Raw genomic sequence first — 72089 nt, forward strand, 5'->3', positions numbered from 1 at the left:
CTTTTTTTTCTTCATATTTTTGCTAAATTCCGAGGCATTGTACAACACAAATAGCAAATATTCTTATTCATGCAATGGTGCGAGATTTCGCATTCGGTGAAAGGAAGAGACGCTCTATTCAACTCGGCTTACACCTCGTTGAATAGAGCATCTTTCTTTCACCTTGTGCGAAATCTCGCACCATCGCACTGATGCGTATTCACTATTTGTATACTATTATGGTACCTTTACCATCCAGTGGTATCTTTTATGTAATCTTTGATTTTGATTGGCTGATGAGCATTGTAACCATGGCAGTTACCATTTGATAGCAAAGTTACCATCATAGTAACTTTTATTCAATGGGCCCTGTACTAATTAAAGTGTCATAATTGGCTATCCACAGTGACACCACAAATTTAATCCAGAGTTTTAATTAAACCAAGTTCAGGATATGGGCCATTAGATTATGAAACAAGCTTAGATTTTTATGTGTTCTTTGGTGCACCAGTTTTTGTCTCACCTGCGAAGCAAAGTGAGACTATAGGCGCCGCTTTTCCGACGGCGACGGCGGCGGCGGCGGCGGCGGCGGCGGCGGCGGCGGCGGCGTCAACATCAAATCTTAACCTGAGGTTAAGTTTTTGAAATGACGTCATAACTTAGAAAGTATATGGACCTAGTTAATAAAACTTGGCCATAAGGTTAATCAAGTATTACTGAACATCCTTTTAGAGTTTCATGTCACATGACCAAGGTCAAAGGTCATTTAGGGTCAATGAACTTAGACCATGTTGGAGGAATCAACATCGAAATCTTAACCTGAGGTTAAGTTTTTGAAATGTCATCATAACTTAGAAAATATATGGACCTAGTTCATGAAACTTGGACATAAGGTTAATAAAGTATCACTGAACATCCTGCATGAGTTTCACGTCACATGACCAAGGTCAAAGGTCATTTAGGGTCAATGAACTTTGGCCGAATTGGGGATATCTGTTGAATTCCCATCATAACTTTGAAAGTTTATGGATCTGATTCATGAAACTTGGACATAATAGTAATCAAGCATCGCTGAACATTTTGTGCAAGTTTCAGGTCTCATGATTAAGGTCAAAGGTCATTTAGGGTCAATGAACTTTGGCCGAATCGGGGGTATCTGTTGAATTACCATCATAACTTTGAAAGTTTATTGGTCTAGTTCATTAAACTTGGACATTAGAGTAATTAAGTATCACTGAACATCCTGTGCGCGTTTCAGGTCACATGACCAAGGTCAAAGGTCAATGAACTTTGGCCGAATTGGGTGTATCTGTTGAATTACCATCATAACTTTGAAAGTTTATGGATCTGATTCATGAAACTTGTACATAAGAGTAATCAAGTATCACTGAACATCCTGTGCGAGTTTCAGGTCACATGATCAAGGTCAAAGGTCATGTAAGGTCAATGAACTTTGGCCATGTTGGGTTTTTTGTTGAATAACCATCATATCTCTGTAAGTTTATTGGTCTAGTTCATAAAAAGTAGACATAAGAGTAACCATGTATCACTGAACATCTTGTGCGAGTTAGAGTAGTATTCAAAGTCAGCACTGCTGCTATATTGAACCGCGTGATGCAGGTGAGACGGCCAGAGGCATTCCACTTGTTTACCAAACCAAACCAGGTGTGGACTGGAAGGGGAACTATGGTGTGCGACCATACTGACGCAGCTCTACTTTGACAAATTTTCATTCATCCCTTTAAACTTAGCGCAATTCCATACCAAATAGCTATTTCATTTTTCATTTGGTTTGAAAATAAAACTGAATACTGGTAAGTAATTTGCTTTGGACTTTTACCTTTAGTAAGACTGGCTTCACAATTGCCTTTGGATTTTTGTAATGAACTTGAAAAACAAAGTAATTTTGTTTCTTTTCTGATTATACATGTAGATCAGACATGGTGTTACTTTACGAGTTGAAGCTTGCACTGGCAAACTGCGAATTTGAGCTTCAGACCCTAAGGCACCGCTATGAAGCCTTGGCCCCAGGAAAGCTACCCTCCAAACCGGCACTGACTCTCGGGGCAGCCCTGGCAGCTGGGGAGGGTCTGGGAGGAAGACCCAAGACTGGATCCTCGTCGACCAGTGCACCAGGTAGCCTGCCATCGACGTCGCTGTCGGCATCGTTGAATATTGAAGGAGACGAAAGAGGGGACGAGGAGGAGAAAGATGTTAAAGAAGAACCACTCTCGCCCGGAAGCAGTAGAAAGGTTTGTACTGTGGTTGACTTGATGATTGCTAGCAGTCAATTTCATCTAGAGTAACTTTGCAAATATGGTGATGGGGCTCAGCAGTGAACTAAATAGAAGATTTCCATAGGGCAGTCCCATGAAATTAGTCTGACCCCCATTTTTCTCCATTTTTTACTCCCTTACATGATAATTTGAGAGCAATACATACATCCTTTCATGTGAACAAGAAAACTGACAAATGGGGCCCATTGCAGAAAACTTTTGCCATGTATAAACTCTGGCAAATTAACAAAAACCCTGGCAAACAAAATTAAGCCTTTGAAAATTACACATTCAAAAAACTCTGGCAGAAATATTGCCAGAGTTTTTTATGGCAAAAAATTTATGCAACGGGTCCCTGGTAGGAACCACAAATAGAGAGTCTAATGAACATAAAGTTATCACAGCTGCAAGTTCATTAATAAAAGGGCCCCGGTAGTTGGCGAGTTGGTGCTTTGGGTATTTAATCATGTTGTCAAATGGAATGAAAATAACTCCATATACGGATTTAAGTTCCAAACGTTTGTTGGATCAATTGCAACTCTTTGTGATAGTGGCCTAGTTCTCCTTGATGTTCTCACTGCTCATTGAAATTGATTATTAAAGGCAAGGCTAACCATAGTTGTGATAGTTTGGATCGATTGCAACTCAATCAGACCTGCCAACCAGTACGTTTTAGGTGTATTTAGTACGTTTTTGCAACCAAAATACAGCAGTTCGTTTTTTCTTTTGAAAATATATTTTTTTGTAAAACAATATAAATTTAAAAAAAATCCTTTTTTTTTACAAAATCGTAATTTATTGAGAAAAATCATTTCTATATGTCTCTATTTCATAAAAAGTACACAAATATGATTAATAGATCAATGTAATTTCAGGTAACTTTTTTTCAATCATGTTAAAACCAGGATGAAGATAAACACATGTTTCAATGTTTGTTTTTTTCATCTGCAAGAGCAGTGCACATTTTTAGCTTGCTGTTTTTTGTAAAAAAAAAAGAAATAAAAAAATCTTTTTTTTTTACAAAATTGTAATTTATTGAGAAAAATCATTTCTATATGTCTCTATTTCATAAAAAGTACACAAATATGATTAACAGATCAATGTAATTTCACGTAACTTTTTTTTTTTCAATCATTTTGTTAAAACCAGGGTGAAGATATACACATGTTTCAATGTTTTTTTTTTCATCTGCAAGAGCAGTGCACATTTTTAGCTTGCTGTTTTTTGTAAAAAAAAAAGAAATAAAAAAATCTTTTTTTTTTACAAAATCGTAATTTATTGAGAAAAATCATTTCTATATGTCTCTATTTCATAAAAAGTACACAAATATGATTAACAGATCAATGTAATTTCACGTAACTTTTTTTTTTTTCAATCATTTTGTTAAAACCAGGGTGAAGATATACACATGTTTCAATGTTTTTTTTTCATCTGCAAGAGCAGTGCGCATTTTTAGCTTGCATGCAGCTTGAGCGCCGCGATGAGCGAGTGCGCCAAGCATTTTATTTTGAAATACTCTTTTGGGGGAGAAATACATTTTTTTTATCACAGAATACAGTTTTTCATTCTGCTCAATAGTTCACCATGATGCGCCCTCTGTTCATGTATTATTTCTTCTCTCTTTTCTTTTCAGATGACGGATCTGGGTGATCAGATCATAGTTGATGTTGTGTCGACAACTCCAATAACCCCAGTAAGTATCAATACTAAGCAACTCCATGTCCTAAGTTTGTAAAAAATATTGTCAGTGATTGAAAAGACCAATGTTGTGTTTGCATCATTTGTTCCTAAACAGGTACAGTTTGTTTGGTTCTCAATCAGGAAATGTTTACCTGTTAAACTTTCACTCGCAAGGTTGTAAGCCTCGTCAGACCTTTGTCGTAGATGGTATAGTATCTGATGCAGCGTGCCGAGGTGTTGAAGAAAATAATAGCCTAATAGTTAAATTTCATGATTGCAAAAAAAGCAAGTTTTCTCCTGATGTTTAAGGGGAAAAGTTATCTGTCGGGAAGTGTGTTTGAAATGATTCCCAAATAATATCAAATTTTGCAGCCTACGTTTTGATTCAGGTTAAAAGTCATGTATTTGGATTGCAATGTTGTTACCTTTTAATTAGTATTTTTTTGGTCAGGATTAAAAGGCCAGGGTATCTGAAGATAGGAAATGCATGCATAAATTTGTGAATATTTTTCTTTCAATTATATTACCCCTCAACGTGGAGATTGAATGGCCTTTAGATTCGCTTTGTTGTGAAGCACCATTTTATGGTATCTGCTAAGAATATTATGACACCATCAATCACATTATTTTTTTTTTTCTTCGTACTGGTTTCCCTTTATGAGCAGCAGCGGAAGAAGAGGTTAGCAGCAGTGGAACAAGGAAATGTCCTCAAGAAACTCAAGAAGTGAATACTCTTTGCGGTTGTATCTTCTGATGGTAGGCTGGCAGCAGATAGGTTGGATTCTTCTGGTAACATGAGTAGAACCTGGTTATCAATTCTGGAGATGAGGTTGTCCTTTGGAAAGTCATTTGGACATGTTGCCTTTAATACACCTAAAGCGGTCACACTGAATCTTTGGCCAGAGAATATGCTGATAATAATGCATGTGGCAAGCCATCTTGGCTTCGGATGCAAATACTCGACATCAAGAATTGCAATTAGTTAATAACACAAAATGATTCCATGATATCAAGGAAGTAATGTGTTGTGATAGAGCCAAGCTAGTTTACACACACACTAACTTGGATATATTCCGGGTGATATCTCTGTGATATTTGAAATCTAACTGTTTTGACAGTGGACATGAAAGTGGGTCAGTTTTTAAGATCGTACTTTTAAGCCCAGAGCCCTGGGAACGATTGTCTTTAGTGAGGGTGCTGATGTAAATTTGAAAAGAAAAAATTATGTTTTCACTACAAAATGGAGATCAAATTGGTCCCGAGATATTTGAAAAGTACAAAAAAAGGGGGGTTCATTACAAAATGAAGGTCATTTTGGTCACTTTTTCAATTTTTACACGTCTTCCAAAATACCTGGGGGTGCTGCCTTTGAAGAATAATACCCACAGCACCCCCAAGGAATTTTGTTGGTGGGCTTCAGCACCCTCGTTACCCAGGGCCATGTTTAAGCCTTAAAGGACAAGTCCACCCCGGCAAAATGTTGATTTGAATAAGTAGAGAAAAATCAAACTAGCATAACACTGAAAATTTCATCAAAATCGGATGTAAAATAAGAAAGTTATGGCATTTTTAAGTTCCGCTTATTTTTTACAAAACAGTGATATGCACAACTCAGTGACATGTCAATGAGTCAGTCGATGATGTCCATCACTCACTAATTTTGTTTTTTATTGTTTGAATTATACATTATTTCATTTTTTACAGATTTGACCATAGGAACGGACTTGACTGAACCATATAGTATTAAACAATGCTCATTCCACATGTTCAGGGAGGAACTAATCACTTTTTCATTTGACAATGAGAAGAAAATAAGAATATTTCGTATCTCATATAATAAAATACAAAAGAAGTAGTGAGTGGAGGACGTCATCAGTCTCCTCATTTGCAAGCTGACCAGGATTTGCATATAACTGTTTTGTGAAATTAAGCAAAAATTTAAAATGCCATAACTTATTTTACATCCGTTTTGGATGAAATTTTCAGTGTTATGCTTGTTGGACTTTTCTCTTTTTTATTCAAATCAATTTTTTTATTCAAATAATTTTTTTGTCGGGGTGGACTTGTCCTTTAAATGCAAGCAATCACAGGACCTACATATTGATTGCTGACTTTTATTTACGGCATCTTGTTCCTTGAGAACAACTCACCGGACCACCACCACCTCCCCCCCTCTTCTTGATGATTTCTTTGCCATTAACTTCATATTAGGGACAAAAGTTGGCATGGATGACCTGGGGGAGAATCTTGCCGTCTGTCCAAGAAAATATGAAGTGTTGCAATGCTGAAGTGAACTGTATTCATATCAATATTTTAAAAGTCATGCCAGTTAAATACTAATCTATATGAGAGAAACACATTTTTGTTTACCATCAGAGATGCCTTTTCAGGCTAAAACCTAAATTCTGACATAATCAACTTAGTTTCAGGCCATAGCAAAATTGTGTGTATGAAATGGCTGATTCTTGATGATTTTCAGGCTTTTTCAAGTGATATCCCTATTTAATTGCAGAATTTGGTGAAGATCTCTCAGTACAAGATGTATTGAGATTCCGATAATGGTAACTATTTACATATGAAAATAATGTATGTATAAACTAACTAGACATTTTGTAAATAAATCAAACAAAAGCTTTGTAAAAAATATATTATTTCTTGTGTATTTATTCTATCTAAAAATATTGCCCATTCAAAGATTACATTTCTTTATGTACGTTGTGCATAGATTAAATAAAGCGCATGCATAGCATTTCATGATTTATTTGACAAAATAGACTTTTAAAACATCTAGTACATTTTATACAAGCATGACATGATATATCAATATATAATGCTTACAGTGTATGTAATCACCTACATAGATCGCCATCATTTCTATTTCTATTAAAATTTACCTAGCATGATCAATATTTATTTTGAAAACCTAATATTTCGTACACATTACATTGAATTAAGACATAAAAGGAATATTAATTACATTGAATTAAAAATGATTTTAAAAATGGAAGGAATTTCCATTTTACCTGGATAAGAGTTTTGAACTCTGAAAGACATTGAATGGTATCCGTAAGCGTTAATCCTTGTCTCAATTCACGGTGAGATTTCACTAAATTGAAAGTAAGACTTTATTATTGGTCATTCTTAGTCTCTAACACACACTTGTTGTTTCATGCATAATCTCACTGATGGTGGAGCCCCAGGGGGTACTCCAATTATAAAATGATACCTATGTGCTGCGCAAAAAAATGAAAATCAGGGGCTCTGGAATTTAATTTTGGTCATAAAATTAGGGTCTCCAGGGGAGCGTTTTATCAATATTTTCATCCGACAAGTTGTCAGATCTGACATCTTTCCATGATTTTGACTGGCTGAGAGACACTGTTCCTATGGTAATTGTCGGATAAAATGGGACTTGTCGGATAAAACGTCCGACAAGTCTTTTCATGAAATGCCCCCCCTGAACTGCTTTAGTATCAACGATTGCTAAAAATGCAATGCTCTGGAACGGCATAAATTTATGTTTTGGAGCGTTGCATGACATTGGTCATGACGTTTTTGCACGATGACCCAATCTGCTGCCTCCAAATTGCTCTGCAGAGCTTTCGCTGGCTTGTGCTGTGCTGAGTATGAGCGGCACTGGGCACTTCCTAGAAACCACAAATTCGAGGGTCTCCGGAATGGGGGAAAAAATGTGAATTTCTATGGCTTTCTAAATGATGCTCTGGAAGAGAAATTTTGGCTGAAAATGGTGGTCTCGACCGTGGCACATACGGATCATACATTTATGGTAAGTGACCCGCCCTGCGGGGGTAGAGCAAGCATCCTAAGCATGATCTTAAAAATACAGTGATGTGCTTTATACCATGCAACTTGGAATGTCCATTTTTAGTCCAACTTAAATCTTAATGCAACACCCCCATGATAAAAAAATAAAAATTTGAGCCCACATTTCTATGGAATTCTTGGTTCCATATTCCTCGTTCAATATTCATGAAAAAGTATTCCTTTAACTTTATCATTGCAAGTAGACTACATGGATCAACACATTAACTGAACACAAGTATTGAAATAAAGTTGCTACCATCATCACCCGCTGAAATTAAATGGTTCTTTCACCTCATTGAGACCAATACAATAGAACAGAATTCATGAAATCCACAACTCAATTTCATGAATTCTTAACATTAGTCACACTTGCTGAACAAAATATTTCCTATCACCATACTATATAGCAGTACAAACAGAATCTCATACATGGTTGCTAGGCCAGGTACACCTCTCAAAAAGCCATTAATTTTTCTAGAAAGTAGTTGAGCAATTAAACCAACAAAACGAGTATCATAATTTAACCCAATAAATGACTCCTATCCAGTCAATAAATACATTATTATGGCAAGGTATATTCATTTTTATTTACAAAATCACACCAAAGGTACCATTTCATTAAAAGGGTAGGATAATCTTCCACTCCTAGTATTTACATCAAATTTCCAGTTTTGCAGTATAATGGGTTTGATGATGGTGGTGATGTTGATAATGATGACTGATTATGATTGCGATGATGATAGTGATGTTGATGATGACTGATAATGATGATTGTGATGATGATGGTTGATGGATGTTGCTAAGCTTGTCTTTATTGACAGATGGTTCTATGACACAGGTGGTCCTACACAAATGCTCACAAAAGTAGAAATGACTTAATGGGTAAATTGTTGCCAAATTGACAAGGAATCATTCCTAAAATTTTGGGAAGATCTTTTTTCATCACTTCAAGGTCTTAACTGTGAGATCAGAATTTGCATAACATCAGTTTAAAAAGATTTTGAATGTTCATTGCAGAGAGCCGGAACCAAGATCATCATCCTGTCATCTTAACACTGTCACTTTAAATGACATCATACTTGATGTCCATTGCAGTTCAAAATTATTTTCCTATTTTATAGTGTTTTTATGTTTGCTGTGCATAGATGGTCCTTCTTGCTCTGACGTAGTCAGCTGATTGGCTTTTACTTCCCATTGACACTGTGTTCACACCCTGGATCCTCTCCCTGTGGGTGAAGGAAAAAGGATAAATGAATATATCGAGAAATATTGACCAGAAAAATATAAGAAAATATTAACCGGAATATATAGTTTGGGGCTATTAAACCTTGTATCTCAAAATAAGAAAATTTGTGGACGGATAAAAAAAAGCTTGATTCTAGAGAGATGGCATAATAGGCAACCTTCTTTAGCCTAGATAGAGTTCGCCACAGGAATTTGAGACTGTTTTCAGACAATATATGAGGATGCCTTTTCTGAGCTGACTCATTTTTATATATACATGTAGTTTGAGGTACAAGGTTTTAACAGCCCAGCAACAAGATGGCATTGTATCAATACTTGTAAATGGATAGAAATATGTCCAGTGAAAATAACTTGATGATTGGCTGAGCACAGATGTGTGTTTCTATGGTTACTGTCAGATAACGTCAACTTGTCAGAACTAACAACTTTTCTGAAACGTCCCCCAGTTGTATGAGAGCTAAATGTTTAACAATAAATGTGGAAAAATAAATGTGTTTGAATTCGCAACATTCCGACCGGAAATGTGCCATCAGAATCTCAAGAGAAAATTTAGAAACATCATTCAGTGCAAATCAATATGATAGCAATGTTTGGTCACATTATTTTAACATCTAATACATGTAGCTCAAAAAGAAAAAAAGGAGGGCAATTCAGAAAAAGCTCCATTTTAAAAAGATGGCAATGGTGGCACACTTGTATCTTGTAATTCCTGTAGAAAACACTTTCTAGGCAAAATAAGGTTGCTACTCTTGTATAAATTAAAAAATTTGCTTTATCTGAGCTATCATCAATATTTTTTTTCAATTTGCGATGAAAGGTTTTAACATGCCATCAACGATAAATATGTTGACCAATAGCTGAAGAGGATTATTGACTTACTGCATCATGTTATCTCTGCTAGTCCTTTCCCGCTTGACCTTAGAGTTGAAGACACTATTATGACCATTTTGATGCTGAGCGTCGTGCCAATGTTGAACGTTGTAACGTCCTGGACCCACTGGATTCTGTACAACAAAACACCAAGATTGTTTGGTTCAAATATTATTGTTGGTGGAGTGAAATCAAGGGAATTCCATGATAAATCAACAACATGAAAACTACCATTTAGCAATACCAATTTAAGTTTTCAAAGATAGTACTAGTAGTAATAATATGCAAAATGAAACAATGATTAACACATATAGTTGAAAGATTCAAATTAAAAAAATATATATTTTATCAAATTAGTTGGAGTAATGTTTTTGCCATTCTTATTCTTAATTACGATGCATATACATGTAAAATGTTAATGACAATGAATGCTAACAGTAGAGGATTTCTTACCGTCTGTCCTGTGAAGAACTTCCTCGCTCGTTTATCAAACCGTTCGGCAGATGATATGAACGGTGGAAGGTTTTTACCCTGTGGCTTGGACAATTCTCTAGGTGTATAGTTACCAGGGGCAGGATCAGTCTGTATGAAAAAAAAATACAGCGTATTCATCATTATTTGGATAATGTTGATGCAGTAATTGGTTAGAACTTCATCATTTATGACTTTTACTCAGTTACAGAGATTTAATTTTAAAAAAGTTTATCATAAAAATGAAAGCAGGAGCATGACAACCCACATCTTTCAATGTGATTTGCATTATGATAGTCATTTCAATCATTCATGTGATCATATAACTTCCTCTTACAATCTTTAAGAAAATACAGAGCGACATGCAGTATGAACTCACCCCTTTCCTTGGCCATTGGCTGAGTGTAGAACAATAGATGCGTTCAGACGGCCTGTCTGGGTATTGAGAGATCTTGCCTAGTTTTCCTTTCCATGAATTGTGTTCGTCTTGCCATTTATCGGAGAACGAATTCAGGTTGTACTGACCAGGTCCAAGAGGATGCTGACCCTGTAAGAAATAAAACAAATAATGCACATTATGATTATCGAGGGCATTAGCAGAGCTGCCAACCTGAATGAGGACATTCCAGTATTTTAAAAGCTGAAAATCAGTATTTTGGTGAGGTAATCGGTAATTTCAAAGAAATACCATAGAACAACACTTAAAACTAAAACTTTAGAAATCAGTATTTTGAATGAAACCATCAGTATTCTTTTCATTTTTCAGTACTAAATACGGAAAATCCATACTACTTGGCAGCTCTGCATTAGTATTTATTATACGGACAAGGTACCTTTATAATGGTTGTGGCTGCCGGCCTTTATCCTAGATAAACGGACAGTTTCATCTAACAAATACTCTATCCAACAGAAATGTATTCACAGACTTTAGAACTCGCTGCACTCTGCTGCAGTGACAATGGTTACGGCAGTTTCAACTGTTTCAATGGTAACAAGTGTGTGTAATATCGGAGCAAAAATGGGGTGGTGTATATCTTTATTAGAGAGTCACGTGGGTCACTTTTGTCTCACCTGCGAAGCAGAGTGAGACTATAGGCGCCGCTTTTCCGACGGCGGCGGCGTCAACATCAAATCTTAACCTGAGGTTAAGTTTTTGAAATGACATAACTTAGAAAGTATATGGACCTAGTTCATGAAACTTGGCCATAAGGTTAATCAAGTATTACTGAACATCCTATTAAAGTTTCATGTCACATGACCAAGGTCAAAGGTCATTTAGGGTCAATGAACTTAGACCATGTTGGAGGAATCAACATCGAAATCTTAACCTGAGGTTAAGTTTTTGAAATGTCATCATAACTTAGAAAATATATGGACCTAGTTCATGAAACTTACACATAAGGTTAATCAAGTATCACTGAACATCCTGCATGAGTTTCACATCACATGACCAAGGTCAAAGGTCATTTAGGGTCAATGAACTTTGGCCGAATTAAGGAGATCTGTTGAATTCCCATCATAACTTTAAAAGTTTATGGATCTGATTCATGAAACTTGGACATAATAGTAATCAAGCATCACTGAATATTTTGTGCAAGTTTCAGGTCTCATGATTAAGGTCAAAGGTCATTTAGGGTCAATGAACTTTGGCCGAATCGGGGGTATCTGTTGAATTACCATCATAACTTTGAAAGTTTATTAGTCTAGTTCACTAAACTTGGACATATGAGTAATCAAATATCACTGAACATCCTGTGCGCGTTTCAGGTCACATGACCAAGGTCAAAGGTCAATGAACTTTGGCCGAATTGGGTGTATCTGTTGAATTACCATCAAAACTTTGAAAGTTTATGGATCTGATTCATGAAACTTGTACATAAGAGTAATCAAGTATCACTGAACATCCTGTGCGAGTTTCAGGTCACATGATCAAGGTCAAAGGTCATGTAAGGTCAATGAATTTTGGCCAAGTTGAGGTTTTTTGTTGAATAACCATCATATCTCTGTAAGTTTATTGGTCTCGTTCATAAAAAGTGGACATAAGTGTAACCATGTATCACTGAACATCTTGTGCGAGTTAGAGTAGTATTCAAAGTCAGCACTGCTGCTATATTGAACCGCGTGATGCAGGTGAGACGGCCAGAGGCATTCCACTTGTTACCTAATAAACCATCTTCATCTCTAGCCCATGACTGGTCAATAGAATTAGTCATTAGTATCAGTCATTGGCAAATTTTTCTGTTCATTAGTGTAAATTGTTCGTCAGTGGTCATGCAATAGATTCTGCCAATCACTTGATAAGGATCCACATATCATTTTATAATGCAATGTATTAAAGGCAGTTCGTAAATTTGTCTAGGACTCGTAATGAAAATCACTGATTCAGCTTATCCAATCAAAATTATTGCAATCCCTGAGGTCGGCCAAGAAAGAGCAGAGCTTGATGAGCCCAGTGGTCAGTTACTCATGAAGAAATCTGTGGTGTTGCAATAAGGGTACTACATGTACGAATAAATAATTATCAAAACATAAAACATACCCACAGTGTCATGTTTGTTGCATGTTTCGATTGTTAATGACCGCTATTTCATCTAAAAAGTGCAAGTATTGTTTACGTATATATTACAAATCATCCTCATCATTTATTTTTTATTGTGGTGCAGGTACATGTACACTGTACACTTCAGTGAACCAAGCATTGCTTTTATAGTGTAATACTGAGTTAAAGAATTTTGTGATTGGTAGTGTACTTACAGCTTTGGCAAGATGACCAGTTTTGATGGGTGCATTCCTCTCTCCAGTAAATAGATCATAGGGTCCTCTGTTACTTGTGACCTTACCAGTCAGTTCCTCTGTGAAGCTCTTGTTACTGTAGGTTCCCGGTCCAAGCTCGCAACCCTGATAAGTAAGAAACAGAATCAATGAAAATTTTGCTTATTACTCCCAAGATCCCCCACATCACTTTTTGTGTAATAATTCTGCTGAGATACTTCATCATGACTTTTAATAACAAAAACAAATTTATACCAAGGCATGAGAGTTTTAAGGAAGTGAAACATTAGGTTATCACAAGTTCATTGTCAATGCCAGTGTTGCCTTCCCTATGTCTAACACCTAATGTAAATTTACAAGAATGATTCTCATCAAGTTATTAATCACTGTATTTCTAATGACATTTGTCTCGGCTACCAGCTCCATTTTCAGTTTGGAGCTGTGCAGAAAACCAGCCAACACCAGAAGGTCAATACCACTGAACAAAATTCTTAAAAATAAATTCACTGATATTTTATTTCACTGTTAGACCTATATTGCCAGCAAAATATCGTTGATAATGCAATTCATCATACAAATTGAAAATTCCATGTTCGTTATGAGCTGCAATTCTGTGAATACAGGGAAGGGGGAAATGAAAGAATAAGGCTTTCACTGATGCTTGTCCATGAAAATCGGACATTTAGGTATCAACTTAAGAAGTTCTGAGTTGGTTTAAAACAATACAGAGCAGATTATGGTTAATAAGTAGTCATATACTAAAACTTATTAACTTAAACTTAACTTTAAACTTATTAACTTAAACTTATTGTCATAATTGACAATATTTTGGTTACATTGAGTTAACTGTGACATATCAACAAAATCATTTAATGATTTTCGACCATTCAATTCTTTTGAAATATTGCATTATTTCTATAATATTTAAATATCAGCCAGTATTCATGAGTATTGTGTATACTATAGGATACTTACCACTGTAGGTAGGTGTCTTGGAGTTGATGATCCAGCATCTAATAGACCGACTGTACTTGCTGAGACTTTTGACTTGGCTTCCACTGCTGCGTGAGGGATACCACCTTCTCCATAAGTACCAGGACCAGGAACTTCCGTCTACAATTGGAAAAAAATAGTACGTTTTATCTTCAAAGACTCTGTATCCATCAATAATAATTACCAACATGAAAATATAGCGCATACCACTGCCAAAATGCGTCCCTACACGAGAGTCCTCATTCAATTAATCCATTAAATTGTGGTGATATCTTTACAGATCCGTCAAACAATAACGGATAAGATTGGACAAAATTTACCCCAAAATAATACCATGATATGACATGTATTATGGAAAATACAGAAACCCATGTATGAAAATGTTTACATTCTAAAGTGGAAGTCCACCCTGGCATGGAGTTGGTTTAATGATCGGAGATAATTAATAGAGAAACAAATCTATAAAGACTGAAAATAAATCCAAGAAAGTAAATGACAGATTAAAAAAAAGAGAAGGAAATTTGAAAACTTACATTACTTACTGGAGCATTGTCCTGTAAAGCCATCTAAGAAGGGGGGGGGTAATGCATGTGTCTCTCCTTCATTCCAAAGATCCAAGCCCAATACCAAATGATTGATTTGCGGATTAGATTCTTACCGTTTTGTTTTGTTTGAATCTCCTTGCTCTGGTCTGACATATACCCCGGGTACTACAAGGTCTATCGTCCATTACATGAAGGAAATCCTTGATATCGTATGAGCCTGGACCAAGGTTTCTTGTCTGGAAAATAAAAAAGGCAATATCTCCATATAAACATTCAATAAATATATAAAAATACATGTATATGCATTTACAACAGTTGTGTACGGTGGGGGGGGGGGGGTGCTTGCCCCCAAAAATATTCACAAACAAGAAAAATAAAGAGAGAAGAGTGAAATAAAATATTATTTTCTGAATATTATGTGAAAATTTATCACAGAATTGGACTTTGTAATAAAAAAGGTAAAACTTTTGCTCTCTCTCGCAACTTTTAACACATTTTGCCCTACCCCATATCTGGACCCCCAAAATGTGGGCTCATTACGCCACTGACTTGTAATTATCATATGTACCTATACATGTACTTCATGCAACTTAAAACCAAATTTTCTTCTGATATATTAACAAATAATTGATATATGAAGGCAAAATAATATACTTTGCCTCCAAAATGTATTAAAGGTAAAAATATCAATACCAATATCCGCATGTTTTTAATTTAATTCGATGGAGACACTCCCATTTGGCTTGTCAAAATCTATTTGTTCCTATATGGTTGTGTATTTTCAAGTAGAATGAAGCACCACTCATCTAAATTAAGGATTTATATTTTCTAACATCTCTCTCTAAAACATAAAAGGTCTTATCCATATAAAAAAACAGGAAAATTAAATAATTATATAACCTTGAGAGGCACACATATTCTTTTTTGAATAAGCACCATTTAAAAACAAAACAACCTCCCAGAAGGACAAAGCAATCGACTTACAATGTTTCGTTTCTTTTCCCACTGTTCCTTGTGTAGTAGATGGGGCAGCGCTGCCATACGAGCAGTCTCGTAAGCCCTCGACCATCCCGGACCGGATGCTTTCCGTGCTACTTCATTTTCGTTGAAACTCCCTACTTCTACTGCATAGACTCCAGGACCCAACTTTCTTTTCTGAAATTGGGAAAGAAAAATGTTTGATTAGATAAGTTTATTATTTTTTCTATTTTTAATAGAAATCTTGCTTCACTGACAGATCGAGATGCCAAAACAAACACAATAAACCAGTAGTCACAAAAGAATTGAACAACAATGTGGAAAACTGCTATTACGAGTATTATGTCACTGTTGTCACACAATTGTACATGTACACCTAATAGAATACTAATACTTGCAATAATAATAAGTACATGAATTTAAAAATAATTCAAATTCATGATTTAACAGGGCATATTCAACATTTTACAAAAGCGAGCATACATTTTTCTTATAAGACAACTTTTTTTTCAATGGGTCACAAATGCTCTTTTATTGCATGCATATTATGGAGGAACAAAATTATTTTAAAAAAAATATGAATTTAGAACACATTATATTCTTCTTATCAAAGGATAGACACTGTCCTATTTGTCGCTATGCTTCTTAATTCTCTATCTTAATCTGCATTTTTTGGTTTAAAATATCTCTCGTGTTACAGGATATGAAATAGAACATGGAAAAGAAAAACTTACCAGATTGTGCATAGACTTCTTATCATACCAGACTTGAGTGTAAGTTCCAGGCATCTTACTCTGGGGATGAACGCCAGACACATCAAACCTACAAAATGAATAAAAATGAATGAAAATATATTAATAATGCTGCATGAATGCTAATTAATTCACAATTAAGTGCTGATCATTTCTATTTGTAAACTCTGGAATAAACTTTACTGCAATGGTTTCAAATCTTGCATTGTTTTAAGTTGTTTACGGTAACTGTTTGCCTTAATGTATATCTAGGTACAGCACAAGATAGGCCTATATGTTTAAATTGTGAAGTCAATACACTGGATGTTCATAATAAAGATTAGACTATATAGAGACACATCTACATGATGCATCATCTCCATGTATAACAGATTTGAGATTGGTGTTATATATCAGCACTGAAATCAACATATTCAATATAGATTATCATGATCTTGTCAGACTTCTGTTGGGCTACATGAAATTCGTAAAAAAGTTATAAAAACACGAGTGCCTCAATTTAAATCTGATCTCCGAACAAGGAAGAAAATATTAGAACCACAAACTTTTTTTTATGAAGTATGCATTATAGGGTCCATGAGATTTTAAAAGGTTGAATAGTGGACATGTACCTCAATTAACATGACAATACTCGACTTGCAGTTGCACAATTTCTAGCTCTTGCTTGGGGAAATTGATTATAATTATATTCTAGATTATAATTCTGAGTCGGTGTATTGTAAGTTTCTCTTAGTCATCCCGTACTTGATCTCAACTTTTATTTTAACGACATTATGCATAAATATCAAATCCTTAAAATTGGGTAAACATGGTCAGTCTACCCCATACATGTCCATCTTAATCCATATAAATTTTTAGTTAAATCTTCTTACCTGGCTTTCTGTGTGCCAAAAGGCGCGCCTTGAAATGACTTCACGGAAGCAGACATAATTCTCCACGAAATTTCTTACTCGAAGATTTAACAAAGTATATATCACACACGAAAATCGACTGATTTATATTATGATCCTTCCCAAATAAAGTGAAATCTTTCAATTGGTTTTTATGTAAAACGTTCCATGTTACAGTTAGATTGACAGCGGTATAGCGAGCAAGCAATCTGCAGCTAGCAGCAGGTGGATTTTCGTAGCGATGATCCACATGTTTATAAACTTGGGGTCAAGCGTTCAGCGGTTGCTATAGTGCTCATTTGCATATCAATAGGCGCGCACTTCGACAAGACCCGCCCACTGCATGCAATCGTCTGCGAACCATGGAGCTCAAACACGTCTATTTGGTGAAAGTTATTAGTCTCGACGTTGATTGATGCCCACTTTCTGTTTGGTATTTTATTCTTAGAATATAATTTCCTAAAGATTTGGAAATGAGGATATTCTCATCAAATCACCAAATCACTAGGTTATAACAGAACCCCCGGACAGAATATTTGCTCTGTTCTTTTGCCGCTTCCAATTTCGTGTTGTCTGCATATACTAGACTTGTAAAATCTTATATAGCTTTTATCATTATTATTTTTGATTATCTTACTTGCATCTTACTATGAATTTTTGTCTATTTTGTCCCTTGTGTCTTTGCTACTTACAAAAAAATACTGTATTTTAATGGACTTGAAAAAAAATCAATAAATGATCATTGATTATTTTTGCACATAATAGGGGAATAAAACTTTGTTTCACGTACCTTGATGGTGTAAACCAAAATATTTCATATTCATAAAAAAATGGAAGAGTGAGTGGTTGATGTCATCGGTTCCTTCGTTTGCATACTGACCAGGATGTGTTGTTGAGTGAATTAAGTAAAAAAAAATACAACATTTATTATTTTACATCAGATTTTGATGAAGTTTTCAGCGTTTGGCTGCATTTTTGCATTTCTCATTTTATTCATCAACTGTTTGTTGGGGTGGACTTGAGCTTTAATTACTTCCATGCTTTAATGAACCCATAGGCCCATCTCGAATTCCGAGGTGGTCGAATAATTATGATAAAAAACCGACAAAGATCCCCGTTGACACATTACTCAGGGGCGATACCGTGGTTATTTTGCTAAGGGGGGGGGGGCCTATTTTCGCTTAATTTCAGGGTTTTTCATAGAGTTAATTGACCAATAACCCTCCAAAGTGCCTTTTCATTCTCTCTTCATTCATTTTTTTCTCATTTTCTCTTCTTTGTTTCCTTTTTCTTTCAAGTTGAAAAACCATCACCCCTGTTGCACCGTCACTAGATTTACTCTAAACTTTGATCAATGGAACTCAATTGGTTGTTCTTATATTTATTGAAATCAAACATAATTTATAGGCCCAGGCCGGTTTGTGCCATCACATCGGGCTGTCGGGTCGGGCAATCGTATAAGCCGACCATTCGTGGAAAAGATCCTCTAACTTTCCAAAACGTCATGTCCACTTTACCAGACCAGGTGCGGATCCCGGATTTCCCCGAGAAAAACTTTGACAAGCAAAAAAAAAATCGTTTCCAACCCCAAATTCAAGAAATTTCGTCCACGCAAAAATAAAGCTCTTCACTTTTAAAAAGAGTGGGAGCACACTTAGTTTTAACGGCACTTTCACATTACAAATTTTAATTGTGCCTCTCAAGGGGGGGGGGCACTGATCCGCTGTGCCCCCTATGATTCGCGAGTGTACCAGACTATTCGAGATTTTGGCTATAATTTTCACAAGACGTTGGATAAATGGGACCAGACATTTTGGGAAATTTAGGGGACCCTTTCTTGTTTAGACTATAGTTTTGGGAATGCCAGACCCGACGCGATATCCCGATGTGACGGCACAATCCACAAAATATTACCAAAAGAGAGTTTTATTGCATGATTATGCTTTTCGAAGTGCATCGTTTTTAATTTTGAAGTTTTCCCAGATCATAAAAGATTTTATTTTTATTGAATCTTACCCCCCTCCCCCTTCCATCTCCCCGCTCCGTCCAGCTCACTTTCTAATCTCTTCCTGTCTCTCATCTTTCAAATCTCTTTCTCACTAACTTTCTTAATTCCTCTCCCATCTGTCCCCCCCCCCCCCCTCTCTTTCTCCCTGAGCGTCCATGTACTTTTTCTCACAAGCAACTTATATTTTCCATCTTCCCACTCATTTTAATAGAGCAAGAAATCGGAAAATAGAGAGAGAGAGAGACAGGGGGGGGGGAGAATTATGCAAAGAGGGTGAAATCCTCTCTCTCTATAGCTTTTACAATGTGGACATGCAGATTTCTAAATCTAAAAATTTCATCACTGCAGCTGGACACGAAATGAACGTGGAATTATTTGAGAACTGTTTTAATTTTTTTCAAGAAAGTTATATTTATTAACGTAAAATCTTGATTATAGTATTCTCCATTAATCAGTGAGAAATGATTGATAGTTTGGAAGCCAAAGGGGGAGGAGCTTCAAACTATACAGATTCATAAGATATGTATATAGGCAGAGATGATAAACGTGTATATACATGGAAGTTAAAAAACGAAATATAAAACAATGGCAAAATTGTATCCCAAATATCGGTAATCTGATAGTTTCTCTCCGCATAAAAGTCATGAATATCATTTTATTTCTGCATGAAAATCAAAACAGAGTTTATATCCATTTAGATTTTTTCAGTATCTGATATCCAGAGAAAAAAATGTCATACACTCAAAAGTATACCCCCCCCCCCCGAAAAGGGCCATCTGTTTGGCTATAAGTGGTTGTGATTTAGCATCGTACAGGGCGGAGCCAATGTATTTCGATAAAGGGGGCGGGGACAAGACCACATGGGGCGAGGTAGATCATTTTTTCCTCAATAATTTAATAGAAGACACACAAAGACGAAACTCTTCTTTTTAGACAATTCTTTCTTCATATTTCTCATTTTGAAGCTTTATCTCCCCGTTTTCTTCTTTAATTCTCTTCATCACCTGACATATCGTTAAACAAAGAGTTGCTGTCAGGGCTGCCCCCCCCCCTTCGCGGCACCGTCCTTGAATATAAGTCATTTATATAGGTGACAGGTTTGTGACTTTCGTGTATATATAGGAAACCTCTGCGCCCATAGACATGATAGATAAAAATCATACGTTGATAGCTTGTATGACAGGTTTGTAAATCAAATCCAGTTATAGACTCGATCGTGATGCGAAATATCGTCCAGTTATGTTCCAAAATACACAATCACCAATAAAAGCTATTTCAAAGTTTGTTATTTTTACGTTTGAATTCATTTTGTCGTTCAAAATACATGATACAAGATAACATAGGCTCACAAAAAATGGGCATATTTTCGTATGATGTTTACAGTATCAACGGATTTGAAAGTGTGTGTTTGGGGGGGGGGGGGGTGGCTGACCATGCCAAAAATAATAAAATTATGTGGTATTTTTTTTATTTTTGTACACCTTTATTTAAAAAAGAAATGTGTAGAGTTAAGCCCCAGGCCCGGGCCCCAGGCCCCCACATACACACATTCCACGGCCCCTGAAAATACCCAATGTTTCAATGAGAGATCTACAGAAGGGTGGGGGGCAGGGACGTTATAGGTCGATCCTTTCATCCCCTCCCTGTTTAACAAAACCCTGGTGCCCCTCGAAACAAGAAAAGTAGATTAGTTTCTGGGAGGAATCTGCCCGAGTATGCCGGCAGGGACTTGCTGATAGGCGCCTCTCGCATCTCCCGCAATCGGTACGACGTCGGGCGAATTGGGGGTCTCGTCGACGATCACGGTGCCAGTGTGAGCGAGACGAGGGTCGCAGAAGCTCTTCGGAAAGTCGGCAAATACATCGTGATAGGTGTGTTGGCGAAGGCACGACGCAATGCGACGATCGCATTCACACAGTTTGAAGCTGCATTCTGTCTCGGGGTCAGCTGGTGATCCGCCTATATACACACACCAATATAAATCGAGAGATAATAGTCATTGTATCAATAATATATTATTACTGTAAAGATATTTGTAAACAGTACTCGAGTTTATAGAGTGGAACTTGAATTTCTGTAAACCCGGCAACATAAAAAGGTTAAGACTTTCGAAATTAATTTCAGTATACTATAGGCCTATTGTGATTATAATATTAAAATGGGAGTGAAAAGTGAAATAATATTTGACCTACCAGATGGTAAAATACTATGGGAATGGATCAAGATTGGCGACGCCCCCGGGGGCGACGCAAGAAAACATTTTGATAGGGGGGTGCAAGACCAACTAAAGGTGACGAAACTTTTTTTCTCACTTGAGTTATAGGGGTATTTATTTCAAAGATTTATAGGCTCAGAGGGTGCTGGTGATTGATAATGCTATCCATCTCTGAGGTGATGATAGGGCTGTAAGCATCGGCGGATCCAGGGGGGGGTGCGCAGGGTGCGCGCGCCCCCCTAATATTTGAGCGGCGCCGAAGGCGCCGCTCAAAAAAAAAGTAAAAGAAAGAAAAGGCGCCGCTTGAAAAATTAAAAATAAAGGAAAGAAAGGGAAAAGGCGCTGCTTAAAAAAAATATACACTGATATAACATTAGCAACATTAAAGGAAAGACTATCCCCAGCAAAGCGTAATCATATCATCTTCCTTATTTTTTCTTTTAACTACCCTTTTCCCAACAACTTCGCCGGTAGCAGTGCGCTGCCTGCATATAACTGGCGCCAATCAAGAATAATCAGCGCCACCTTAATCTAAATCGGCGCCGGACAAGAATAATCACCGCTATTTACATGTAGTTATAAATCGGCGCCAGTCAAGAAAAATCGGCACTGCCAGAGTCTTAACCGGCGCCGATCAAGGATAATTAGCGCCACCTAAATCTAAATCGACGCTGGACAAGAACAATCGGCGTCATCTGGTTATAAATCGGCGCCAGTCAAGAATAATCGGCGCCTCCTGGTTCTAGATCGGCGCCAGTCGATTATGGATTGCCGCTACCTGAATCTTACGTAACGTCGGTAAAAATAATCAGTACTACTTGTTTAAATCGGCGCCGGTCAAGACAAATCGGCGCTGCCTTTGTCTTAACCGGCGCCACCTAAATTTAAATCGGCGCCGGTCAAGAATGATCAGCGTCCCCTGATTTCAATAAATAAGCGCCGGTAGAATAATGAAGAAGGGCCTATTGCTAACCAAATCTAGATCGGCGCCGCGGTCAAGAATGATCGTTTTGCCCTCCCCCGATAATTCCGCATGTGCAAAAACAATAAGATGGTAATGTTACACAGAAATCAGCAAACGAGATTGAGCTACACAACTCGTTCTTTATTAAAAATCGTGCTCAAATTATCCGCTTTTCAGATTGGAACATAAAAATTTTCAGCTCGCGCTTCGCGCTCGCATCATTTCTGTAGCAAAACCCCATACTTTTCATGATTAAATAGGTGAATAGAATGTCCCGTTTTTAGTTCTGAACCTCAAAAGAACTCCCGCTTCGATTTGCAATAATCTTTTGTTGGATATAATCTTGTTCTTTATTAAAACGTACATTAAACTGTAATGTTTTCAGATCGAAATATCAAAATTTTAAGCTCGCGCTTCGCGCTCGCATTTTTTTAGATACCCATCTTAATCATTGGTACCAAGAATGCTTAGAATATCAAGCTTTCTGGTCAGAATATAAGTAAATTTCAGCTCGCCCTCGGCACTCGCATTATCTGTGTAGTAAGATATGTATCCTCCTCATGAGTTACTGCAAACAGTCCTAAACAGGCACCTTTTTCCTATTTTCAGGTCAGTATACTTTAAAAATTTCTGCTCGCGCTTCGCGCTCGCATTAATTTGTCGGTGAAATATGTGTCTCTATCTCATGAGTCATATATATCTATATGATATGAGTCATATATATATATATATATATATATATATGCATGTGTGTGTGTGTGCATGTGCGTGTTTTGACAGGGTCAGGCATTACCCCTTTTTCTTTTTCAACATTTTCTTTTATGGCGCCGGTGAAGTGCAAAAATATGTGCGCCGCTCGGCAGTGCGCCCCCCCCCCCTTCGCCAAAAGCTGGATCCGCCTATGGTAAGAATGTAATGAAAATGGTTGGTGAAAGTTTAGACTTTAGAGAGAGCCAGAAGCTGAAAGATGAAAAATAATTGTAGAAAATGATGTTTACCACAAGTAATTGATCCATTTCTCGATCCACAGTTTTGCTCGGAATATTCATAGGATGTGAAATAAAGTCCACACCCTTCGTCCTGTAGAGCCTGGTAGCAGTTATCATGGGCCATACAACACCTATTGGAATAATCAATAATTCCAGACTTAAAGGTATTGTTTAACTTTGTGAGCAGCCGATTTAAAAAATTCTCAAACCAAGATGAAATATGTGGACAAGTGCATGCATTAGAACTAATAAACCCTGAAAACAACCATTATTGAGAATGAAAAGCTAAAACTACAAGCAAACTCAGATTATGTAAATAGGCGTCTTATAGACACCTAAATAGTACACAAGTGTATGGGATGAAATTAAGATGGTGTTTCCGGTCACTTTATATTTCAATTTTTGAAGCACTAAATAATGATTTTCGAACACAATTTTTTCTGGGCTTCATTTTTGTAACATATCACAGACACAGGTGACAAGTGTGACCTTAAGTCATACCAATGTTAACCAATCACTTTAAGTTAAATTGGTGTTGATTCTTGAAAATTAATGAAAATTACTGAATTGAAGCTTGACAAAGCCAACCCGAAAACCTCAAATTATTCTCTGGGCATATGATTATAGAAGGTATTTATTGAATAAAAATCTGAGGCTCATAATTTCTAATTCCCTTTCAGTTTAAATGTTTTATGGGTGGTTGGCGAAGAGGAGGATGAGGTCTATCATTCACCAGTAGATTAAAGGGGTACAGCCACTGGCATACCTAGGATTTTCCAAAAGGGGGGCAAAGTCTGCGAAAAAATGACAAGCAAAAAAAAGAAGGTCTTCAGCCACTAATAAAGGATATCTTATCTTCACACACACACACACACACACACAAAGTCTTCATGTTCAAAACAGGGGGTACACGTCTGTGTTTTCTGTTCAGTTGTGACTCGTCGGGGGGGGGGGGGTGGCATGAATACGCCCCCTGCATGAGTTTTGACTCGTCGGGGGGGGGGGCATGAATACGCCCCCTGCATGATTTGTGACTCGTCGGGGGGGGGGCAGTCTGCCGATAGAATCCCCCTAGCCGTTAGGTACGCTAATGGGTACAATAATTGACAATAATTTTGAACAGATAAAGTTAATCAGACAAACAAAGCAATGGAATTTAAAACCGGACAAGGAATAACAAAGTTATGAAATTGTAAACTTTTGTATTATTTCGGCGAAAGACTTATGCATGCATGCTCTCATAAATATGTAAAATTGCAATGATCAAGCTAATGATCCCCACTTATTCATTTGTATTTTACTGTGAAATTATTTATTTGTCCTCCAAGAATGAAAACAAAGTTTTGACTACTGATTTAATGTGTAAGATAGTCACTGCAGCAAATTATTTTGTTCCAATTAAGGGAGACCGTACCTATACACGTGACAATATGAAATTATTTCAAGTAATTAACATAATCAAAATGAAAGTGGGGACATTGATCCCACCTGTTATATTCAGGACGGCGTGCATACAATTTTTTTCCAAAAAATAATGCTTACCTTCAGATAACAAAAACCCATCGTTTTCTTTATCAGAGTTTGATATATTTTTAAAAAGCTTTTGGTCCTGTGAATGATCATGTGTATACTCTATAAATTATATATATTCAATATAAATACAAGAGTGTCCAACGCTGCTGTACATATGTATTTTCTCGCTTTTATACTCCTTTGATAATTCAGTGATTGAGCAAAAAAATGAGGAATTCTTCAGAAATCAGAAAGGTACACAGCAAAAACTGTGGTGTTAACCGGTGTGTTAACCGGTGTACATAGAGGCCCACACCAGTTATTTTACACCGGTGTTAAATTGGTGGTGTTAGTTTTACACCTATAGGTGTTATTACAACACCTATGGTTGTTACATTTTCACTCTTTGGTGTTATGTTCAATCTCTAGGGTGTAATTTTAACACCTCAGGGTGTGGTCCTCTATTAACACCAATTGGTGTCAGTTTTAACACCACAGTTTTTACAGTGTATATGTTTTGTTTACGCAAGTGATAAAATCATAGACCCATAATAAAAAATATATACTTTAATAAAATAAGATTCTATTTTGGGTTTAGGTTTGGAAAGCAGCCCGAAAAGATATCAGCTGAGAGTAATTCTTTATTGATAAGAAATCCGAGTGAGGGGGCGGGGTAGAAACGTCTGGAGAGAGAAGGGGGTGTCAGGGAGAGGGAGAGAGAGAAAAAAAAAGGGGGAGAAGAGAGAGAGAGGGGGGGGGGGAGGGAGAGGGGGAGGGAGAATTGATAAATTATATTTTATGAATACCCACCTGTCGACGTCATCTACCGGGTTTCCGCTGCCTCCCAGTCCACACCAACACCCGTAGCCATTGAAATCAAATCCACTCTTACCAGTGTAGCAGCTAATTACAGTGTTGAGTTGCAATAACGAACGTTTTTCTTTGGTTGGGGCTGCGTCGACTAAATGATAACAAATAAATAATGAAATAATAAATATGGAGCAAATATCACAATAAATTATTTACTTAAACATACATAAATGTAGAAAATGTCTTTCAACTTCTATTTTCATATTTCACTTTTTATTTCATGAATTAGATGATACATTTAAACAAAGTCCCTCGCAAAGGAACTTTAACCATCGGGCATCATTTCATGGTCTTCATTAAGTTAGGTTTTCCGAAAGTTTATTTGCTGAACTTCACCATCGTTTTTTATTCCTTTTCCCTTTCCCATTTTCTCTTTTATATTTCATTTTATTTTAGCAAGTCTATTAATTTGTGTTGCTTTCACTTTCCCGTTACGATGGTGATTATACATTACTTTACTAAACAATAGCCTATAGTTCTATGCTAATCTTGGATGACTTTTTCTTTAGCTTGCAAAATATAAGGTATCTTTAAAAGGTATTAAAAGTTATTTCCGTCCATAAAAATTCTTATGCTTAACTTCACTAGAGTTTTGTTGATTTTTTTTTTACATTTCATTTTCTTAAGATTTATATTTCATTTTTCTATATTCATAAGCCTATCACTTTTCGGTCACGATTTCTTATGTCATCTTAAAAAAAATTATCGGTGATTCTATTCGAAGCTAAAAAGTATAAAATATAACAGTACTAAAAAGTTAGAAGTATAATATAATTGAATTGCCTATTTGAACCCTCCTTCTCTGAAATTGCTGGTAATTTGTACTTGACCTCCTTGACATGCCATTTAAACAGTTTGTCTCGGTTGAGTATACTTGTGAATTTAACTTGAAAAGTACACTTCTTGAATCTTTTGCATGAATTAGGAAAATCATTTAATTTCGATTTATGCTGGCCATCACTGGACCTCATTTAACATGTCATTCAAACATTTTCATCTTGTCTGAATGCTTCTACGTTTCATTTGAAAAAAAGAAATGGTGGATCGACAGGGGTGTAACCGCCCCTTTATTTTTATTTCAATAGTGAAACAAAAACAAGAAGATGGAGAAAAAAAGGAAGAAAGAAGTAAAAAAAAGGGAGAGTTTTGAGTCGTGTTACTCGATATCATTCCTGCTATTCAACTATAAACATTGACGTCACATTCACCCCCCCCCCCCTCCATCAAAGCATCCTGGCGAAGCCCCTGCACAATATAAATGAGCTTTAGATCGAATGAATGACGTAGGCCTATATATTTGTTTTTATTTTGTCAATATTATGTTGATTAGTATTGGAACTAAGTTTAGGGACTTGCCTTTTTTTACAAGCTCTGCTTTTCTTGGCAAGTCCCTCTGTTCAGATAATTTATCTTCAATATTTGTTATGAAATGTTATAGAACTTTATGTATTATTACTTTGAACATGCACTGTTACTTGGATTATATCATTTGTTTGAACGGAAATAAATAAATCTAAATCTATTTCGACTGTTGATTTATTTGTCTTTGTTCCTTTTTCGTTATTATTTTTTTACCTCTTCCCCTCCCATTTTTGCTCCTAGATATTTTTTTTCAATAATATTCTTTTCAACAATAATGTGTGTCGCCTTTTCTTTTTTGCCACGGCGCTATTTTAGTTTGATTCAACGTGTTTATGATACTGTGATTCGATGCCAATGTTGGTTAAGAAGAAAATAATTTCAGTGCTTTTTGCTAATGTACATGTATAATGAAAATGCAATGAAATATCTACAAGACATACAGTTTATAAAGGCCTACACTGTAGACAATCACGATAATAGGATTCCATGAGGGAACTTGACTGCGACCACGCGATAAATAATATAAAATATGAAGAATGAATATTCTCAGACATGGCTTTCCATTTCCTGCATGGTCCGACTTCCATCTTTGCCAAAAATTCCTTTCTTTAATTTTCATTAAAAAAAATCATTTTGAATACAGGATTGGATTCCTCTTTAAAATAAATCTAGTTGTGTGGGGGTGGTGTTTTAAAATGAAACTTCATGAAAAGTGTCACTTAATTGACCCAGGACTCATTTTCTCTTTTTACTCTAGGTGGTAAATAATAAATAAGAATTATGATGTTTTTTTTACCCAAGGTAGCCACCATCAGGAAATTATTCTGCCAGGAAGCCCTGCATGATATAATGTGTTATTATTACCCTATAAGTTCTCTTGAGTATATGCTGAGCGCCTATATAGCAAGAAGGCAGTATTACTTCCCCATTTAATTATTTGGCATGACTCGCCGAGGATCGAACGACTCGCCGAGGATCGAACCTAGTCTGCTGGGCAAACCCCTGACTTGAGTTAAGGGTCTAAATGTGCAACCTACTCATGCCTTGTGTACTGAAGACCCTCTCGTTCTGTATTAGAACAGCAAGTTTTGTATGTGCTAGTCTTTGCGTGGAGGCACACTGGTTGATCAAAGTTCCGATCAGGGTCTGCGCCTGCAGACTAGATCGAACCCACGACCTCCCGTTCATGAGGCTGACGCCTAGTCTGCAGGCACAGACCCTGAGCGAGAGAGCCTTCAGTACACAAGGCATGAGTAGGCTGCATATTCAGACCCTTAACTCGAGTGAAGGGTATGCCCAGCAGACTAGCTGACGCCCATGTCCATGTGATGAGGAATGAGAAGAGAGGGAAGAGGTACAGGGGAGAGGAAGAATGAGAGAGATGGAGAGGGAGAGAAAGAGAGAGAGGGGGGGGGGGGAGAAGAGATAGGAGGGTGGGGGGGGGGGGGCGATTAACAATGTATTTTATGATGGCCCACCTGTCGAGAGAGGAAGAGAGTGAGAGCCATCATGATAAAAGCCAGTGCCTTACTTTTTAAAAATGGCACTTCGCCAGGAGTTTTCGCTGGAAAACGGAAAAAGGTTAATTTGTTGTTGAAATGTCAAAAAGCACCTGAATTTCCACCTGTTTCTTTTGGAGTTATCTGGTATCAGCGATGATAGGAGTATCGCTCGATCAATGATTGTCAAAGGTCAGATGGGTTAATACAAGAAATCCACATATAAAATTCTTGAAGACATGCAGGAGAGGAGAAATTCGTTTCTCAACATCGGAAAAGGTGGTATAATTTTTTTTCACTTGTTGGTATATGATTTAAAAGTATTGACTAACGGCACATGTATGCAGGCTGAAGGAGTCAATTTATGTGTAGGCTGACATGATTTCAAAGCATATGATCGAAAACAGTTAGTATACAAAGCTATAATGGTTGAATTCTATCAACTTGATAGCTAGTACTGCCTTCTTTTCTTATCGGTGCATCAAATCGATGGGTGATATTTTTCTTATACCAACAAAAGTTAATAACCAGCATAATATAGCTAACTATTATATCACAAAGTTTTCAACGCGCTAAAAATCTATATGTTAAATCAGCAATTGAAAGGCTTGAAGAGTGACAACCTTTTCCAAATGTTGTATCCAACCTATAGGGCTGAATTCAACAACTTCAAAGAGAATGAAACTTTCAGAAAAAGATAGCTTGTGTGAAAAACAGAAAAATCAAAGAAACGGATCAACGAAAGTTTGAGAAAAATCGGACAAATTATGAGAGTTATCATCATTTGAATATTGTGATCACTAATGCTATAATGATCCTCAAATTGGCAATGCGACAAATATGTGTGATGTCACTTGTGAACAAATTGCCTCTTTTATCACATCATGTGTTCTTTCTATAGGAGGGTATATTCTGATTTTCAAAGAATACATCATGGATAAAGAGTTTGTATCACCACAAGAAAAAGAGACATTTTGAGGGTATTTTACAGTCCATCATAGGGAAAGTTATTCACATGTGACATCACACTACACCATAGAGATGTGTACTAATTAATGGGAGGGTCTCCATATAGCATTAGTGAATGCAATATTCAAATGCTCATAACTTTGTCATGTATATTTGTCCGATTTTTTTCAAACTTTCTTTGTTCTTATTCTTTGATTTTTCTGTTTCGACACAAGCCTACCTTTTCCAAAGGTTTCATTCCTCTTAGTGTTGAGACCTCATTTGGAAAAGGTTGTCTCTCCTCGACCTGATTTAACATTTCAGTTTTTACAACACAGTGTGAAACGATCATCAGCATCTATAGTGACTATACACTAATCCCAATACAAATACATATACAAATTAGATATAAAAAGGGAAATTATTAATTGAAAAAGAGGTATGATTTATAAATACTGACCTTGCCAAGTAGATATTTTTTCAATGTTCATTCAAAAGGGTAAACCCTTGACGTTATTTGTTGCTCCTTGGATACGGCGACGATGATGATTAATAACATGTTTACCGAATGTAGGCTTACTTCTAAAAGTTCAGAGAACTTCACTCATGTCACTTGAGCTACCATGGAGTATAGTTCTATCTGATCTATCTCTCATCCAATTATCTTCCTTCTTTAATTTTGGAAGTATTTGATATCAGTGTTCAGAGAGCATAAAGTGCACATGGCTTCTTTTTCGGTCTTATCACTCCAAGGCCGATAGTACGGTTATTGACTTCAGGACTTATCAAACTTGTTTTAAAAGAATTTAAAGATGGGCTGGAACAACATAATGATGATGATGATGAACAGGGTAAGGGGGGGTAAGGAAGAGGAGGAGGACATGGAGGAGGAGGCATGAGGAAAAAAAAACACATGGAGACTTAGGGGGAGCCGACATGACCGAGGGGGAGGGAGAATAACAAGTTTCTCAGGTACATTAATAGATAACATACTTACAAATAGACCTGAACATTTTTTTACGCTCCGGAATAATTGTCACAGATGTAAGTGATCATTTGACACTATATGCATATTTCAATTTTGACATCTCATTTATCAATGAAAATACTTCAAAGAAGAAAAGACGAATAAATGATGCGAATCTTTCTACTTTTTGTGATAAGCTTGGAGAAATTAACTGGGAGAGAAACCTTGCTAATGACAATGCAAATGTTTGCTTCGATATATTTATGAAATTGTTTATTGATACTTACAATGAATCTTTTCCTTACATGGAAAATCAGGTCAAACGTAAAAAGAATGATAAACCATGGTTTGATAATGAATTAAGAAAATTGTGCAATAAGAAAAACTTATTTTATCGTAAATACCTCAAGAATCCATCACCTTACAGAAGAAGTGTATATATAAATATTATTATAGAAACAAGGTTACAAACGAAGTACGCACTAGAAAACGTAATTATTATTTTAACAAATTTAATGATGTAAAAAGAGATGTCAAATCAACTTGGAATGTTATCAATGAATCGTTCAAAAGAACCCGAGGTAAAGTGCAATGTGACATAATTGAAAGCAATGGTCTAGTGATTTCCGATAAGCAGAGTATTGTTAATTCTTTCAATAGCTATTTTTCATCAGTAGGTTCTCACATTGCTAACGATTTACCTGATAGTACTATCCACTTCAGTAATCTGTTACAAGGAAATTATTTAAACTCTCTTTTTTTAAAACCTGTACAAATATATGAAATTCTTGATATTGTGTCAAAACTCAAAACTTAATATAAACAAAAGTGTCGGATACGATAACATAAGTACAAAGGTTCTGAAAAAATGTATATGCTTTATAGTTAAGCCGTTGTGTTTTATTTTTAACCTGTCATTGAACACTGGTTGTTTCCCTAGTAGTCTTAAAATAGCAAAAATTCGTCCCATTTACAAAAGAGGAAGTAAACAGTTGCTTTCAAATTATAGACCGATATCCATTTTAACAACATTCTCAAAGATATTCGAACGTTTGATATACAATCGTTTCATGCCCTTTTTATGTAAAAATAACATTCTGTGTTCAAAACAGTTTGGTTTTAGACAGGGCTACTCCTCTATACATGGCATTACTTGAATTCACTTCCACAATTGCAAAGGCCTTTGAAAACAAACAATTTACAGTTGGTATATTCCTAGATTTATCAAAGGCCTTTGATTGTATTAGTCATTCATATCATTAAAAAAAATTACAACATTATGGTGTAAGAGGAGTAGCCTTGACTGGTTTAAGAGTTATCTTCAGGACAGAAAACAATATGTTTCTTTTGACAATGTCTCTTCTGAGATGAAACATGTCAACATCGGAGTGCCCCAAGGCTCTGTGTTAGGCCCGTTACTTTTTTGATTTTTATAAATGATTTACAGCATGCTAGTAATATCCCATAAACTCTCAATATTTTTTGCAGATGATACAAACTTGTTTTTGTCTGGGGATGATACAGATGATTTAACCTCAACAATAAATTTAGAACTGAAAAAAATAAATGAGTGGTTTCTTGCCAATAAATTAAAATTGAATGTTGACAAGACATGTTGTATGATATTTCAACCTAAAAATAAGAACATTTCATCCGACAACTTTGACATTTTTATTCAAAATAGTAAAATCCCTGTAGTTAATTCTACGAAATTTTTGGGTGTAGTCATAGACAACAAACTGACTTGGAAAGACCGCATAAATTATATATCTTGTAAAGTTTCCAAATCCATTGGTGCAATCAACAGATTAAAAAATTCAATTCCATTAAACATACTTCTAATGATATATCAATCAATTGTCTTGCCTTACTTCAATTATTGCAATATACTCTGGGGTAATTGTGCAATGGTCCATTTAAGCCGAATAATTGTTTTACAGAAACGTGCAATAAGAGTTATTACCAATTCCTCACCAAGAATGAGTACACAACCTTTGTTCAAAAAACTTAATTTACTTACTATCAGTCATATAAACAGCTATCAAATTGCAAATTTCATGTACTTGTTTCTTTACAATGCTCTTCCCTCTTTTTATGACGATTTATTTGTGAAAAACAAATATGTTAGTAATTACATTACTAGACAGTCTGACAACTTTTATTTGCCGAATTTCAAATATAATTTCTCACGAACTACAATTGAATATGTTGGACCCAGTCTGTGGAATAGTTTACCCATTGATCTTAAATTATGTCCAACACTCAACTCTTATAAACGAAAGTATAAAAAAATTCTTGTAAACTCATGAATTGTTCTTTAAGCCGTTTTGTCGTTGCTTTTGTGTTTGGTTAGTTCTGTTTTTTTAATGTTTTGTTTTTATATATAAAACTTTTCTTTTCTGCTAACAACCGTTTGGGATTTGCCTTTGATAGGCCTTTGGCCTTTGTTAAATTCCACACATTTGTATTCTCTGTATTTTGTGTGATCTCATGTATTATATGCCTTTCATCATTGTAATTGTATGTATTGTCTTTTTATGTAAATGTGAAATAAATTGAATTGAATTGAATAAAGCCAGGCTGACACTTGCACGACTTTTGGCCACGATTTTGTCATGGCAAGTCGTGCCATTTTGGGGCACGAACTGGGAGGCTCCCGCACTGTTTACGACTTGTTCACGACAAGTTCACGACAAGTTCACGAATGCGTGCCCCGTCAGTGTCCACATTGACACGAACTGGCACGACGAGTTCACGCATAGTTTGCGCATAGTTTAAGCACTTCCCGCATTGGCACGACGAGTTTGCGCAATTCGGACGGTGTCGTGCTGAACTATTCGTGAACACGACGTGAGCCAGTTCGTGAACTATTCGTGACAGTCGTGGCATGGCGCGCACTACCACGCACTGGCACGCATCCTCCCGCATCGTCTCGACGAGTTCACGACGAGTTCACGAACAGTTTGCGCATAGTTCACGACCCGGTCGCTAAATTTTGTCGTGACCAAAATTTTGAACATTTCAAAATTCTCGTCCCGACATGGCACGCAGTCACGACGTGTTTACGCACACTTCACGCCAGTTCACGACTAGTTTGCGCACTGGCACGACTTGAGTCGTGCCAATGCGTGACACAAAATCGTGCAAGTGTCAGGCTGGCTTAAGAGAATTTGGAGAAGGACGCGGAAAAAAATAATTAGGAGGATAGGGATCAAGGAGGAGGAGGAGGAAGAGAATCATTATTTTAAGAATGAGAGTTGAGGAGGAAGAATAATGATAATTAATTAGGAGGTGCCGGGAACATGAGGAGAATCGGCAGAGGAGGGAGGACACGCGCGGTGATCGAAAGACAGATAAAAGGTTTGCAATTAAACAAACAGAAACAAAACAAAAAAATATACAGAGCAGAGAAGAGAGAGTGGTTCACACAACCATACAACCACGATAACAAAATATTGATCTTTCTCCAAAAACTTTGTAAAATACACGGATATTACATCTTATTTATAGCAATTAAGAGTGACCCAAAGCAAGTGGGTCCATGCCCAAAGCAAAGTTTATAAATTTGGCCCCTGGCTTGGCTTGATGTTTACTCAGAAGACAGATAAATATGAGTAAATGAAGTTTTCGAGGGCATTGCTGTGGAGTTAGTGAGATATGATGGAGTTACCAGTGACCCCTTGGTGGTATATATTCCCGGGTATATTCCTATTATAAAAATAGTATGTTGTTAATTGATTTTACTTACCATGATAGAGAGAAGAAAAGATGATGAAAACTACAAGTGAAAGCGAAACCATCGTTCATAAGTTGTATTGCCAACAGAATCAGAATAACGAAATTGAAATCATCAACAAGTGTACGATGACGAACAACGTTGCAAGAGCTCGGAGGCCAAATTCAATGTGAGGTGACGCTTGCTTGAATGGAAATAACCGTTTACACAACTTTCCCTATATTTATGAATCACTCATCTCCTTGGGGAGCAGGTGTGCTCCGCCCTTCCTTGACAAAAGGGAGCAAGTAACAGCTCAACAAAATTTCATGCAGGATCGATGTTTAGATGGTATTTATTCATCTTTTTTAGATGTGCTATATATATTCGTGTGCTGGCATGAAAGAATATGTATCATGCCAACGCGATCGGCAACCCACCAGTGACGCCATAGCTAATTAGGTCAGATTCGAATCGATTGCTTTTTAACTGGAAATATCAACGTTGTTACTTGATTCCTTTCATCGCTGAAACATGCATCGCTGAAAGGACTGTACCTCCATGTGTTCTTTGCTTCTAGTCTCCGATATTCAAACCCTTTTGCTTTGCTCAATGTTTATAGCGCCACGATCGAAGAGAATTCGAATCGAAATCAGTCCTGGATCATAATTGCAAGCGGTGGAGGGGGGAGGTGGCTGTGGACACAATTATTGTTCACATTTTGTAATAATAGGCTAAAATAATGTCTGTAACTACTTTAAAGGACAAGTCACCCTACAAAATTAGAGTTTCTTTTGTATTTTATTTCTCCCTTGAACATGTGGAAATACAGTTGTTTAAACATTTTGGCGTTCATTAAAGGTTCTTACTGTCAAAACTGAAATATATTCAAACAATAAAAACCAAAAGAACTCTTAAGTGATTAACATCATCGTTTTGTTATATACTCAACTAAATCAATCTAGGAGACACAAGTGCGGGTCATAGTGATTTTGGTTCTCGATCGCCTCCCAGGCAGAGGTGACGCCAAACAAAATAGTAAAAAAATAACTATGATATTCAAGATGTCGCTTATAGTTCTATATAGGCCTATATACACAACTTTGAAGGCTTATATCTTATGTAAATGAGGGAAGTGATGACGTCACTAACTCGATCACCATGTCATCTGTATTTTATTCCGAGATTTTATTATACAAAATATTGTGTGAAGAAATAAAGAAGGAATTTTCTTTTAACATGTAGAACTGCCGTTAATGCAACCTTCAAGTGTTGCAACAGAGTTATAGTGAACCCCACCAAATCATGCACTTCTTCATGCTAAGTGTTGAATGGAGACAATAACACTACGTTGTTCGGCGTGCCTAGAGAAATAAACTTTATTGAACACAATATTTTATCACCTGACTTCACAATTAGATATCTAAAATATGGCAGAACTTGAACACTTTAAATATTTTCATTTTCTGGTCACGGGGGTTCACTAACTATTTGGCACCACTGTGTTTATGAAGAGCCTCCGTATTGCCAAATCTAAAAAGTGAAAATTGCCTATAGTTCATAAAATAAAACACAAAAGTTATATTGAGTGACATCATCAACTCTTTCATCTGCATAATATGCATAATATTTTTTTTTGAAATCGAGTAAATAGAATTTCGAAATGTTTTTTAAATTATTTTTCCACAAAATTTTGATGAAATTTCAGCACCATGCTGGATTGATCTTACCCTTTCTTTTGAAATCAACATTTTATTGGGATGGAATTTGCATAAAAGCAAGTTTTTTTAAACTTAATTAATTAATTCATTTGTTTATTTGCTTGTTTTTTATTTATTTTATATCTATTTATTTATTTGATCATTTATTTATATATTTGTTTATTTTCATTTATTCATTTCTAAAAATCAATCCAAAGTCGGATAAGAATTTATTTTGTTTGGATGAAAAATGAGTCGTTGAATGATTTATGTAAAACAGTCGTATGTAGCCCCCTCCCCCTTTCCTTCTTTCATCTTGGTGACTTGTGGTCCTAATCCTGGAGAAAATCTAGGTGAAAGAACCCGGATCTCGGCAGAGTCTAGTAAATTAAAATAAACGTAGGGTTCTCGACCCCCCCCAAAAAAAACCAAAAGAAAATGTAAACATAAAATAGTGTTAAGAATAACTTGAGCAAGCATGAGTGTCACATTCCGGAATAGCAATAGCCAGGATTTTCGAGGGGGGTGGTGGTCTCATTCATAAAGGTGGTCCTTTCTATTTTATGATCAGGTCTACACCTCTGTTCAGTTCTGTTACTTCCATTGGTGGATCCAGCTTTAGCCAAGGGTAGCTAATACGAGCTACTGTGCAAGGGGGGGGGGATACTCCACATTTTCACCGATTACCGATAAGCGCCGCTATAAAGAAGGCCGCTGAAGTTTAGACATACGAGCAGGGCCCTTGTTGAAAAAAAATTGGACAAGTAAAAAAAATAATAAAAAGGTTTTCATTACAAAATGAACATAACGTATTTTTTGTTAAATTTTTGGCACATACCTACGTAATTTCCAGGCCAAGGGGTGCTGCCTATGGTGTATACAGTCGGTCAAGGCATGGGGGGGGGGGACCAGCCAAAATTTTGAGTCCCTTAGTGGGCGCACGAAGCGCGCTCTATTGCCAGGTATACTGACCTAATGTATACATTCTAATGATTGTAAACGGATATGTATCTCACTGATCAAATAATGCAAGCATGAAAGTCTAGCTGATTTTTTTTTATATCAAGACCTAAAACTATGACGTTATAAGCACTAATCATGATAATGCGAACACCCTTACACAAAGCACTTTTTGTAGTCATTGTAATCATGAAATTATCATGAACATCACTAATCAAACATTGCGAGCGCGAAGCACGAGCTAAACATTTTTTAAATCAAGACTTGAAGAGGGGAATTCTAAGACTTGTACGAATTCACTAAGACTATGCGTGTTTGATTATGATGCATGGGCAAAGCGCGAGCTCAATTTTTTTTATGGGGACATTTTGATCTCCCCAATCCATTCATGCGAACGTAAGCACGGACTGGAAATGTTTTATATTCAGACCTTAAACAGGGGCCGCAGAACGGTTTTCAAAGTGGGGGGGGGGGGCTGACTATGCAAAAAATCACAATCATATGGTCATTTTTACGTTTTTGTAAATGGTTTTGGAAAAAAGGTTGTGGAGGGGGGTGAAGCCCCCCAGCCCCCCCCCCCCCGCTTCCGCGGCCACTGTTAAATGGGGCGATCACGGCATATGTCACTATGTACAGGCCTAAATTGAAGTGCATGGAAATATGTTTGGTGTAATTTGACGGAAAAAATGATTTTATATAGTACAACAGGTTATCCAATATTATCTCATTAAACAGAAAATTCGAGCACCATGAATGATGAACACATAGGCCCTAAGAAAATTATGTTTTATAACTTTATGAAGAAATATTTCTTGTGTAATATAATATGATGTGATATAATATATATATATATATATATATATATATATAATATATCATAATATGTACAATAATTTCTTCTTCCTCCACTACGTTTCTCTTTCTTTCTCCCTCTTTTTCTCCTTCCCCTTTTTTTGCTAGCAGAAGGGGAGGGGGGCATGTGCCCCCGTAGTTACGCCACTGGGTGTATAACACATGCAATACCCCCCAACAAAATCCCCGCTCCCCAGGAGAGTGTTTCATCAACATTTTTGTCCGACACTGAGTTGTCAGATCTGACATCTTTCTCTGAATCTGATTGGCTGTGAGGCATTTTTACTATGGTAACTGTCGGATAAAATGGGACTTGTCGGATAAAACGTCCGACAAATCCTTTCATGAAACACTCCCCAGAGTTAGCCATGCATATGAATTTTATTAAACCACTATGCATCCATAAGAATCAACTAGGATGGCATCTACATCCCTACATATGGCATGCACAGCTTCAGCTTCTTTTTTTAAATGATTGGACGTTTGCAGTCCACCATATCCATGATTTCAGTGTATTTTGTTTATAATTTTTACCTTACCCGAAGATTGTAAGTATAGTTACATTTGCTTTGAATATCTGATTACTGAAGTAGTGAAAATTTTACTGAGATTTTAGGGCTGCAATTTTACTATCCATTATCTTGATTAGAAGGAAAAAATTGTCAGTAAATCTTATAAGGCACACTAACAAATCGGTATACCGGTGAGCGGTATAAGCTCGTACACATTGACGTGTGCAGAACTAGCAATTTACTTACTGTGCAATTCAGATACTGCGATCATGGAAATATGATTGTTGAATGCTCTATCGCGTACATAAAAAATCGCATGTGTGTGTAATAGTATTGGGTCCACCGTCCAGGCCCAGACATAGTGTTGTTGATTTCGAAAAGGGGCGGGGCTGGTGGAGATGGAGGCAGGGTGAGGAGGGAATGGAAGAGAGGATCAAAGATGGGAAAGCCTGGATTTGGCTTTAGCTTTGCCTGGATCATTAACATTGTCATTGGGGCATTTGGGCATTGCTTAAATTAATAAAAGTTTAACTGAGCTCTGTCCACTCTAGGCGACACCGCAATACTTACCCGTGTTAAGAAACTGGGACTCCACTCACGCGCATTTGGGCCGCCCTAGCTTAGAACTAAGCTTTCTTTCCGTAAAAAAAAATTATTCTTATGATTAAATAAATATTAATTAATACATGAATACTGTTAAATCGGTACTCACCGGTTCTCTTCTTGAATTTTCTGCCAATTTCCCACGCTGCTGGCTGCAATTCCGCGGTAAATTTCGTCGCCATAGAGAGCTGTTCATGCAACGTTATTTATAAATGGAGCGCCCTTTACGAGAGTTGTTAATGCCGCGGAGAAATCGTTAGGCATTTTGGCCTGTGTTCAAGGCGTAGCTGTTCTATTTTTTTTTATAAAATTATGTGTGAGATCGAAATCTCAGCGAGTAAACACTCTTCCAATATGGAAGAGTGTATACTCGCTGTGATATGATCCCGATAGGGAGGCGCAACACCCCCACCCACATGGGCGCAAACCCCAGGGCCGGGGGACATGTCCCCTCACCCAAAATAGTAGGGGGCACATTATGAAATGTCCCCCTACTATTTTTGGTCATGTCGTTCAAATTCGAAATGTATTTTGGAAGAGACGATCTTACTTTTGGCATGCCCCCTTTTTTTTGCTTGTTTGCTTGTCAAATTTCTTTTGGTCAAGATGACCTTCTTTAGAGGGTGATAAACCTTCTTTTTTTGTTTGTTTTTTGCTTGTCAAATTTTCCAGCCCCTGGTCCCCCTACCTTTGGGGAGAGATTTCCGCCCTTGCAAGTAGACATATACTCTTGATATTGTTTGCGAATCTGCACGGGCGTCGATCGAGGGCTGGGGATGAGGAAAAGCGGTGAGACGAGAAAAAAAAATAGAACTTAGAAGGGGAAAGGCGACAGAAAAAAAGTGAACGAAAGAAAAATTAATGGAAAATAAAAGGGAAGAGTAAATAGGGAGAAATGTGATGGGTAAAATAAATTATGGGAAAAGAGGACAGAAAAAAAGTGAACGAAAGAAAAATTAATGGAAAATAAAAGGGAGGAGAAAATAGGAGAAATGTGATGGGTAAACAAAATTATGGGGAAAGATTCTGGACGCACTATTCATGTTTTATCATGAAAAGGATAAGTTATTTATCCGCGAGCAGACACTTTTTGATATTGTGATCTGAAACTGGATAATGATTTAAATAGAGAACAATCTGCGTATCTGAATTAACGTGTGTTTTAGATTTCGACCTAGAATTTGGGTATTCTAAGTAACTTTCTTATCATGAAAATCAATAAAGAGAGCGCAAAGCGCGAGCTAAAAATATATGATATAACAAAGGGTGAATTTAAGCTCTGTAATGCAAACACTTTGTGGGAAAATTGTGAATTGTGATGGATCACAGTTAAAAAAGAGCTGATGTATTTTATTTTTATTACTTTGAGTTTTTACATAGGACCGGAACATGCTATGAGGGCATTATGTCATCATATGAAATTGATGACCATCTTCCTATTTCTCTCGCATGGGAGCGCGAAATGTGTTAATTTTATGGCCTGAAAACTTGACATTTAAAGCACTTTGTAATTATGCATAAGAGGCATTATATATCTATCAATGCGAGCAGAAATCGCGAGTCGAAGTTTTTGATAAACTGTCATCAAATTAGTTTGATTTAGAATTAATATTGGGATATACATAACCGACTAATCCAAATGCTATAGCGTGCGGCGCTAGCTGATACGTTTTAACAATCTGACCTGAATAGGGAACTTTTTGAGAACTTTATGGAATACAGGAAAATAATACGTACCTGAAAATTCAAATTTTGCGAGCGCGCAGCGCAAGCAGAAAATGATAATGTTCAGATGATATCACAGACATTTTTACAGAGCACTTTTTAAAAATCAATTTGTAAATGAAACAAAGTAATGAAAGTTCAATTTCCCAGCTGAAATATGTTTTGTATAATGACTTCAAAGTTTGATTTTTCAAGCTCCATATTGAGCAAGATATGCAAATACCCTAAAAGACAATAAGGCGCGAAGCGCGAGCGAAAATTTTTTATCCTAACAAATAGATTTAAAAAAAAATTATTTTCAGAGTCTTCCCCTAATGTTATTTCATTTAATCATGTTCCTCCTCTTATGTTTGCCTTTCTTCTTTTTTCCTCTCTTTTCCCTTCCTTTTCTTTTTTCCTTTCTTTTTTTTTCTTTTTTTGCTCCGCCAATAGGGGGGCCCGGGCCCCTCGGCCCCCCTGGATCCGCCTATGTTAGCGGTTGTAGGTATAAATCGCGCTCTAACGCTCTAAAACTGTGTTCTTTATCAAAAAGCTGTCTTTCATATTCATTTTGTTCGCAAAAGAATATAAAGTTAATTTCAATCATTGTATATAGTTATCCTGTTTATGATAAAAATACTTAGAAATTGGGTTAGGTTAGGGTTATCAAATTATCAGGGCAGAAAATATATATTTTTTTCTCATTTTGCGCGTCGAGCTGGCACTATTTGATCTGTGTTATTATGTTTTTGATGACATTCATTGTATTCACAACAATAATTATTAAACATTGCGCACGCGCCGTGCGCCGCATGAATTATGTAGATCAGGTGAATAACTTACCGCTACACACGAGCAGTTGCTCTATATATTCTATGTAATATAATATATAGAGCAACTGCCCATTTTTAATGGTCCATAATATACCCACTTTCTTCTTTTTTTGGAACGAGTATGAATTTATCTACTGATATACTGAATGTACAATAAAAGTCATTATCATGTATTTCTTGGCATTTCATTTACTTTTTTTTACCATAATTATATCACACAGCTGTTCGCATAGGCCTACGCCGTCACAAATAACAAAACAAAATCTCACTTTTTTTCTTTTTTGGTGGGGGATAGATTTTCCATACGCATACGTACAATTTTTCAAATTATTTTTTTCTGCTATTTTCATAATAAACTTTAAATGATTTCGCCTTTGCACTATTATTTTTTTAAAGACAAAATTACATCATCATCATATCATCGTCACCAACTTCATTCTCATCTTTATCACCACTACCACCATCATTATTATCATCATCATCATCATCATCACCGCCACCATCACCACCACTATCATCTTCACCAAGATAAATCCTGCTTTTTTTCCTTCCTATTTTCCTCTTTTTAGAGGGCACACCACCACGCCCCCTTACTGGATATCCGCCTCTAACGTTTGTTGTTGTATATAAGTTGACGGATGCCTCATGAAATGAAATAATATAAAATAAGGAAAGGGAAACTAATTAGAAAAAGGACTGAGGAGAAGAAAAAAGAAAGCCAAACAAACAAGAAAAAACAATATCAAAATTTTGTTGTAAAGTCTTCTACGTCAGTTTAATAATTATGTTTTCAATGAAATGAGAACATAAAAAAATGAAACAAGTAAGATGGGCTATACATCGTAGCAAAGAAATAGAGGGAAGCTCCGAGACAATAAAAAGGGTGAGAAAAAGAAAAGACTTTGAAATACTCACAACACGAGCATAATAAAAAAAATTGGAATAAGCAAGGACAAGTAGCTGAGGGACACCCCCCCCCCCTCTCTCTAGTTATTTATGTATCAAACTCGCATACACAAGAATTTCTTACTAATCAAAATATTGCGAGCAAAAAGCACGAGCTGACATTTTTTTAAATATTCAAAACTGATAGAGAGACACATTTTAAACAATTCATGAATCATAATAATTATACAACTAGCTTACCAATCGAATCATTCGATTGCGACAAATGATCTGAGAATTAATGCTTTTAGGAATTCATTAAATTAAAGCAAAGTATCTCAACATTAAAATAATTAAGGCGGGCGCAAGGTATCAGCTACTACACCGATAATTTTTTTTTTGACATTTGAAGTATTTTCGGTAATCATGAAAAAGATCGGATATTTCATGAAAGCTCAAATCCCGAAGAGCGGAATATTTTTATTAATTGACTTTTTAAAAAAATGTTCTAAGCCCCATTTAATATTTGATTATAAGTCGATGCATTAAAAGCTGAAAAAATAAAGTATTTTGTGTTCCTCTATCATAATTGTCTTTCTCTTTAACCCTGGTTCTTTTTTTCTGGGGGGAAGCATTTTGGTTAAAAAAAGAGAAAAAAGATAATTGCTGGCTTGTGGACGCCCGGTGTGGACGGTGGTAGGGACACCCCCCCCCCCGTAGTTACGCCAATATGGGACCAAATGATCCTAAATGTCCGAGGCGAAACTTGTGCAATCAAACGTTATTTCTGAATAAATTAAAGCTTGCACTGTTCAACTTCAATCTCTTTCAGCTAAATTTGCGATGAACGCTGCGTTATGAAATATATAATTATCAACATCTGGCGAAAAGAATAACCGACCGATCACCTGACGAGAACGCGTATACGTGATCTGCATATCAGGTCCGATCGAGAGTCAGAAGTGAAGGACAACTGCCAAGAAAATCAGGAAAAAGTCGTCAAAATGTAAGTTCCCCTTCATTTCTTTCAATTTTTTGTTACTTATTGAAGCATTAATGTATCATTAAAGCAAAATTTCAACAAAAGCCTCAAATTTAGCTAGTACTTTTGTTGAAATTACAATAAATTTAGATCCACATAAATCTCTAACCCAATTTTAGCACTGATGTCGCCTATGAGGTCCATACATGTAATGTTTGGACCTCATTGGTACTAGGAGTGAGCCCTGTCTGAGGCAAGTGACATGACAGGTAGGATGGGGGTGGGGTGTCGGGACACTTCATATTTTTTAGCCTTCTCTTTTGTCTTTGGATTACACCAAAAATATGAATTTAATAGTTGTAATCACCTTCTATTTTGTTCTTTATAATATTTCCTAACATTTTGTACCAAAAATTGATGAAAACTCGCTTGTAAATTTTTCCAAATGACTTTCTAAAATTGATCGTCCGGACACACAACAACTGGGTATATTAATTGTTATAAAAGCTGCCAGTGCCATGGCTTTAAAGTTAAAGCCTTAATGAAATAATAATCGAATGAACCTCGCAGTTGTGACAGTGAGGTACCAGTAGTTGTGACATCTACGTCTAATAAAAACGCCTGATGCTATAGGCATAGCGTTGTGTGTCAGCGTGCCTCACCACTTTATTCAGTGCAGGTGTGAGTGCAGTTGGAAAACACTCCGTCCATTGGAAAGGACGCAAATGTTGGTCCAGTGTAAAGGAGAGTCACAACATATGCACGTTAAAACCAATACACTATTCGACAAAGCGTAGGATGTGCATCCGGTGTATTGCGCCTGCCGGTCCTAGCAAAATTCAGGTCAAGTACCCGATGCGTCGCATCGTATACATCCAGATCCAGACTGTGAGTGGCTCGGCCCCTCATGCTGCACGCCTGCAGCAGTCTTCGCAGAGACACACACATGATCTACATTTTAGCCCTTTATGATGTCATTGTCTATTTAAAGATGTAATGCCAGGGAGAGCTGCTAGCTGTCACTTGGTTTTTTTTTATAGCAGACTTGCAAGCTTATTTTAAAAGAGGAAGTTCACCCCAAGTCTCTGAGGAAAGATTTGTTGTAAAAATACCACCAAAAAAAAGAAACGTAGGTAAGGGTTTGAGGAAAATCCATTACAGATTGAGAAAGTTATTAGTATTCTAATTTTAATTTGTGATGTCATGTACAAGCTCCTGCCCCATATGTTATGTAATATAAAATGCATTATTTTTTTAGAAGATGGCATTTCATTGAAATTTTAAAAATCATGATTATATATTATGCTCGCGTCTGACGGCGCTAATCAAACGATTAGAATTCTAATAACTTTTTAAATCTTTGATGGATTTTCCTCTAACCTCCACCAATAATCCATATTATTTTTGTTGTTGCTATTTTGCAATAAACTTTTTGTCAGGGTGAACTTCCCCTTTAACCGCACAAGCATAAGCTTCAGGGGCGCAAGGCAAATTGCACCTCATGTCAGTAACCATGATAATGAACTAGATTTTATGTAGTCTAGAAGAGATGCTTCTGTTGGTTTTTATCTAGGGTGTAATTGGTTGACAAGAAAAATAGATTTGTCAGAGCTGAAGTATGGGATGTCCTAACAGAGATAGGATACTTTTCAAAATACAAATTTTTAAGATTTTGATTAGCCAGCTTCAGTAAATGAGAGTTCAGACAATAATGATAAATAAACAACTTTCTCACCCAACTGCATCCAGAAGCCTAGCCATTTGTTATGTGTTTGGATAATTACAAATTTACAAGGAAAGTGAAGAAGAAAAAAAATTAACCAGGTGAATTTTTAATAATCTTGAGGAGATAGTGAAAAATTAAAGTTGTAATTTTTCACAAGAAATTCGCTTTAATAAATAAATAAAATTTTATTTGTTGCTAATTAAGGTAATCCCGCAAATACTAGTGGACACTTATCTCTGTGTTCGAGGAACAATTTCACCTCGCTGGTTTTATATTCTCAGGGAGAGAAGTCGAGGGCCCTGCTGGTTGACTCCAGATGATGGACTCGTAGATGTATCGGTCTGATTGAAATGCATCAACCAAGTTAAAGGACTGAACAGTCTCAATTGACTCTCATTTTATGTTTCAGGAGTAATTTCACCTCTGATTACTCTCAGCTTAGGGAGGGCCGTGCTGCATGGCCATGACAGACTCACAGGTGCATCGGTCCGATGGCCATGCAGCAAGCATCCTCGGAGGACTGAACAGGCTCCGTAAAGACCACATCTTCTGTGACGTCCAGCTCCAGGTTGGTCCAGAGTTATTTGAGGCCCATCGATTGGTCCTATCCGCCTGCAGTCCGTACTTTGATGCGTTGCTCACCAGTGGACTCAGCGAGACGCATCAAGATGTCATCAACATACAAGGTGTGCAGCCACACATCTTTGAGCAACTGCTGGAGTTCATATACACTGGTACGTATCTTCTTTTTCCTTAATCATAAAAGAGCTGCAGCTGGTGATGATAGTGATGACGATGATGATATGATGATGATGAAGGTGATGATGATGAAGGTGATGATGAAGATGATGACGTTGATAATAATGATTAAGTGATAATGGAGATGATGATGATGATGTTGATGATGATGATGAAGATATTGATGATAATGATTAAATGGTGATGAAGATGATAATATTGATGATAATAATTAAATGAGGATGATGATGATGGAGAAGGTGATGATGATATTGATGATATTGATTAAATGAGGATGATGATGATGATGAAGTTATTGATGATGATGATGATAATGATAATGAAGATGATGAAGATAATTTAATTAAATGATGAGGTTGATGAAGGTGATGATTATATTGATTAAATGATGATTAATGATGATGAATATGATGATGATGATGATTAAATGATAAGGAAGATGATGAAGAAGATAATTTAATTAAATGATGAGGTTGATGAAGGTGATGATTATATTGATTAAATGATGATTAATGATGATGAATATGATGATGATGATGATGATAACGATGATGATGTTGAAGAAGCTAATGATGATGATGATATTGATGATAATGATGATGTTGATCATAATGATTAAATAATGATGATATTGATTAAACGATGATGATGATGATGGTGTTCATGTCCATATTCAATGCTTTGTCATCGCTAATAGCTTGCTTTGTAATCTTGAATGAAATATGATTTTCTCACAAGGATTGTAAAATTTCATTTCAACAGGTCATCTCGATGTTACCACAAAGAACGCCCAAGGATTACTCTTTGCAGCTGATATGTTTCAACTTTCTGAAATCAAAGAAATTTCTGCATCATTCCTCAAACTGCAGCTGCATTCTTCAAATTGTCTTGGCTTCCTAAGGTAAGTGCTCAATCAGGAAAAATCACACCTGCGCGATTTAGCCATCAAAATGATTCAAAGAGCCCTGGAAAGGCAAAAAGAAAGTTTATTTTGAAATAATTGCAAATCAATTACAACTTAACATTTATTCAAAGGACTTGCACCTGATTTTAGGAATTCCACCTGATTTAGAATTGAATGTAAGCTTCTTGCAACACCCTGGGACTCTGACTGCAGTCAAATCCTATGCAGAATTTAAGTAGAGGCCACAATAAACAAATGCAGAAAAAAAGCAAATTGTGTTTGCAGTGTTGGAGTTCTATTTTTTCTGTGATAGAGAATAGATGTTAGAAATTAATGCTTTGGAAATATATTGTCTTTGTATGAGAAATCCAGTGCATTAGGACCCCTTCGAACTCTGGGGCGCTATTCTGAAAATCGTGTTAACTTTGGTGTTAAATATCGTGTTATCTCTCTGATTTAACATGCCCCTAACATACCCCCAAATCCGTATTCTGAAAACCGTTTTATTTGTGTGTTATCTCACTTCGTGTTATCTTCAGCTCCTCTCACTCTGCATCTATTTAATCCAATCATATGTGCTGTTAATTTAGTTAAAGAAACAAATCACACAAATTTTTCAGGGAAAAGGGGAGTGCGCGCTCGATGACATGAAGCCTGCATTGTGACATCATATACAGCTTTAAAAAAATTTAGAGCTAGAAAGAGACGTGGGGAGGGGTGATCGTGACAATTAAAAATGGCTTATTTCAGACAGCGTGGATACAAAATAATGACAGGAGACAGAGGCCTCGATTGATTGTGGAGCGGGCAGGGGATGATCGCCCCTAAAATATGGGGCCAATCATAACTTATACATGCCCCCAATAATTTGGAGAACTTGAAAAAATTCAATGCAAATTTTGAAAAGCGTGAAAAGCGCTTTAAGAAAAATTAAACCTGACATGGAAATATCAAACATACAAAAAATTATATGTTTTTCTTTGTTAAAATTTGATACGTATAGCAAGGCTCCACATTAACTTTTTTTGGTGGTGGCCCGTTCGGGCCACCAAAACCTTCAAATAATTTTTTTTGGTGGCCCATTAGTAAAGTTTGGTGGCCCGAAAAATATAAAGAAAAACATTAATTAAAAATGAATAAAACAAACTGAAATATTCTGCAGTCACTACCACGTACCACTATTCTTTGTACATCTTGTATGTAAATTGTGCTTGCTGTTATTTTGTGGTAATAAATAAATTGTTCTGTCATTGTGAATATGAAATGATTGAAAGAAAATAAAAGAATTGAAATAAAAGAAATAAAAGAAAAAAAATTGAGAAAAAAAGAAAATGTAAGAAAAATGAATAAGACAAAATTATCAGAAAAATTGGGAAAATTATTATTATTCAGTAGAAACATGTTCTTTAATCAGGCATATTCAATGGGAAGGGGTATAAATGGTTTAATCACTAAAAAAAAATAAGAAAACGGCAAGTTATCTGGAAAAAACAGTGAGAAAATTCCTTCCCTATTTTTGACAAAATGATGGAAAAAAATCACATTTCATATCAATAAAATGCCTTCCCAAGTATTTACTTCCTTAAGAGTGGTTTAAGAAGTCATTTATAAACAAGAAAGAAAGAAGCTGTCTATTCAAGACAGCTTCGAAAATAAACCAAATATCAACATACATACAAATGCACATGTGGGACTGTGATGTACTCACCTATGTGTTTTATGTGTATTATTGCATTTGGAAATCGGTCTTTTTGAGTCAAAACAGAGGTCATAATTCCTCCTTTTAATGCTTGCGAATTATCAGGTTTCAGTAATATGGACTGTAGAAGGGCATGTCATTGGTGTAAAATGTGACTTTGACGTAGATTTTCAAAGTTCTGGAGAAGATTTCTTAGCAGTAACATTTCGCATCGCAGCTCCCTGAGTCTGAATAGTCTGCTAGCGCACAGCCAGCTAGCTGCAGTGGTTTCATGCATGCAAAGCTCAGCCAGACAGCCGGCTGAATAATAGTTACTGTATGCTAGCGGTAGGCCTACATACTGTCATGACTGTGCAATCTTTGTGTGTGTGTATTTGTGTATAGATTGACAAAAAAGGCGCATGACGAATTGACTTGCAATTTGAAATGTAGAAAGTTGATAAATGTATGCAAAATCGGGAGAAAAATTGGGCTACTTTGAAAATTATTGGTTGCCCGATTCGGGCCACCAAAACTTAACATTTTTTCAATAATGGTTGCCCGAGATGAATTTTTGGTGGCCCCGGGCCACCGCTAATGTCGAGCCTTGCGTATAGCGATCAGCCCCCCCCCAAAAAAAAAAACCTATATTTTTCACTTTTGTCCGACCCCCCCTCCCACATCCGAAGCATATAGATTGACTGATGGGATAGATGAATTAAGGAAAACCTAGAAGCATTGAGAATTTAAAAAATTGTAATGATTGGAACTATATAACCATTGAAAAGGGTTAAAAAATCGCAAATTTCATTCTTTTTAATTTCTGTTTGGGCCTTTTTTAAAATTTTCTTCCTCTCTTCCTGTCTTTTTTTATATTATTATGGCAAAAAGTTACCAAATAAATAACTCATGAGCATATATGATAATAATTTGAATTAATCCAAATTAAAGATGCATTTGAAGTGTATTTTCACAGGAAATTCCAAAGATATTGTGGTTGAACTTTAATCATTGATAGCAGAGAGGAAGGTAAAGCTGGAAAAATGAAAGAAAATTACAATTACAATGCTAACATGATTTTCAGAATACCAATCGTGTTAGCTAACACCGTTTTATTGCTAATACGGTTTTCAGAATACAGCTCCTGGTGTTGGAATAAAGAGGTCTCCAAAGATAAACAGATTTTCATTTTAGATAAAATAATGATTAATAGTCATAATTATAATGCTTTAATATTAATTCATTGGACCATGAACAGTAATTATTCATTTTTAAATGATATAAGTTACTCAAAGGCTGTTAATTATTTTTCATCTGTCCCAGGACGGAATTATTAAAGAGGATCGTCCATGAACCGAATACAACCATGTACACTGCTGATGTTAGAAGGAATTTTTGTAATTGATGTGATCAAACAAAACAAACAGTTTCCAAGATATGCCTTTTGTATTGCCTCTGCAGCCTTTAAGGTTGAAATTGCCATAACTCTACTGTTAAGATTTGTTTCTAATAATTACATGTTTAAAAACAGTTAGTTGTAATCCTAAGTAAACTAGCAAATGCTGGGTACTGTAGTGAGGTGTTTCAAAGGGGAAAAAAACATTTGGGAACTTCCGTATATTCCCTTTTTCTTATCATTCCGCTTGAACGTATATACTTTGTTCTAAATTCAATATATTTCATGTACATAGTATGCAGTATAACTGTCAATTTTATTCAAGCTTTTTTAAATTTTCATTTGTTTTTTCTACTTTTTCTTAGGTTTTCGCAAGCTCTTTCATGTGCAGAGCTTAGTACAGCAAGCAGAGCTTACATTCACTCTAAGATTAGTGAGGTCAAAAATGAGGAAGAGTTCTTTGAACTTGATGTTGAAACTCTTATTGAGATCCTGCAAAGTGAGGATCTACGTGTGGACAATGAATATGAAGTCTTTGAAGCAGCAATGAACTGGATATCACACGACCCCCCAAACAGGCGAAAACATTTAGTGCAGGTTCTTGAGCCAGTGAGGATACCGATCATACAACCTGAGCAACTCTTCAAGTATGTGGAAGACTGTAAGGATCTAAGTTTAAGGATAGCCACAGGAAAGCTCCTGCAGGACTATCACCCAAGCAGGAAGTCACAATCATCATCCAAAGCATCACAGGTCAAGACACGGCTACCGGCACATTATTACCAGCCCCGCAGGAACTCCAGGAAACGTTTGATCGTGATGGGCGGTTACTGCAAGAAAAATGCTGAAGGATGGTCAGGATGGGGTAACACAACAACCCTTGATGATGTTGAACTGTATGATTCATTCGATCAAACGTGGCATTCCTTCCCTGCCATGCAGCAGCCACGTAGCGGCTTCGGTGCGGCCGTACTCGGTGGAACCGTCTATGCCATAGGTGGTGAGCATGAGTCTCTCCTGTCACAGAATGTTGAAAAGTTTGATGCAGTGGAGAATTGTTGGATCAGGATGGCCCCTCTTCTCTGTCCAAGGAGCTCCCATGGGGTATGCGTTGTGGAGGATAAGATCTATGTCTTTGGAGGCTGGGTTGGTCTTGAGATGGGAGCGGATATTGAGAGATATGACCCTGATGATAATTCATGGGTAGTACATGATAGGCTGGCATCACTGAGAAGCAACTTTGGCGTGGTTTCACATGAAGGTAAGTCCTCGTGCTACCGTTACCCCAAAGACACTGACTCTGACCTGAAGAAAATGTAAAAGCCCTAGTTGGTCTGGTGTCAGTGACGAATGGATACCATGCGCGACCAAGGGGTCTCGAAAAGCATCCTAAACACGTATTCCATATTCTGAAAATGCACCCCTTAACAAGTATTGGCATGTGAAGCCCTACCCGTAACAAGTATTTGAAACCAAAAAGATACTCTTGGCAAGTATTCTCTGAATTGAACCCCTAAACAAGTACAGCAATATTTCAATTGTCACAAACGTCGGTCGTCGGTTTTGCCTTTGCCTACATCATCTGGATTTACTAGTAGTACAGCCCCTGCACCTCCCACACCTCGGATGACCTCGCGCTCAATACTCTAAACATGTGTTGACTCCTGGCCGGGCAAAAAGTACATCCTTTATGAAATATTTTAGTCTTAATTTGTTATACCCTTGCAAATTTGACCCTTAACAAGTAGCTTTCCTAGCGAAAATAGATACCCTTTTTTCATTATTTAAGTGTTTTTGACACCCTTATTACGTTATGAATGTAACGAGCCCTATCTTGAAAAAGACATCCCTTTTACATGTTTTGGGGGGTCGTGCATGGTATCCACTCGTCAATGTAAGTGCCCCCCCCCCCTCCGGGCTCACAAATCTAAAACTGCCTGATCTCACAGAAAACAATTCATTGTACAAGAAGATTTTTCATGAAGCTGCTCCTAAATGTATGTATGACTTCAAGAACAATTGGCTAAAGCCAGGGCCATAATAATATCATTTTTATTTGTTTCATTAAAAATTACAATCACATACAAACATAAAAATATACACAGGATACAGATAAAAACATAAGTACAAGAAAGTATAAAGAAGCAGTCCAGGAAAATAAAAAATTATAGCAGACATATAAAATTACTGCCCACTCATCCCCATCTCCCCATGAAAGGTGTGATAATTCTATGACATTAATTGCTCTAAGCAAAGTACAATGTAGCGAGGGTCCTTCCAGAAGTCGGGGCACAAATTGCGACGTCCCAGCACACCCCAAAACCAACCACACCACACATTCACCCCTCGTAGACCATACAATCTGCCGGAAATCCAGAACCGTTCAGGTTGAGGAAACCATCCAAAAGGCCCCAAATTCCAGCCAAAATGCACAGCCCCAACACAAATGCACAGCCCACAAACAATAAGTGCATAAATGTCACAACCTGTCCCCCAACCCTATGGAAAACCCCTATCACTTGGTACGTGGGAAATCAATTATCTCCTTAGTTTGTGTGGTGTTCAGTGAACCATTGCAGCAAAATCTAATGAAACTTGTGCATTTAACTCCGCTGACTATTCTTGAGTGCTTAAAAAAATGCTATATTATTATTATTATACTGAACAATTGTAAATGGGAGTGTTTCATGAAGCAAATAGTGAGTGATTTTCTGTAATTTGTTCTAGGCCAATCAGATGCAAGGATGTCAGTAGCTTATAACAGTTGTCAGTGAAAATCACAGACCATCCAATCATGCAATGTTCCCTTTGATTTTCTCCTCTCCGTTTTGCTTCCTACTCATGCTGTAGGTCTTGTGTACCTAGCAGGCGGGGCTTCAGATACTGGTACAGAACTGAGGCTTGTCGAGAGCTACAATCCGGTCATCAAAGAATGGACTCAGCTTTCTAACATGCGGACAAGACGTTCGCAGTGTGCCATGGCAGTATTGGACAACGCCCTCTATGTTGTAGGAGGGTATAACTCGTCAAAGAACGTCCTATCCTCGGTTGAAAAATACTTGATATTGGAGGTGAGTCCAATTTGTTATTACCCTTCTCCAAGTTGTGTATGTTTAGTGCAGCACTGTAGATGTGTATGTATCCTACAGGAGAGAGTAAACAATGTAGACACAATGTAATTTACATTCTTTTGAAGAAATAGGCTGTGTGTGGTGACAATGCTGCAATGGTGTTCTTGGCATTGGCTGCATATCTTACTACTGCACTATAACTAACAGAAGATAGGGATTACCCTGCATGTGATCCATGGAACTTTAGAGTGGTTTTGATGATTTTTGTCTCACCTGCATAGCAGAGTGAGACTATAGGCGCCGCTTTTCCGACGGCGTTGGCAGCGACAGCGGCGGCGTCAACATCAAATCTTAACCTGAGGTTAAGTTTTTGAAATGACATCATTACTTAGAAAGTACATGTATATGGACCTAGTTCATGAAACTTGGACATAAGGTTAATCAAGTATCACTGAACATCCTGCATGAGTTTTATGTCACATGACCTAGGTCAAAGGTCATTTAGGGTCAATGAACTTTGGCCGAATTGGGGGTATCTGTTGAATTCCCATCATAACTTTGAAAGTTTATGGATCTGATTCATGAAACTTGGACATAATAGTAATCAAGCATCACTGAACATTTTGTGCAAGTTTCAGGTCTCATGATTAAGGTCAAAGGTCATTTAGGGTCAATGAACTTTGGCCGAATTGGGGGTATCTGTTGAATTACCATAATAACTTTGAAAGTTTATTGGTCTAGTTCGTTAAACTTGGACATTAGAGTAATCAAGTATCACTGAACATCCTGTGCGCATTTCAGGTCACATGACCAAGGTCAAAGGTCAATGAACTTTGGCAGAATTGGGTGTATCTGTTGAATTACCATCATAACTTTGAAAGTTTATGGATCTGATTTATGAAACTTGGACATAAGAGTAATCAAGTATCACTGAACATCCTGTGCGAGTTTCAGGTCACATGATCAAGGTCAAAGGTCATGTAAGGTCAATGAACTTTGGCCATGTTGGGGTTTTTTGTTGAATAACCATCATATCTCTGTAAGTTTATTTGTCTAGTTCATAAAAAGTGGACACAAGAGTAACCATGTATCACTGAACATCTTGTGCGAGTAGTTTTCAAAGTCAGCACTGCTGCTATATTAAACTGCGTGATGCAGGTGAGACTGCCAGAGGCGTTCTACTTGTTTGTTGAATAACCATCTTATCTCTAAGTTTATTGGTCTAGTTCATAAAAAGTGGACACAAGAGTAACCATGTATCACTGAACATCTTGTGCGAGTAGTTTTCAAAGTCAGCACTGCTGCTATATTAAACTGCGTGGTGCAGGTGAGACGGCCAGAGGCATTCCACTTGTTTGTTGAATAACCATCATATCTCTAAGTTTATTGGTCTAGTTCATAAAAAGTGGACATAAGAGTTACCATGTATCACTGAACGTCTTGTGCGAGTTAGAGTAGTTTTCAAAGTCAGCACTGCTGCTATATTGAACCGCGTGATGCAGGTGAGACGGCCAGAGGCATTCCACTTGTTGTTTAATAGAAATGCATAATGCAAAGATTATAGCTTTCTGATGTGAGAGCCTGAGAGATGATTTAGGCATCTCAGATTTTCACAATTTTGTACAAAAACAATCAGTACTAGCACCTTGTTGTCACATTGATATACTGGTACTCAAATAGAATTACTGTATAAACTTTTGTTGTTCAATAGGAGGCTTTATGCCACAGTTATTCGGTTAACTTTTTCTGTCCCTAGCGTTCCAATAGTTGATATTTCTCTTTATGATTTATATCAGTATTTTGCCACTAACACACCCACACCTGACTAATGTACATTAGAATAATAGTAATATGAAAGTGAGAATAGATCATTTGCAAAATCTACCCTTTGCTTTGATACCAAATTCATTTTTGGCATATACTGTATGTAGATATCTTTATAAACCATATTAATCCTAAAAACTTTGATATATTTTTGTCTCCATATACTTGTACATCTTTCATAGTGAAGTAGTTTTCTATTCAAAATGCAGTCTTTTATCAGCACTGTAAGAGTTACTCCTAACTGAATGAAATGTCTCTAAAATGTTATTCCCATTTTACTGTCTCACAGGACAAATGGTTGAAGGTGAAGTCAATGATAGTTCCTAGAGCATGTGCCGGAGTAGCAGTTGCACACGGGAAACTGTATGTGGTGGGGGGCAAAGGATCGAGCAGACCAAATACAGCCCCACCGACGTTGGATACTATGGAGTGCTATGACCCCGAGACAGACACTTGGATTGACCTAGGTCATATGACCATGGGTCGTTGTGAAGCAGCTCTAGCAGTACTGTAACCATGGGAACTGGATTGACCGAGGTCAAATGACTATTGGTCTTTTGGAAGCAACTGCAGCAGTACTCTGACAATGAGGCCGACCTCTGGATTGAACTAGGTCATATGACATGAATCAGTTTTTACGCATCTGTATCAGTACGGTGACCATGAGGATGACATCCGGATTGACCTAGGTCAAATGACCATGGGGGTCGTCGTGAAGTAGCTGTAGAAGGACTGTGTGTGACCGTGAGGTTTATTTCCGCTTGGTCTACAAGTTGTCGACTTTGCAGATTGTCTTGTACCACAGGATGAAGTCATTTGATCTCCTCTCAAGTTGGTCAAATTCTGCACCGCTCAGTGAAATACCCACTTAACATCATTTTGTCTAGTACCCAGTGTGTCGGATTTGAACTTTGTCTATTATCCTTCATTATGTCAAATGAAAATTTTATTCATGAACAATTCATATAGCCATATGGAGTAAGTGGTGTCAGACAAAGTGGATAATAATAATATGTCCATTTATAAAGCAAACTTGCTCAACTGCGCTTTGATACTTAGTATCACATTATTACCCTAGCCATAGCTGAGCCAACATACAGGCGCTAAAGCGTCAAGGAATGAATCCTACGGGGTACCCATTCACCTCACTTGGCACGAGTGCAGCACTATGTGGGTAAATTTCTTGCTGAAAGAAAACACCCGCCATGGCTGGGATTCGAACCCACGTCCCTCTGATTGAGAGACTAGAGTCGTAACCACTAGACCATGATGCCCCTTAAAATCAGGCAGAAGGGGTATTATATCCCAGCCATGGCGTAATTTCCTTCAGCAAGAAATTTATCCACACTGTGCTGCACTCGACCCAGGTGAGGTGAATGGGTACCTGACAGGATTAATTCCTTGCATGCACTGAGCGCTGAGAGGTAGCTCGAGCTAAAGCTGGGGTAGTAATAATAACAACAACGCGCCTCGGAATAGAATATTTCTAGATAGATGGCGCTATATAAATGCCCATTATTATTATTATAGCCTAACTGGAAATGAAACCAAAGTGGTGAATGGGGTAAATGGCAATTAGACCAAGCGATTGGTAGACAAACTGGTTAGTTGATCAATGAATAGAATTGGTTAGTAGATGAAATGATTAGTTGGACAAACTAGGATCAGACCATTTGGGATGAGACCAAATCGAAAGAAGACAAAGAAGGTGTAAAGCAATAGGCATTTACTGACCATTAGACTAACATCTTGACTGACATTGGTGAACTGTACAAGGACCATAGTCATCAGTATTGGGGTTTCGTTGCGACCTTTCCTAAATGCATAAAGTTTAGTTCTGGTGGTGATGATGAAATGTGAATAATTGAGGCATAAAGCTATTGGGAAGTGTTGATTATAATGATGCACCAAAGACTTATTGTATGATAGGAGGTTTTAGCAGAATTAAGCTGAGGCGATTCTGCTGAAAGTTACTGTGCTGAGACTACGCATATATGTTTGACTGGTTCAAATATTTTCTACTCACAGCATCACCAATTTGAGATATTAATTTTCTTAGTGATATTATTTTGAGCAGCTGCAAATATATTATACATGTACCTTGTCTACTTTCTCTCAAATTTTCTTATTTTATATTTTGTTTTTGCTCTTTCACACATAACATGTAATGACCACGGTTTGACCTCTTTTAACCCGTTGGGAGACGGAATGATATCATTATAACACGTTTTCCATAGACTCTTGCCTGAATGTATGCCAGCTCAGTCTTCAATTGGTTAAATTAACTTATTCTGATGTTAGAGAATCTAACACCTACATTTCACTGATTACTGATGGACCTGTATCTATTATTAAAGGTCAAGTCCACCTCAGAAAAATGTTGATTTGAATCAATAGAGAAAAATCAGACAAGCACGATGCTGAAGATTTCATCAAAATCGGATGTAAAATAAGAAAGTTATGACATTTCAAAGTTTCGCTTATTTTTAACAAAATAGTTATATGAACGAGCCAGTTACATCCAAATGAGAGAGTTGATGATGTCACTCACTCACTATTTCTTTTGTTTTTTATTGTTCGAATTATACAATATTTCAATTTTTACGAATTTGACGATTAGGACCCCTTGCCTGAAGCACAAAATGTTAAAATAATGGAATTCCACGTGTTCAGGGAGGAATGAAACTTCATTTCACATGACAATGACGAGAAAATCAAAATATTTCATATTTCAAACAATAAAAAACAAAAGAAATAGTGAGTGAATGACATCATCGACTCTCATTTGGATGTAGCTGGCTCGTTCATATAACTGTTTTTGTGAAATGAAGCGATATTTTGAAATGTCATAACTTTCTTATTTTACATCCGATTTTGATGAAATTTTCAGTGTTATGCTTGTTGAATTTTTCTCTTTTTATTCAAATCAAGTTTTTGTTGGGGTGGACTTGCCCTTTAAGTATATGCTATCAAAAGATCAGGACCTTATAGGGACCAACATTGACAAACTGTATCAAGGTCAACAACTCTTGTTTGATCAGAACCTCATAAAGAACATCTACATGTAGATCAAACTGTGTTTTGGGGAGCTTTCTCAAATTGGTTTGGAGCATATTCATGATTTCATGCATAAATTAGCATGATTTACATGGATTTATTAATGAAAATAATATTTTTAATGATTTTTTAAAAGAATAATCAATGATAAAAAATTGTATATTCCCAACCCCCATGTAATATCTGTCCAAATGATCAAGCTGTTTTCAGGCTAAACCAAAACTATCAATAGCATATATGCTAGTGAAGATTTCTATTCAATTTTCTATTGGAAATCAAATGATTAAGGCAGTTACGTGTATATTGCCATTGTCTTGAGTGCCTGTTGTCTTTTTCTCATACTATTGCTGCTTCCAAATTATGTTTCTCCATTACAATACATGTAAGCAAATATATTTTATATTTGGAAAGATATTCAAATCAAAGTTTATTATATTTTCTTGCTTTAATTTATATATATTATCTGAAATATTTGTCTAAATAATACTTTGTATTGCATAGATTGAGTAGAAAAGGTGTAAATTTAATGAAAAACTTAGAAAAATCATAAAACTATTCTATAGTCCTGAAAGAGTTTATCTGATCCACAATAACCTTTTTGTGTGATATGTTTGTGTTAGATAATCAAGGTACATGTATTCTTTGATGTGATGTAAATTTTGATTTGTGTCAGAGTAAGGTACTGTATGACTGCAATGAGTGAGTCCAGATGTCGAGCCATTATCCTAAAAGAGTTGCAATAAAATCTTTTGCCAAATATTTCAATAATTAAATCTAAACAATGTAAGAATGGTTTAAACCTAAGAAGACGGGGGAGGGGGGCCTCAACATTTTTCACGATAAATCCGCCATTCAAAATGTTTTGACCATGTTGCTCACTGACCTTTTACTTTTAAGTCTCGTGCAACTTTTGAGACCAAAATTGCAACCCCCGGATACGTGATTTCGAAATGACGCCGCAACATTTTGTAAGTGCATGCAGATCCAAATTTGCTCAAAACATAAATTTGTGTACAAATCCAATGCAAATAGTGTTTTTAGTCAAAATTCATAAATGTATCGTTTTTCCTTTCACTTAATCAATTAATTCCATCTTGATTATGGTAAAAACAAAGTCCCCAACTAATTCCATTGAAAAAACAATTAAAAACAAGAAGATGAAAAACAAAGAAACAGAAATTTACAAAACAATAAATTAGCATTACAGGGGCATTATTTAGTTAGCAAACTTTTGATTTTACGTATATGCATAATCAATTAGCAATGAGATTTTTCGCAGAATTCAATCTAATAGTCTTTTAGATTATGCCATGGGTAACACGCATGCCAATTTTCATCCCGATTGCACAATCAAAGGCCGAGATCATAAGGGGGGCTGAATCAGCCCCCCCCTGTCTTCTTAGGCATCAAAACGAAATAAGTCTATTTAGGGTTAATGAACACTTTCTTGTTTCAATTTTCATTTAAATTGAATTGAAAATGAAGTTTGCGAGTGCAACAAAGTTTACTGCAACTCAACAAATTCCAGAAAACACTTTTTCTCGTGGTTATCCAAGGGCAAGCATTTACAACATGGAAATGGTATGAAAATATGTGGAAGAAAATACTCTTGGACATAGTTCGGTGTTCTTGACAGAGACTTTCATTAAACTGGTAACGATGAAGGTGTACAGTTCTTACTCAATATATGTACTTTATCGACTGTCGGGATGTACGCCAATGCTATTATATTTATCAAAGGATTATGACCAACAATGTGTTAATTCTAAGATGCCAGTGATTACAAATGACAAGCATAATGGAAAAAAAGTATGCAATATCAAAATAAATCACTCTATCTTAATTTTTATTTGTCAAAATGTATTGCCTGTTTTGTAGCCTTGTTGCATTTAGGAAATATGGCAAGGACAGATCCTAGGTAGTACCATGAAGCCGTTTATTAAGTTGCAAATGACTACTCACTCTGCCAAAGTCTTTTGGAGTAACATAAATCTGTTTGAATAAAACAGAAATTCAAAAAAGGAGAGGGACATAATACGTTTTTCAACAAATCAAGCCCCGTCTTACTAAGACTTATAATTGATCCGATCAACCAATACCATGGAAAGCCAGCAACGTCAACATCTAAAATGCATGTTCGAAATATTGTCTAGGTATGATGTAAAAACCTACATTTGTTTTCTTCAAAATTCAGAGTACTTTTCTTAGCTGATAGAAAAGATGTGCAAATTTTGTAAAGAAAAAATTATGACATTGTTTGGTTTCCATATAGCTTAGGTTGATCGGATCTTTGCATGGGCCCTGTTTTACAAAGAGTTATGATTAATCTGATCAACCTCAAGTATATGGAAATCCATCAATATCATAATATTTTTCTTTAGGAAATTTGTCCAAGAAGCATACTTATTTGTCAAGAAAACAGTGAATGTTTGAATATACATCATATCTACACTGTAGAAAATATTTTGAACAAACATGTATTTTAGATGTTGACGTTGCTGGCTTCCATAGTTGTGATTGATTGGATCAATCCTAACTCTGTAAGATTGGGCCCTGGTTTAAAAAAAGCTCCAACTAAAACTTCAGTCACTATTCAATTTATGGAAGGTTGACTTAAAGGCAGAGTAACCTGTATATGTGCATGACTGGTGATCTTTTCTTGTGCGAGAGGAGTAGTAGGGAAAATTTTTGAAAATCTGTGTGTGAAAATGGCGTTTTCTTGCATCTAAAACACCACTATTTTTGGTATAGAGGTCGTTGCCAAATTAACCCCCATGAAAATTTGTAAAATTAAGTTGCATTTTCCTGCAATGTAAGGCCAGTTAACAACACATACAAAGAATTGGGGACTTGGAATAAGCAATGTTAGCCTAATACTTTTATTATGAATAATAATAATAAATGAAATAAATACATAGAAATATAATAAAATAAAATTACAAGTTTTAAAAAAAAGGTAAGATTTAAAATAAATGGTCCCGGATTTTTTTATTTTTTATTTTTTTTTTTGGGGGGGGGGTTGCAACCCCCCATCCCCCCTCTAGATCCGCTTCTGTAAATTGATTGCAAATCTGATTTAGCTCCTAAGATCACCAGTCATTTGTACAGTCAAGCATAGATTATTATCAGCTTTAAACCTCAGGGTTTTTATTCATGAGGGGCTCAGAATTTGGGTTGTGACTTTGGCAGAAATCCATGACAAGCAAAAAAAAGGAGGGGGGGGGGGGCTTTTGTATCAGTTTGAAAAATGATCCCATAATGACCCCCAAAGTGTTTCAAATTATGAAAATGAATGTATTACCTGGAAAAAAAGTAAGGCACATTGTCATTTTGTATAGGGGTTGGGGCAATTACTCTCCTTTGGCCCCGCCCACCTCCAGATCCTGGCGTGTAAGCACTGGCAGACCCGGGGGGGGGGGGGGGCAAAGCCGGCCCGTGCCACCCTCCCCTTTTAGAGGCACAATAAAAATTTGTAATGTAAAAATGCCATTAAAACAGTGTGCCCCCCCCCCTTTGAAAGTTAAGACCTTTTTTTGCCTGTCATATTTTTCGGCCCCCAGAAAATCCTGAATCCGCCCCTGCCTGTAAACAGATGCATTGAGCTTTAGTGATTCTTATTTTCATCTTTTAGATCAGTGCTTCTCAACCTTTTTTTAACTCGAGGACCACTTTGACTCTCACTTTTTTTTCGAGGCCCACCTACCAAAATTTTAAGAAAGCGATATGACTACTTAATTGTATCGACTTAAAGATAGACAATGATAATAATGGGCATATTAATGCGTGTATTTTTAGGTAGACCGGCCTTTGAGCCCCTCGTCCAAACGTATACAACCATGACAACATGACTTAATAACACAGAGGGTCACGAGTTCAAATCCCATCCATGAAATTAATTTCCTCCAGCCATCAGAGTCAGATGTTTTTCATTCTTGCTGTTTTATCTATCATTACATCTCTCTCCCTATCTCTTTCCTACTCCTTTCTCTATTTATGTATTTTCATTTTTTTTTAATTATTTGTTTGGCGTCACCTGTGCCTGGGAGGCGACTGAATCACTATGACCCGCAGGTCTCTCCTCCCGATATAACTGATTAGGGGAATGCAGGTGGACCACTACACCGGGGTTTCCCCCTACTCTTTAATATACGAATAGTGCAGTGGGTTCTTAACGTGCAAAGGTGGTGACTCTCCTCTACACGGGGCCTCCATTTAACGTCCTATCCGAGGGACGGAGGGTTTTCCATTGTAACATAGCCTGCATCTATGAAACATGGGAGAGACGTTTACACACAACGCACTGGCTTCAGTCATCAGCCCGGGGTGGACTCGAACCCCATGATGTTGGACGGGCAGACGCGTTACCGACTGAGCCAACACCGCTCTCCTAATTTTACTTATTTCTTTGTATTTATCTTTGAAAACAATCTTTCCTTTCAATCTCTTCCTTCCCCTATTATATATGCAACTTTACTTCTCCTTCTCCCTCTCATCTCGGTCAATTTCTCTATATTTTTCATTCTTTTATCACTCGTTCTTTCATCGTAACATTTGTTTTTTTCTTTTTTTTGTGTACTTGTTTCGTTCTTCTATATTACAGATCAAGTCCACCCCAGAAAAAAAAACGTTGAAATTATAAAAAGAGAAAATCAGACGAGCATAAGGCTAAAATTTCTATCAGAATCGGACATAAAATAAGGAAAGTTATGACATAATATAAAACAAACTTTATATAAATAAAACAAAGAAATTCACATATTGCTGAATTTCCTAACAATATAACAATAGACAATATTCATCTAAAAAGAAAAAAAAAAGAAACAAATCTTTAGATGTCACAATATTTGAAAATCTAAATATGAACGAAACATACGTTGTATAACTACCTGTTTCTCGAGAAACGTAGATTTACTATTCAAAATGAAACCCTAGTCACACTGTTAATTAATATTACCTTATATTGCAATATAGCTTTGGCATCTCGTGCAAAAACTTAAATTAATACAATATACTTACTTCAGAAAAAAAACATTCGAATTTGTACTGATTCGCAATACACAAACCAATTATTCAATAAACTAAGACTCTAACGGTATTTGACATGAATTCACTTCAAAGTTTACAGCTCATATTCAAGTACATAAATAACATGCTCCCACCTTCTTTCCACAATTTTTATACTAAGAACACATCTATTCATTCATACCCTACTCGTAACCCTTCAAATTTATAATTTATATCACAACCGATTTTAATGAAACTTGTTTTGAATTTTTCCTCTTGTTTTACTCTTTCCCAAAAGATTGCTTCTCTTCTTGGGTTTTGGTTTCATTTAACCGAAAGTCAATCGATTAATCGTAGGATTTTTTTTAAAGGATGTTTTTATTTTATTCTCTCAAATCAAACTATACATTCACGTTTCATGAACAAGTTGTTCAAATTATTTGAAACATGATTATGAATTATACAATAAACCCATATCCCACAAATATACATCAAACTTCAAAGATACCGGAAATTAATACTGACAATTATGCGTTTCAATAATTACCAAATGAAATATTAACATGATGTATTAAATGACAAGAGAGAGAGAAAAAAAATGGTTTTATACCTCCCACCCTTTAGGCATAGAATCTCCTTCACCTTTATGCATACCCTACATGGAAGGGACACAGTACAAACTACCCGTATTTCATTTATGCTTTCTCTGCAAGAAAAATGAGAAACAGATGTGTTTTGTGTGGTTTTGTCTCTCGCTCTATATAAACCTCTGCCACTCTCTCCCTATATATCCCTTTAATTTACATTTTTCCATTTCCTTAAATGTAGAGACATCTTGCCTCTATCTAAAGCCTCTTCTCCACATTCTTCGTCTTTAAATTTTCTTTTAATTTCACCCATGGTTATGAGTGCGCCCTTTTCTCTCCCTTTGAAGATTAAAAATCTTACAAAGACTACCAAATGATTGACTAAACGTTCCTTTCCTTCGTCCTTTAATTCCACACCTATAGAATTTTCTCCCGGCTTAAATTACCTTACAATTATTATTCCAAACCAAACAAGCATATTCACATTCCCAAAATAGATGGCGAAATGTTTCCTCCCTTTTTACAATATCAAAGATTATTTTGCGAGATTTTAAAACGGAACAAGTTGTGATTTGTATAAACAATGCCGTGCAACATTTTAAATTGAAACTCTCCTAATCAAATGTTCAAAGTACATTGCCTTGGTCTCATAAAAATGTATTCAATCTTTTCATAAGAAAAAATTATTTGTTTCTTAGTCTTTCGAAAACATCAGGTATCGCGAAATTACATTTCATAAAATTTGCATGAACATTTTTAGATACTAACTCTTTTATTGACAAAATTCTTTTTCCAGATATAATCAGATATTTCTTCCCTAAGAGAATCTTCTTTGTTATCTATTTTCATATTTCGTTTCCATTGAATGGAATAGTTATATAAATTAACTCTCTCAAATGAAAACCATTTATGTTTAATCCCTGTCTTTGTAAGTATAAAAATGATCTTACGTTTCCACCATAATCCATTATGTTTCAATCTGTAAATACTTTTTTTTGGTCAAATATGTATTTCCCTTCAATTCGTACAAATTTATTGTTAAAGATGATCTTCGTATCCATCCATACTTCTAACATTAAAGTCTATAAAAAATTGCAGCAATGATATCTCCAACAATGCAAGCACGTAATCGCAAGAAAATATAAAATTTTCTCCCAGGTGTTTTGTGGCAGAATTGAAATATTGTTTCCATTTCATTGCATTATTTTCGTTTAGTCCTTTAATCCTCATAACTCTCTGCGCCTTTTTTAACCACTGAAAATTCATCATTTTCAAGCCGCCTTGGTAGTAATCTAAATACATCATACTTTTGTTAATCTTATTTCTCCCACTCACACAAAAAGTAAAAGCCAACTGATCAAATTCATCATAAACACATCCTCGGATTGGTGTGAGAGATGCTGTAAATTTTGAAAATATAAATTGCTTTCATAATTGTATTTTGCCCATCAAGGTTAAGTCTCTTGGCTTCCACCAGTTTAAAAACTTTTTTATTTCATTTAATATTTCTTTATAATTCAATCTTTTTTTGTTTCTACATCTAAATAAACAAAATACACAATCTACTTCTGGGCCAAAAGATAAATCGTATGATTTTCCTTGAGAGGAACCTAATAATCCAGCTAATAATAAAACCTTCGTCTTATCGCTAGTAATTTTAAGTCCTTAAATTTTTTCTGAATTTTTCTAAAATATGTATTACTTTTTTAAATGGATCTCGAACAAAAATAGACATGTCATCTGTGTAAATATAACCTGTTTTACTTCAACCTTTCCAAAGGAAATTCCTTTAATATATCTTATGTTATGGGCTAATACTTCTATGCATAAAATTAAGATATGGTGAGAACGGATCCCTGCAGCCTTACCCAATAACTTGTAGAATCTTCTCCATTAAAAATAAAACTTTGGGTATTAGCATATAATATATTTAACCATTTACGAAATTGCTGGCCAAAGCCGAATGAAAGTAATGTTTGATGTAAAAATTTGTGGGATATCAAATGAAAGGCTTTTTAAAAATCAATTACCATTAATCTTTGCGTTACTAGCCTAGAAACCTCAGCTGATTTTATCGCATTGTTTCACACATCTCCAGCGGAGGCGTCAGGGGGGGGGGGTGGGCGGTGAAATATTGGATGGTCTTATACCACTTGGTCTACTTATCAGTTCGTATATAACTTCACATCGTCTAAATCCATTTCGTCTACAACCAGTTCGTCTAATATCCAAAACGTCTGTTCGTGACATTCTTTTACACGTATACTACAAGTCAAAATCAAGGGTTCAAATTGACTTTATGAAGATGGTACCCTTTCACTATGTAACTAGCATTTTCAAGAAAATATCATGAGAAAGTTAATTTAATTGGATCGTATAATTGCAAACGAAAAGAATAACGGTCATGCATCTTATGTCTAATTTCTATCTCGTTCGTCCCTGACAATGAACAGGTCTGACGATGAATAAACTCAGTTATTTCTCAGAAAATATCAAGTTTCTCTGTCACTTAAATATCAACAGGCCTATTAAGTTGGAATTCGTTTTAAATTTCCCTCCGTGACTGACTGACCACGCCCTTGCAACTGTTTCATCGAGAAAAAAAGCTACTTCAAGACATTTTTTCCACTGACAAATTAACTGTTAGGATTCTACAAACGTCAATGAGTTATTAAAAATGTTCAAAACATACACTTCATTTTAACTTCATAGATGAAACGACATAAAAACATAAATGATACATACAAATCAGAAATAATTACAAACAGCAATCATGCACACAGAAAAAATACAAATGAGTTATGTCTTATGGAAAACACAATCATAACATTAACCAATAAACAAATGCCGAAGTAACAGAATAAGGAGTTATAACTACGGTATTTATCTAATTATGTGACCTATCATAGAAACAGGGGCTCGGCGACCAATCGCAATCAACATGATCAAAGTTTCCACGGTAATACCATGGATCCTAGTGCTAGTTTCCATGGTAATACCAAAATGGCAGAGTTTGTCGTTCCAGCGAGCGCCCTCCCTCCATAATAGGTCCATGCTCCGACCCAAAGCTCGCCCAGACGCCCAACACTACCATGACTACCGACCAACCACCGACTGATCGCGGCAACCTTCCTCTGATCCGGGGACGAATCAAAGTCGTGGGCACCAAATAAACAGACAATGCACCGAACAACCGCCAACAAGATGGGTAGCATCCTGGTCCGTGCTATAGGTTACCGCTAGTTGATTTTAGTCTCTTAAAGGGGTTGTCCAGGCGGGAGATATTTATATCTCAATAAATAGCGTAAAATTCACAAAACAAAATAACAAAGTTAATGACTTTCAAAGATCTGCATTATTCAGGTGAAACAGTTCTAGGCATGTCTTTATGAATATTTATTAGGTGGGCTGATGACGACATATTCCCACTCGTTCTTTTGTATTTTATTATATGAAATTAGGTTTATCAAAAAAAATCTACCAAGAACTAAAACAATTGAATTGACAACTGATAAGTGCATTTATTGCCACAACTTATTTTATCATAATGAAGACACATCATTTACACATGTATGAAAAGAGAAACATTTATGATTTCATGTAATAAAATAAGAAAATGGAAAGTGGGGATGTGATATCATCAGCCCACCTAATGAATATTCATGACGATGTGTATATTACTGTTTTCACCAAATATTGATAACTTTAAAATTCAATAACTTCGTTATTTGTCATCCGATTTTGATTAAATTTTCAGCATTTTGCTCTGTGAATTTTACTCTATTTGTTTGGATATACGTATTTTTTCAGCCCGGACTATCCCTTTAAGAGATTTGAACATCCGAGTAACATGTCATAAAGCTTGAGGTGAAAAGCTTATAATTTTAATTATTCATGATGTTTATCTATAAGCATGCAAATGAAAAACTTTCAAAACGTTAGATGTTGGGTTATAATTCCAACACCATCTGTAGCAATAATTGTGCTCTGCACGTATTCCCCGTGTACTGTACTTTGAAAAAGCATGCTATATTCTAATACTATAAGCCCATTTGTAAACTAGTTAAAAAAAGGAAGAATTTATTGAATGTAATTATTGTAGGAACAACTTATCTTTTAGTCCCGAGTATCTGTTTAGATATACATTTTTTCAGCCCGGACAGTTGAGTTACTATAGTACATGTTATAAAGCTTGAGGTGAAAAGCTAATTTTAACTTATTGTATTCACACCTGCTAATGAGTCCCATTTCTCAAATGTTTAATATACTTTCTTAGGAGATCCACGCTCTACAAGCAATGCTTTTTTAGTGGATCCCCTCATTTCCATATCAAATTCTGTTAAAACTATTTTACAAATATTTTGGAACTTGTAATTGATTTGTAATCATTGTTATCATATTTCATTTGTAGTTGTTTATATTTATAATGTATGTTTGATTTGTATTTGCTTGTAATGTTGATAATGGAAATGGAAAATAAAACTTGAACTTGAACTAATTATTTTACTTAGGCCTATTCATGCTGTTTATTCTTAAGCATGCAAAAATGAAACACCATACGACTTTCAAAGCGTTATATGTTAGAATTCTGGTGTTGATATTGGGTCCATTCCAACACCCTCTGTTGCAATGTACTTTGATATATAATTATGTATGCATAAATTATGTTCAAACACTATACATGCATAATTATATGAACAACTTCCTCAATTTTTAGTCACGAGTAACAATACCGAGGTTTGAATACTTGAGTTACTTACATCATAAATCTTGAGGAGAAAAGCTTATTATTTTATTTATGCATGCTGTTTATCTTCAAGCATGCAAATGAAACACCATATGACTTTTAAAGCGTTATGGATATTGGAATTCTGGTGTTGATGTTGGGTTAATTCCACCGTCCGTAGCAACGTGCTCTGTACTACTTTGAAAAAGTGTGTTATATTCAAACACTATAACAATCCATAGGCCTACTAAAATTATTTACATCATTGTGTACATGTAATGATTCTTATATAAAAAGTTTAAAGACACCGCCTTTAACCCACGCAACCTTTTAAGAATGTGAATACTTATACTTCGGTCACATTTGCTGCACGGCGAGTTGAAAACAGCCGTTTATTAATTTTAATTCAAAAGCACCTATATATTAGCTGGTACAAAAAATGCTAAAAACTGCTGTTTTCGACTCGCCGTACGGCTGCCGTAGAGCAAATGTGACCGAGGTATAAAGTCAATCACCCATGATTTTTCTTTAATTCCGTTACTTTAAAATGGTTTACATCATTGCGTACACGAATAAATCTTTCTACAAACCCCATTTCACCTTTGTCGTGTTTGTAAGAATGTGAACACTATCAAAGTCACCCGTCTAGGATTTTTCATCCATTCCTGTACTTGCATGATAATTATTCCCATCGATCTACATTATTGCGTGCATGTTCCCGTGTGCAAGTTCAATGTTCCAAGCATATGCATTTGTAATAGAATTCTGAACTCTCCATCTGAGTTATGATGGCTTGTGAAAGGAATGTCATTGAAGTAATGATAGGCTGTTTGATGGACTGTACGTTCACGAAGCTCGACAGGAAAGGGCCAGAAGCCATATAAATGTATCTCATTGCACATAGTAGCAGCGACATTAATCAGATAAAAACCTGCAGTAGAAAACAAAAGCATGTAAAACAAAAATATGAAACGATGTAGATCAACAACAGTGCTACTGTGTGCATTAATTTGCACAACACGGTGAATATCTTTCCATTGAAAAGTGATTACTCATGCACCAGAGACTATATCTGCGTCAGAATATTCTGACGGGGGAGGCGGTAAGACATATAAATATGACATTTTGTCATTCATATAATAAGGTTTATTATACATGTATAGAGGAACGACACCGACCTCTCCTTTTACGCCCCTTTCTTTTTTATCCCTCCAGCCTCCCCCTATTTTTTACTACTTGAAAAACCATATACGAGCGGTTGCGACGCCAGGCCCCTAAGCGTACCTCTGTTACACCGGCAACTATATTGCCTCTTTTGGTCAGATATGAAGTCAGAATGAGTAACAACTGATTTGAAAAAGAATCAAGAATTATGAATCCTTTTCTGTTATTGTAGTAACAGTCAAAACACTATTAATTTCTTTTTTTGCTCATAGATGTATTTATACGACCTTGCTTTTGGCATACGTTATTTTTTTTTTGAAATTTCAATGTATTCGATCGCTTAAAGGTCAAGTCCACCTCAGAAAATTTTTGATTTGAATCAATAGAGAAAAATCAGACAAGCACAATGCTGAAAATTTCATCAAAATCGGATGTAAAATAAGAAAGTTATGACATTTCAAAGTTTCGCTTATTTTCAACAAAATAGTGATACGAACGAGCCAGTTACATCCAAATGAGAGAGTCGATGATGTCACTCACTCACTATTTCTTTTGTTTTTTTATTGTTTGAATTATACAATATTTCATTTTTTATGAATTTGACGATTAGGACCTCCTTGCCTGAAGCACAAAAGGTGAATGAAACTTCATTTCACATGACAATGACGAGAAAATAAAAATATTTCATATTTCATTTAATAAAATACAAACAAAATTATGAGTGAGTGATGTCATCAACTCTCTTATTTAGATGTAACTGGCTCTTTCATATAACTATTATGTTGAAAATAAGAGAAACTTTAAAATGCAATAAATTTCTTATTTTACATCCGATTTTGATGAAATTTTCAGTGTTATGCTTGTTGAATTTTTCTCTTTTTATTCAAATCAAGTTTTTGTTGGGGTGGACTTGTCCTTTAATAATAATAATAGTAATAATCCGCTTTTATATAGCGCTTAATACATCGGAACGACGTGTCTAAGCGCTTTACAGATGTATTATTACCCCGGTCATCGGATTCAATCAGTCATTCCCGCACACAATGTGTGCACATCCTCCACTCCCTGGGGAGATCGCTTGGAATATATTGATAAACAGATAGACAAAAATAAGTGAATCGGAATCACCAGTCGAACTTATATTACCTGTTGAAGGTTTTTTCTTTAGGCCACGCCTCTTCCAGAACTCCCACATGCTGACGTAATGTGAGGGATGGCCAATCACGAGTTGCGAATCGATTTGATCACGATAGCTCATCGCTTTTAGACACGGCTCAACGAGTTGCCTGGAGCCGAAGCATGGGTACCATATCACGCTGTTATACTGGTCCATGAAGTCGATATAAGATGCTATCACACTTTCATTTGTGAGTCCACCAAAACTGTAACCGTCAAAAGAACGGTCATATCAAATTAATTGTTTAGAATTTATTAATTTCCAACGCTTACATAAAGGTAAATTATCATAAGCATGTAGATATATGAAAAAATGGAGGGATCCACTAAAAAGCAAAAGCTTGTAGTATGTGGACCCCTCTAAATAACTATTGTATAATTGCCTATGAAAACGGACGCAGAGGTAGCAGAACAGTCAATAGAATAGCATAAAAATAAAGAACAAAGAAAAAATTAAATATGGAATAAAAAAGGTAAGCACACACGAGGAATATGAAAACACTGCTACATTGAGCGATGATTTTCCCCAAAAATACACTGTAAAAAACAAAGTGCTAATTTAGCGCTTCCAGTGCTTGTACAGTGACTGCACTACAGTTTCTGTTTCTGTTTGTGGTAACTCCCGTAGGAACTCGGCAGGACAGCATTTTTTGCTGGTAAACTGTAAGTGCTAAATTAACACTCCAATTTTTACAGTGTACATGTTTATACGCAGTTATTCTAAGTGAGTTCTCTGCATTTTATTTTATTTTTAAAAGTGAAAAATATTCACCAGTAATCAGTTTTGGGGAAATATAAACCTGAAACATTGAACTCCCTTTCAAAAATCCAAACGCCTCCATCGGAAAACAAAAGAACATTATATGTAAATTGTACTCAACTTACTTTTTAAATAATATGCTTGGGTTGAAAGTAACAAAGTCTGTTCGCTTTCCAGCATCCTGTGTAAAGGCTTCTATGGGTGCTCCATTACACCTGAAACGGGAAAGAAATAGATCGGAGATCGTGGTATTTGACATTTTAAGGGGCGAATCTATTATCTTTCCATCAAGCGCCCAATTTTCCAATAAAGCCCTACATTGATACCGTAGTCCTTGTGGTATATATATATATATATATATATACATATGTGTGTGTGTGTGTAATATTATACATGTACAACAGCTTTTGGCAACTCTTTTACTTAAATATTTGTGAAAGAATGGATGAAGAGAAAAAATTGTTGGCGTAGCTTAAATCTTATGCTTATGTATGTATGTATATATATAATATTTTTATGTGATTGAAAAATTCAAAAAATTGCAAGAACTTGACTCGTGTCAAATGTCGATTTTTTCTTTCATACTGTAATGAAACAAATCCTGTTATGTTAACTTTGAGAATATTACATACAGGAAAAAATATAATAAATCAACTAGATCATCACCGGCTGTAAAATTTCAAACAAGATTCAAAATAAAGCTTTGTTTTTATAATTTACCTGAATATGAAGTCCATGCTGTCTATTTGTGAACCACATTTACTATTCTGTAAAGATCCACTATTTCCTACGATAGCACACTTCTGGTAGCGACGACCTTTAAATGGGGATTCCTAAACAAACAAACAAAACAGTTTTAATTTATCTATTCATTTATTTATTAGCGCATCTACAGCTGTAT

The 72089-nt window shown here is 36.2% G+C and overlaps 5 protein-coding genes across 6 annotated transcripts in view; 2 read left to right on the top strand and 3 right to left on the bottom strand.

Moving 5' to 3' along the window:
• LOC121424323 (DNA methyltransferase 1-associated protein 1-like) overlaps nt 1-5384 on the top strand; it is a 21369-nt gene extending 15985 nt beyond the window's left edge. The window contains exons 9-11 of one of the 2 annotated variants that reach the window (XM_041619961.1): nt 1913-2231; nt 3889-3948; nt 4601-5384. In XM_041619961.1, coding sequence (XP_041475895.1) covers nt 1913-2231; nt 3889-3948; nt 4601-4663 — 442 coding nt within the window. In that variant the 3' untranslated portion in view covers nt 4664-5384. Of the gene's footprint in view, nt 1-1912; nt 2232-3888; nt 3949-4582 lie in introns of both variants that reach the window. The other variant, XM_041619960.1, reaches the window with a different exon arrangement.
• A 1195-nt stretch (nt 5385-6579) lies between these two features.
• Nucleotides 6580-17527, bottom strand: LOC121423835 (lymphocyte expansion molecule-like). The gene is made up of 10 exons (XM_041619340.1): nt 17259-17527; nt 16369-16456; nt 15641-15811; nt 14770-14892; nt 14094-14231; nt 13101-13244; nt 10726-10893; nt 10329-10457; nt 9885-10009; nt 6580-8986 (listed from the first exon to the last, which is right to left on the bottom strand). The coding sequence occupies exons 1-10, from the start codon at nt 17312-17314 to the stop codon at nt 8887-8889; spliced, it is 1242 nt and encodes a 413-aa protein (XP_041475274.1). The 5' UTR covers nt 17315-17527; the 3' UTR covers nt 6580-8886.
• A 3288-nt stretch (nt 17528-20815) lies between these two features.
• On the bottom strand, nt 20816-34575 carry LOC121424395 (acidic phospholipase A2-like). Its single transcript, XM_041620063.1, has 4 exons — nt 34359-34575; nt 25775-25925; nt 23462-23583; nt 20816-21243 (listed from the first exon to the last, which is right to left on the bottom strand). Exons 1-4 carry the CDS (start codon nt 34408-34410, stop codon nt 20972-20974), a joined length of 597 nt encoding a protein of 198 aa, XP_041475997.1. The 5' UTR covers nt 34411-34575; the 3' UTR covers nt 20816-20971.
• A 10840-nt stretch (nt 34576-45415) lies between these two features.
• On the top strand, nt 45416-55643 carry LOC121424381 (actin-binding protein IPP-like). The gene is made up of 5 exons (XM_041620046.1): nt 45416-45816; nt 46604-46742; nt 50185-51080; nt 52670-52890; nt 55004-55643. Exons 1-5 carry the CDS (start codon nt 45540-45542, stop codon nt 55226-55228), a joined length of 1758 nt encoding a protein of 585 aa, XP_041475980.1. The 5' UTR covers nt 45416-45539; the 3' UTR covers nt 55229-55643.
• A 12907-nt stretch (nt 55644-68550) lies between these two features.
• Nucleotides 68551-72089, bottom strand: part of LOC121424458 (CMP-N-acetylneuraminate-poly-alpha-2,8-sialyltransferase-like) — an 18045-nt gene continuing 14506 nt past the window's right edge. The window contains exons 5-8 of the mRNA XM_041620153.1: nt 71909-72021; nt 71314-71403; nt 70399-70634; nt 68551-69019 (exon numbers count right to left, since the gene is read on the bottom strand). Of these exons, the coding sequence (XP_041476087.1) occupies nt 68790-69019; nt 70399-70634; nt 71314-71403; nt 71909-72021 (669 nt within the window). The 3' untranslated portion in view covers nt 68551-68789. The remainder of the gene's footprint in view (nt 69020-70398; nt 70635-71313; nt 71404-71908; nt 72022-72089) is intronic.

Source organism: Lytechinus variegatus, chromosome 11, assembly GCF_018143015.1.
Source record: "Lytechinus variegatus isolate NC3 chromosome 11, Lvar_3.0, whole genome shotgun sequence".
Taxonomy (NCBI): Eukaryota; Metazoa; Echinodermata; class Echinoidea; order Temnopleuroida; family Toxopneustidae; genus Lytechinus; species Lytechinus variegatus.

Bases quoted from the DNA above. Each gene is read 5' to 3' on its own strand.
- LOC121423835 (XM_041619340.1), bottom strand. From the start codon at position 17,314: ATGTCTGCTTCCGTGAAGTCATTTCAAGGCGCGCCTTTTGGCACACAG. The intron at 10,010-10,328 runs GTAAGAAATCCT...TTTGTTGTACAG, and splicing joins AGTTCTTCACAGGACAGACG to AATCCAGTGGGTCCAGGACG. The intron at 8,987-9,884 runs GTAAGTCAATAA...CTTCACCCACAG, and splicing joins AGCAGAGATAACATGATGCA to GGAGAGGATCCAGGGTGTGA.
- LOC121424395 (XM_041620063.1), bottom strand. From the start codon at position 34,410: ATGGTTTCGCTTTCACTTGTAGTTTTCATCATCTTTTCTTCTCTCTAT. The intron at 23,584-25,774 runs GTGGGTATTCAT...TTATTCCAATAG, and splicing joins CCGGTAGATGACGTCGACAG to GTGTTGTATGGCCCATGATA. The intron at 21,244-23,461 runs GTAAACATCATT...GTGTGTATATAG, and splicing joins AAATGGATCAATTACTTGTG to GCGGATCACCAGCTGACCCC.
- LOC121424381 (XM_041620046.1), top strand. From the start codon at position 45,540: ATGGCCATGACAGACTCACAGGTGCATCGGTCCGATGGCCATGCAGCA. The intron at 45,817-46,603 runs GTACGTATCTTC...TCATTTCAACAG, and splicing joins GCTGGAGTTCATATACACTG to GTCATCTCGATGTTACCACA. The intron at 46,743-50,184 runs GTAAGTGCTCAA...ACTTTTTCTTAG, and splicing joins AATTGTCTTGGCTTCCTAAG to GTTTTCGCAAGCTCTTTCAT.